Genomic DNA, 72,089 nt, shown 5'->3' on the forward strand with positions numbered 1-72,089 from the left:
TGAAAACTTGTCTTTCAACTCTTTCATAGAGCATGTTTTCAAGTAGCTTAATTTGGAAAAGCTATTAAATATTTTACTCAGAGTAAGAGTTTGGCATAATTGGTCTTAGATAGCAGGTTCACAAATATTCTCACAATCAAATAACCATTTTTCTGAGTAAATTGCTTCAGATCATGTTTCTACATTCTTGAGATGTTTAGAATAGCACAGTGATTTGTTTCTAGGTCTATGACAGACTAGTTAATATTATTATTAACTATTATTAACAATGTGTGTCCTTTATTCCAAGAGTTTTTCTTTGTAACTAAAACCTAGAAAGTGAGTGGTATGAAATTAAACATATTTGTTGTCCTTAGAATCTTTTGAGCACTCTGCTTTCTGAAGGCGTTCTTTTTACAGAGAAGTGAAGTTTACAATTATGTCTTTGATTGTTGACTTTGTTTTTTTCTTATTTAATCACTTTTATAAGATTAACATAGCTGTGAGCTGTTACATTTCTGGTATATGTCTTCTATGGATTGACTTATCATAAAAATGTTTTATCTTTCTTTCCCTGTCACTTATAAATTAGAAGGACTTATTAATTTAGTTCTAGTTTTCATTATTTATATTTCTCGATGATAAGTGATTAAGCTTACTGGACATTGACTTTATGTCATGTTCTACACTCATTATCACATTTAATTTTCCCAACTATCAAGTAAGTTATCACCTACCTGCTTTCAAAAATAACATAACCTGATTTTCAGATAATTTAGGTAATTATGCAAAGTCATAGAGATAGTAAATTTCTAACCTGGCACTGTGTTTCTAAGCACTTTATCATAGATGTTTTCTCTCAGGTTCCAAGGTATTGTGTCCACTGTAGGTTTTCATTTGGCAATAAAAAATTCTCTTTTCTCCTGTTTCTTTGAATTTTATTTAGTTTAGTAGAGGCATTCTCCTCCCAAGTCTTGTGGAGGACTTAATTCAATTATTTTTAGAAACAATAGACTAGTGATATCCTTGACTTTTGACACCGATCTGTATGTTTACAAAGCCCTCTAAACTCATTTCTGAATTTAAGCAAGCTGAAGAAGCTAGTTTTGTTGCAAAATAAGTGTTATGGGTTGCCTTATATGAGTGACTTGTTTTGGTTTGTATTTTCTTCCCTGATAAGACTGGTAATTTCACTCTTCTGTTTAATACTACACAGTGGTTTTGAGACACTTGCCCAGCATGTACCATGGGATTGATGTCAACCAGTGTAAGCATCAATAACCAAACACCCCACCCAAATTTGCATCAACCAGTCATGTTCCAGAAGATGGTTTAAAATGTACTTCATGTTGAGTTTGGAAGGTTATTACATCATGCTTCTCAGTTGTGTAGGAAATTTTGGCTATATTTTTTTTAGCTGAGAAATGTATTGCCATATTTCTACTCCATCCAGACTACAGAAGATAATACTATACATCTTAAAAGATAGTTGAAGCTCTCAGGAAGAAAAAATCACAATGACTTTTGAAAATTCTTCCACTTGAGTTAAGTGTGGGTTCCATAATATCCCTTCAGTAAACGACATACAATTGCAGTTCCTGGATGGAAAGTTTCTGAACTAACTACAGAAATTGATAGGCTCAATTCATGAGTCCACTCACACAAAATTTAGCAAAGACATTCTTGGGAAAACTGGGCAGTATCTATAGGAGTGTAGGGATATAAATGAACTTACACCTTGAGTGTGTTCCATTTTCACATGTCAGTGGCTTCCCAAATCAAGTCATTAAGTAAGAAGGAAAAAGAGAATGTTTCACTCTCTTTTAAGACTAATATTTGGAAATATATTCCATAGATTCTACAATTTATATTAGTTATATAGTTCAACATTCAGAAAACAGTAAATCAAAACCACAATGAAATAGCAGTCTTCCAATTTAGAAAAACTATTATTCAAAAGAAAAAAGATGATGAGAATGTGGAGAAATGAATCTCTCTTGCAATGTTTGTAGGAATGTAAATTATTAACATCACTAAAGTAGAAAAGTTCCTCAAAGAACAAAAATAGAATAAACCTATGATCCAAAGATATGCTACAGAATTCTTACTACTGAATACATATATAAAAGACAGCTATTTGTTGAAGATACATCTTCCCTCATGTGCTTTGTCAGCACTGTTCACAGCAGCCAAAATATATGGAATAAATAAATAAATATATGGAATCAAACTAGGAGCTCATTGATGAGTAAATCAATAATAAATTGTGTTGTTATTCACAATGGGACAGTATTCAGTCATACAATTCAGTTTTGCCACTTTGACAGATGTGATAATGTGGAACTGGTGATGAAGTAAAAGTATTATTAAATGAAATAACCCTACCTTCTCTTTTCTCTTTCTCATTCTCCACCCCCCTCTATCCCATTAGTTCTTTTTCAGCCCCCCTTGCTCTCTCTCTCCCTTTTTCTCTCCTAGACTCTCTTTCTCTTTCACACACACACACAAACACACAAACAAAGTATTATATGATCACTCATTTGATCTCACAGAAGCTGAGAGTAGAATAATGGCTAATGGAGGCTGAAGACAATAGAGGGGAAGTGGGAGAATGATAAATTGACCAATGACACTGAGTTTTTGTTGTTGTTGTTTTAGAAAACGCAGCAAATTGTCTAACCACAATCAATCTACAGCAGAATACAGGTATGAAGTTCTGGTGTTCAGTTGCATAGTATAATGCAATACCATTATCTGTCAATAGAAGCTGTAGTTTTCAATATTAAAAGGTTATTATGTGTGGATAATTTTTCAATTAAAAGAATTCATGAAATGAATATCAAATCATGTTAAATATAAAACTTCAGTGCATTTTTGACATTTGCGACAATGATCAGATCTAGGTTTTTTTAAATGTTTCTGCTTAGGATATCATGATCATATATTTAAAGAACCCCATATACTTCATTCCCAAGTTACTTGAGCTGATCTAAAATTTTGGCAGAGTAACAGGGTATAAAATTAATCCACAAAAGTCAATAGCTTTTCTGTATGACAATAATGAGAAGGGTAAGGCTGAAATCAGGAAAGCAACTTCCTTGTGTAATAAATTAGAGAAATAAAATATGTATGGATTAATTTAACCAAAGAAGTGAAGGACCTCTATAATTAAAAAAAAACTTTAAACATCTGTAAAAGGACATTAAAGGAGTACTAAGGAAGTGAAAAAACCTCCCATGCTCTTGGATTAGGAGGATTAACACTGTGAAAATGGCAATACTGCTATCTATAATTCAACACACATATCAATATCCCAACTTTATTCTTTAATGAAGTAGAAGAAGCAATCAAAAATTCATATTGAATAATGAAGGATACAGAATAGCAAAAAATATTAGCAAGAAGAACAGTGCTGGAAGATATCAATACCAAACTTCAAATGCTATTACAAAGCCTTAGTAAATAAAACAGTTTTCTACTGGCAGAAGAACATGACTGCAGACAAATGGAATAAACCTGAAGAGCCGGAAATGAACCCACAGTCCTATGGCCACCTAATCTTTGAAAAGGGAGCCAAAAAAAAACAGGATAGAAGAAAGATAGCCTCTTAAACAAATGGTGCTGGCTGAATTTACTATATACATGTAGAAAACTGAATTTAGATCCTTGTATATCACCGTGCACCAAAATCAGTTCCAAATGTTACCTCAAAGTAAAAGCAGATACCCTGAAAACATTACAGGAAGGAATAGGAGAAGCTTTAGCACTCTTTGGCACAGGTTGAAACTTTCTTAATAAAGACCCAGAAACACAACAAATCAAAGAAATATTGGATAAATGGGTTTGCATTAAACTGCAGAGCTTCTCTATGGCAAAGGATATAGCTAGCAAGATCAATAAATGGCCTACAGATTAGGAGAGGATTTACACAAACTACAACAGACCAAGGCCTCATATCTAAAATATACTTAGAGGTCAAAAAATTAAATTCCCCCAAAACAAATCCTTAAAGAAATGACCAGCCCATTAACAAGTGGGCTAAAGACAAAGACTTCTCTCAAGAGGAAATACGAATGGCCAATAGACAAATGAAGAAATGGTCAATGTCTCTGGCCATAAAAGAATTGCAAATCAAAACAACATTGAGATTCCACCTCACCCAAGTTAAAATAGCTATAATCAATAAATCTAATAACAACAGATGCTGGAGGGGTTGTTGCCAAAAGAGAATTCTATTGCATTGTTGTTGGGAGTCTAAACTTGTTCAACCACTTTGGAAAGTAGTATGGAGGTTCCTCAAAAGACTACACGTAGAGTTCCCCTATGACCCAGCAATCCCACTTTTGGGCATTTACCTAAATGATCACAAACAAGGCCATAAAGCTACCAGTGCAACTATGTTCACTGTAGCATTATTTCTCATAGCTAAGATATTGAACCAATGCAGAAGCTTCTCAGTAGATGAGTGGATTAAGAAAATGTGGTATATGTACACAATGGAATTCTATGCTTCCATTAGAAAGAATGGCATTTCCCCATTTGTAAGGAAATGGAAAGAAGCAAGCCAGGCCCAAAGAAAAGTAAGTTTCATGGTCCTCATTTGTAATAACTAGAATAAGTCTATGATATTCCTTAACAGGGAATCATAATAGCCCAATTGCTAAGTGCACAAGATTATGTATGATGAAACGTATCAAAATGAACATCAATAATTGGAAATAAGAAGTTTTTGTTATGTCCTGTATGCAGTTATTTCTATTATTTTCTGTTTTAGTTTTCTGTACCATTTGGCTTATATATAAGATTATCTGATTCATGGAAGGGAAAGGGAATCAGAGAAACTGTAGATCAAAAGATGAACTAATGCAACATTGATATTCACTAGACACTATATTGATAATGAACTAAACAACTTGAGGGGGAAGGAGAGGAGTAGGGAGGGGCAAGTGGTAGAAAATGAGGGAAAGGGTAACAGTGTTTAAAAAGAAGTGTATTCATTACCTTACTTATGTAACTGTAAGACCCTGTTAATCACCTTTACAAGGAAGGGAGGGAGGAAGGAAGAAAGGAAGGAAGGAAGGAAAGAAGGAAGGAAGGAAGGAAGGAAGGAAGGAAGGAAGGAAGGAAGGAAGGAAGGAAGGAAGGAAGGAAGGAAGGAAGAAAGGAAGGAAGAAAGGGAGGGAGGAAGGAAGGGAGGGAGGAAGGGAGGGAGGGAGGGAGGGAGGAAGGAAAATAACATAAAATAAATGTTTCTGCTTAGGACAGAATGGGGATGTTTTGAATCAAATACCATGGACAGCAGAGTGGCTCCAGTGATTTATTTCACTTGTGAGATGCCCACAGTTTCCATGCCTGGGTGCTTTTTGGCTGAATCAAGTGGTTGGTATGTTGTGTTGTAACAACCAGGACTATGTGTTTCCCATCTTTCCCTACATCATGTTGCTGCTCTTTTCACTCCTAATTTGGGTTAATGGAAAAGTGAATTCAAAGGAGCAGGATAAAATGTTTGGCAGAACATGTAACTTCTTTACTTATCTTGACAGCAACTTGTTCTACCAAGCAATAAGTTTGGGAACAATGAGAATTCATGTAAGTCCAATTCATCTCCATTCTTTCCTGCAATGCTCAAAGGCTGAAACTGAGGTTAGAAGACACTAGTTTCTCCTTGTTCTTCCTTTCATTCATGCTCTCTTCTTGACTGCCGCCAATATAAATGCAAAGATGCAAAATCTGACATGAAGAAAGCACTGTTAAAAAGATCACTTACACAACTCCTTTAATTGCCTAATGTAAAATCCTTGTATTAAGTCAAATTTAGATTTTTTTTAAGGAGTGCACTGAGAATCCATTGGGGAGTCGGAGTAGACATAAGATGAATTACTTTATATTCAAGAAGTGTAGTCTGTTAAGAAATTAGCAAAATACAAAATGGAAATGCAGAGACAAATTATGACTGTTAATGTAGACCAGGAAGAAGATGTTGGAAGAAAAAAGATGTGGGAAAAATAGACGGGTTTCAGATAGAATTTGCTTACATAATGGACATGATTTATTAATAAAAGGATGAATATTAATTGTGTAGAGGAGAGGAATGGTGTAGAGAAACCAAAAAATAATCTTAAAAACTCAGCCTTTAGAAAATTTAATAAAGTATACATGGCTGCAGAGATGAAAGTATGTGAGTATAGCTGTGTGCATGTTTGTTTTGCATATTTATGAGGGAATATAAATATCCTATTTTTCACAATATGCAGAGTTTGATGGACATATTAATCTCTCTGCCAATCTGTGTCTCTTTGTCCATGTATCTCTCTCTCCTTCTCTATTGCCTTCTGTCTCTTTCATTTTGCTGCCAAGTAACTCATAAAAATATTGGATGCTCATCTACTTTAGTCTTTCATCTTTATGATCAATATACCTTGATTCATTTCTTAGATTTTTATTACTATATATGATTTCTTGGTAGTAGATACTTGTTAGATGCTTGATTTTTATTTGTTATTTGATTTTACCATATGAGTTTTAGAAGCTTCTGTAAAGTTCCTGTGACATGGTATATACCTGTGGTTCTCAACTGGGGGCTATTTTGCCACCAATGGGACATTTGTTAATATCTAGGGATATTTTTGTCACCACCAATAGGAGATGAAGCTCTACTGGCATCTGGTCAGTAGAAGCTATAGGCATGCTGCTAGCTATTGTATAATGCACATGATGGAGTACAGTTCAAATGTCAATATTGCTAAGGTTGAGGAAATCCTGGCACAAAATATTAATAATTTAATGAACAAAATATGCTGTACAATTCATGGAAAATTAGTACCTGGCTGTGAAATGTTGGGTGCCATGAAATATGAGTGCCAAAAGACCTTGTTACACTGTTACCATATTTTCCTTGTAAATGAGAAAAACGCCTATACCTTCTACAAGATAATTCAACAACAAAATATACTAAAAAATTTCATTATTTCTTTTAGTACCATTCCTTTAGAGATGTGTTCTTGAACACAGTGAATAATTCTTCAAACAAAGAAGGGAAAATAATTAATTTCCATGTATGGAAATATATGAATGAGATGTTTCCCTTTTGAGTCATACTTGTGAACAGGTGGAGATGTAAACCTCATAGTACTCAATCAATGAGTAACTGACTGGGGGAGGGACTTTTTGCATTGGAGATAAGTTACTTGTTGTAACTGCTCAAGGCATTCCTTGCTCATCAGACACCTGATCTTTCTAGACCACTGGTAAAATCTCAGTTGTGCTATATACTTCTCTCCAAGATCATTGTCTGAACTTCAATGTTTGAGTGTGTTCCTTTCACCATCAGGGAACCTCCAATTGTGATAATCTCTGCCTTAGAGATCTCTATATAAGTAAATTGTCTTAAGTTTTCTCCCCATTCTGAAAGTTCAGTCTCAACTCTGTAGCATACCACTACCCATGTGCAATTCAGATCTTCCCGTCAGTTAGCATATACACAAAGAGCATAGATGCAAGCATGCAAATCTGCAATGCACACTTTAAATACGACAGAATTGATATGCATTTATCTACTGAAAGTTTGTGAAACTAGAGAAGGAAATACAAGTGGCATTCTAGCAGTGTGATTGAGACATTGAAAATTATTTAAAAATTCTAATACACAAACAAAATTGAGATTCATTGTCTAAAGTAACTCTGTGGAAACTTCATTTAATGACTTAAGGACAATAAAAAATAAAAGTAAAAAAGTAAGATGGTTTCATTTTGCTACATACACTTTAGGAAGAAGTTTGAACAGTATATCAGTATATAAAGTTTAGGACAGCCAAAGTCTTTCTTGACTATTATTTCCAAGGACCTAAAAAAGGCCTTGGGTAAGTAAGAAATAGAACATTACTTTTGTTAAATAATGAATAGAATAATTTTTCAATCAACTAACCTAGCCTAAATAGTAAATGACAGACACATTTAAAACGACAGGAGTTATTGCAAAATGACATTTTTACTTCAAGTTTACTGCACAACTTTTAGTATACACATCAGAAGTGATGTTACAATTGACATTTTTGTCATGGTGTCAAGCTTTGGGAAAGGGTCTTAGAATTTCCTAACATTGTATGTAAAATCTACTTTATCTGTTTTGTATTATTTTTTTCAAAGATGATTATTTCCCATATTTTTAATTTTTTAATATTTTATTGTTATAATAAAGGTGATGTAGAGAAGGGTTTCAGTTACATAAGTCATAAAATGTACATTTCTCTTTGGGCAATCTCATCAGTTCCCTCACTGTCTCCATTTTTCTCTCCTATCAACATCCATAAGCTGTGTAATTCATTTTCCATATAGTGTTCAGTGCGTACCATCGCTGCATTTGATCACCATTTGTCCCTCCATTTCTGTGTTTCCCCTTACACTCCCAAAGACATATAAACAAACAGAACTAAAAAGGGGGAAAAAGCAAAACAGCAAAAGAAAAAAATTCTTGTTTCCATTTTCTGAAGTTTATTTTGATAAATATTATTTTGTATGATCAGATGTACATAAATATTATACCTTTCTGTTCCTCTCCTAAGGATATCTTCCTTTGGACTCATTGTATGTGTATATCTGTATAATTTACCATCCCCCAGTATATTGTAGATCTAGCTTCCACATAGGAAAGAAAACATGCACCATTTGTTTCCCTGAGATTAGTTTTGCATAGATTTTTAATGGAATCCAATACATTTAAGAATAACCGAGTAAGAAGATGCATATTTCTTCAATGGAAATCTAATTTTTTTCCATAAGGAAAGTTTCCCTAGGGTTTCTTTAAAAAGTCAACTTGTTTTGCACATTTAAAATAGGACTTAGGTCTTTAGCCCATTGGGCAGTTGTTTCTTTGAGGATTTGTTGTTGGGGGATTTAATTTTTTGAGTTCCAGGTATATTTTAGATATGAGACCCTTGTCCAATGTATGGCTAGTGAAAATCTTCTCCCAACCCTGGGCTTTCTACTGTTCTTGCTAGCTATGTTCTTTGCCATGCAGAAGCTCTACAATTTCATGCAATCCCATTTGCCCAGCCTTTCTTTGATTTGTTATGTTTCTGGATCTCTATTAAGAAAATTTTTTGGCCTGTGCCAAGGAGTCCTAGGGTTTCTCCTACTCTGTCCTGTAATGTTTTCAGAGTGTCTGCTTTGACTCCAAGGTCTTTGATCCATTTGGAATTGATTCTGGTGCAGGGTGATATATAAGGATCTAGCTTTAGTTTTCTACAGCTGATTAACCAGTTTTGCCAGCACCATTTACTGAACAGGCTGTCTTTCTTCCATTCTGTTTTTGTAGCTCTCGTATCAAAGATTAGATGGCTATAGGTCTGTAGGTTCATTGCTAGGTTTTCAATTCTATTCCATTGGTCCTGAGGTCTGTTCTTGTGCCAGTACCAAGATGTTTTGATTACTATGGCTTTGTAGAAGAGTTTGAAATTTGTTATTGATATTCCTCCTCGGTTCTGCTATTTGGGGTCTTTTATTGTTCCATATGAATTTTTGGATTGCCTCTTCTATTTCCTGAAGAATAAGGTTGGGATATTGATAGGTATCGCATTGAATTTGTAGATAGCCTTGGGAAGTATTGCCATTTTCACTATGTTGATCCTTCCAATCCAGCAGCATGGGAGGTTTTTTCACTTTTTAAGTTCTGTTTTGATTTCCTTTTTAAAGTTTTTAAGGTTTTCATTCCTAGGTATTTTGTTTTTTGTTGGGCTACTATGAGAGAAACTTCTCTGAAGAGGAAAGAAGGATGGCCAATAGACACATGAAGAAATGCTCAACCTCTCTAGCCATAAAAGAAATGCAAATCAAAACAACATTGAGATACCACCTTACCCCAGTTAGAATGGCTATAATCAAGAAACTAATAGCAACAGATGTTGGAGGGGATGTGAACAGAAGGGAACCCTACTGCATTGTTGGTGGGAATGTAAACTTGTTCAACCACTTTGGAAAGTGGTATGGAGGTATCTCAAAAGACTCCATATAGAGTTCCCCTATGACCTAGCTATCCCACTTTTGGGCATTTACCCAAATGATCATAAACAAGACCATACTAAAGCTCCTAGCACAACTATGTTTATTGCAGTATTTTTTTTGTCAGTCGTGGGGCTTGAACTCTGGGCCTGGGCGCTGTCCCTCAGCTCTTCAGCTCAAGGCAAGTGCTCTACCACTTGAACTACTGTGCCACTTCTGGTTTTCTAGTGGTTTATTGGAGATAGGAATCTCACGGTCTTTCCTGCCCCAGCTGGTTTGGAATGGCGATCTTCAGATCTCAGACTCCTGAGTAGCTAGGATTACAGGCAGAAGCCACCAGCTCCCAGCTATGGCAGTATTATTTACCATAGTTAAGATATGGAACCAACCCAGATGCCCCTCAGTAGATGAATGGATCAAGAAAATGTGGTATATATACACAATGGAATTCTATGCCTCCATCAGAAAGAATGACATTGCCCATCTTGTTAGGAAATGGAAAGACTTGGAAAAAATTATATTAAGTGAAGTAAGCCAGGCTCAAAGAAACATAGGTCCCATGATTTCCCTTATTTGCAATAGCTAGTATATGTCTGAGACAAGCAGAAAAGGTCGCATAAGTTGATGTTAGGTGAAATGAATCCCAAGAAAAGTATTCAATTTTTTTTTCTTTCATATGATTGTTTCTAACATATTTATAAGATGACTTATTTGTTGCTTTGTATGTCCCTCCCCCACGGTATACTCCCTGCTTTCACTGTATTTGATGTTGGTATAATTTGTGGAGAGGAAGGGAAAAAATCGTTTCAATAGGGATACAGGTGGACCCTTTGCAACAATGAGATGTACAAGTTGTTATGTCGAAAAACAAACTTTACAATTTTGGCTGGGGGGGGGGGCGGTTATGGAGGGCAGGAGATGGGAAGGGATGGAAGGGGAAACAGAGGAGGAGGAAAAAATGCTTGATAAGAAATGTACATTCATTATCTTGCCCATGTAATTGTAACCCCTCTATATGGTATTTTCACATTGAAAAAAAAGACTATGTTCAAAAAATACAAATAAAAATAAAATAGGACTTAGTAGGTGTAGACCTATACAGTTCAGATACATTTCGACAACTCATCCGTTGAATAATATATTTGCTTGTGGGTCTTACAAAGTGGGAGGTGAGAACTGTGAATGCAACGAAGTAAACATAATGTTGCCAAAGCTTGAATTTTTGCTCCTATTATACTTGCTTCACTTGGCTCCAGCCAGATTTGGCCAATTACAGAAGCGAGGGATTAAAAAGGCTTCTGACTCCCCATAGGTCTGATTGATTCTGCAAATGTGCCAATTCCCCTGCTCTCTCTAATTACCTGATTGAAAGCACCATTCGTACAGAAGTGCTAAACAAATAGCTTCTTATTTGCTGCAGTTGTAGGAGGGGTGTCTTTGAGCTGGTGAAAGGTATGTCCTGCCCTTTTGTTATCTGTCCCTGCCTGGGGGAATAAAGGGCATTTCCTATTATGTTGTGAACAGGCAAAGTCCTATTTCTGATTGTTTTTCTCTCTGTTAAAATAAGCCCTGTTTCCCTTTGTAAAATCATCAATCATTACATCAAAAGAACCTACCTAGAGATTATTCATTGAGTTTTTGCAGTAGGAAAATTAATGCAAAATGTCTCTACTTAGTAAAATATTGTTCTGTTTCTTAAAGATAGAGTTAAAAATCAGGAAGACTAAAAAGTAATGGTGTACTTTCAGGCAACCATAACATGATTGGGAAATTTTCACATAGTTCTGATATTTGTAGTATCATGTTAAATAACAAGACTTATTTTGCTACTTGCTATGTAAACTAAAGTTGTAAAATATCAATTATGAGCTTTGCTATATTTAATTTCACATGGAATTTTAGGTATATGAGGATGATTGTAAGACTTTATGTATAGTCGGTCTTGGGGCTTGAACTGGGCCTGAGCACTGTGCCTGAGCTCTTTTGCTCAAGGCTAGAAATCCAAACTTGTGGCACATTGCCACTTCCAGCTTTTTCTGTAATTAATTGGAGATAAGAGTCTCATGAACTTACTTGATGTGGCTGGTATTAAACCATGATCCTCAGATCTCAGTCTCCTGAATAGCTAGGATTACATGTGTGAGCGACCAGCAACCACCTTGCATAATTTTTAAGTGTTCCCTTAGACATTATATATGCAAATCTTAAAGATTTTGGAATGTCTCAAATTGTCAGTTTCTTTACATGGAGAATATAAATCTGATAAGTACACTCCAATTTTTATTTAAGGCATGAAAGTATTTCATTTTATTTATTTTGACACGTTTTCATTCATGGCAATTCACATGAGCATCTCACAACTTGTGGTATTCATTATATTTTTAATTGCCCACAGCTTTTGAGTATAATGTCCTATCATATAGAATCATTTAATACCCTTGTAACTACTTTTGCCTCAAAAACCAATAATTTCTTATCCGAGAGATACATTCAATTCTAGTTACAACTTGTTTTTGTTTCAAGGTTTTAAGATGGAATTCAGAGCATAAAATTTCCACATTTTAAAAGAAATGTTGATTTAGAATTATAAATTTGGTATGAGTCAAGCGGAAAAAGTCAGATAATGTGATGTTAGGAAAATGAACCCTTAAATATGTATTTTAATGTTTTCGTTTCTTTCATGCATGTGTTTCTAACGCATTTATAAGATTATTTCTTTGTTGCTTTGTATGTCCCTCCCCCACAGTGTAACCCCCGCTTTCACTATATTTGATGTCAGTATAACATGTGGAGGAGATGGGGACAAACAAGTCGTTTAAGGATTCAGGTGGACCTGTTGCCACAATGAGAAGTACAAAATGTCATGTCAAAACCAGCTTTACAATGTCGGTGTGGGGGGGGGAGGGGGGTATAATTGGGTGGGGGGAGGGGGGTAAAATTGGGTGGGGGGAGGGGGGAGGCAGGCGGGGAAGAGAAGTGAAGGGTAAACAAAGGAGGAGGCTGCAATGCTTGGTAAGAAATGTATGCATTATCCTGCCCATGTAATTGTAGCCCCTCTGTACAGTATGTTCTCAAATAAAATAAAATACAATTAAAAAAAAAGAATTATAAATTTGACTCTAACAATAGCCTAATGCAATACTTGACATGTCAGATAAAATAAATTACTGTAGTGAATGGCCCTTTTTTGTTTTGTTTTGGTTTTGACTTTTTTCTTTTTTTCTTTTATATATATATATATATATATATATATATATATATTGTCAAGATACTGTACAGAGGGGTTATAGTTACATGAGTAAGGCAATGACTACATTTCCTATCAAGCATTTTTACCCACTCCTTTGTTTTTCCCCTACCATCCCTTCCCTCCCCACCACCCCAATTCCTCCCTTCTTTTGTGCGTGTGTCAGTCATGGGGCTTGAACTCTGGGCCTGGGCACTCACTGTCCCTGAGCTATTTAGCTCAAGGCGAGAGCCCTACCACTTGAGCCATAACACCACTTCCAGTTTTCTGGAGGTTCATTGGAGATGAGAGTCTCACAAAGTTTGCTGCTTGGGATGGCTTTGAACTGAAAACCTCAGATTTCAGCCTGCTTAGTTGCTAGGATTACAGGTGTGTACTACTGGCAACCTGACTGGCTTTGACTTTTTTATGTTTTTATTGTGAAAACATTATACAGAGGGGTTACAATTACATGACCAAGGTAATGTTTACATTTCTTATCAAGCATTGTTGCCTTCTCCTTTGTTTTTCCCCCACCACCCCTGCCCTCTCATCTGCACAACTATACCTCCTTCCCCCTGCCAAAGTTGTAAAGTTCGTTTTTTACATAGCATCTTGTACATCTCATTACTGCAATGGGTCGACCTATATCCTTATTTAAACAATTAGTTTTTTCCCTTCCTCTCCCCAAATTATTCCAACATCAAATACAGTGAAAACAGGGGTTATACCATGGGGGAGGGACATATAAACAACAAAATTCACCTTTCAAATATGTTAGAAATAATAACAATAAAAACATAACCACTTGTGTCCTTATCTTGGGGTTCATTTTGCCTAATGGGTCTTGTCATTTACCAAGGCCAGGCCTCAAACTTGCAACCCACCCGCCTCAGTCTCCCAAGTGTTGCTCACATGCCAACACAGCTTGGTAAGAGAGAGTTTAGGTTGTTCCTGTTCTCATTCTGTATTTTGTTTTTGTTTGTTGTTTTTTTGGGGCCTCGTTCCGTATTTTGTAATAGTAGTGTTTATTCATCATTTAGAAGACATTTCTTGTCTCTACTCATCAAAGATGAAATAACGAATCAAATTGTTGTTACCTGGGTTAAAGCATATTAGTAAGAAGTCTAAGAAGCACTCATTCATTTCTATGTTGTATAATAATTTTGTGCCAAATTGGCAGAATTGAGTAATTATAAGGAGTTTACATTATGCAGAGGTATTTACTAGCACTTTTTTTCAGAGAAAGTTTTATAAACCTTTAATACAAAAAAGCCTGGATATGACAAACCTACAACCAACATTACATTTAATGGTGAAAAACTAAAGCCATTTCCTCCAAAATCTGGAAAGAGACAAGGATGTCCACTCTCTAAACTTCTTTTCAATTTTCCATTTAGTATTAGAATGCCTAGCTATAGCAATAAGACAAGTTGCAAACACAAAGGAGATTCAAATAGAGAAAGCTGAAGTAAAACTCTTCCTCTTTTCAGATGACATGATCTTGTATTTAAAGAATCCCACTGATTCCACGATGAAATTACATGAGCTGATTCAAAACTTTGGCAAAGTAGCAGAGCATAAAATTAACCCTCAAAAATCAATGGCATTTCTGTATGCCAACAACGAGAAAAGTGTGGCTGAAAGCAGGAAAACAATTTCCTTTGTAATAGCCCAACAAAAAAATAAAAATCATAGGAATTAACTTAACTAAAGAAGTGAAGGATTTCCATGATGAAAACTTTAAAAACCTAAAAAAGAAAATCAAAGCAGAACTTAGAAAGTAGAAGAAAAACTCCCATGCTCCTGGATCCAAAGGATCAACATCATGAAAATGGCAATACTTCCGAAGGCTATGTACAAATTGAATGCAATACCTATCAATATTCCAACCTCATTCTTCAATGAAATAGAAGAAGCAATCCAAAAGTTCATATGAAACAATAAAGCACCACAAAGAGCAAAAGTGATCCTTAACAGAAAAAATAGTGCTGGAGGAATATCAATAACAAATTTCAAACTCAACTACAAAGTCACAGTAATCAAAACAGCTTGGAACTGGCACAAGAACAGACTTCAGGACCAATGGAATCGAATTGAAAACCAAGAAATGAACCCACAGACCTAAAGCCACCTAATCTTCAATAAGGGAGCTAAAAAAATATAGAATAGAACAAAACTTCTTCAGTAAATGGTGCTGACAAAACTGGTTAATCAGCTGTAGAAAACTAAAGCTAGATCCTTATATATCACCCTGCACCAGAGTCAACCACAAATGGATCAAAGACCTCAGAGTCAAAGTAGACACCCTGAAAACATTACAGGAAGCATTAGGATAAACCCTAGGTCTACTTGGCACAGCAAGAATTTTCTCAGTAGGGACCCAGGAACACAACAAATCAAAGAAAGGTTGGACAAATGGCAGTGCATGAAGCTGCAGAGCTTCTGCATGTCAAAGGACATAGCTAGCAAGATCAAATGAAAGCCTATGGACTGGGAGAAGATCTTCACTAGCCATAAAACAGATAAGTGTCTCATATCTAAAATATACTTGGGGGCTGGGAAGGTGACTCAGCAGTAAAGCGCTTGCCTTACATGCATGAGGCCCTGAGTTCGATTCCTCAGCATCACATAAGCAAAAAGAAAAAACAATCCAGAAGTGGCGCTTTGTCTCAAGTGGTAGAGCGCTAGCCTTGAGCTGAAGAGCTGAGGGACAGTGCCCAGACCCAGAGTTCAGGCCCCATGACCGGACCCCAAAAAAATAAAAAAAAATACTTGGAACCCATAAAATTAAATTCTCCAACAACAAATCCTCAAAGAAACAACTACCCAATAAATAAGTGGGCTAAAGAATTAAACATAAACTTCTCTGAAGAAGAAATAAGAATGACCAATAGACATGTGAAGAAATGTTCAACCTCACTAGCCATAAAATGAATACAAATATAAACAACATTGAGATTCCACCTCACCCTAGTTAGAATGGCTATAATCAAGAACTCCAATAACAACAAATGCAGGAAGGGATGTTGCCAGAAGGGAACCCTACTGCATTGTTGGTGGGAGTGTAAACTTGTTCAACCACTTTGGAAATCAGTATGGAGGTTTCTCAAAAGACTCCATATAGAGCTCCCCTATGACTCAGCAATCCCACTTTTGGGCATTTACCCAAATGATCACAAACAACATCATACTAAAGCTGCCAGCAGAGCTATGTTTATTGCAGCATTATTTACCATAGCTAAGATATGAAATCAACCCAGATGCCTCTCAGTAGGTGAATAGATCAAGAAAATGTGATATATATATATATATATGTATATATATATATATACATATATATATATATATATATATATGAATTCTATGCCTCCATCAGAAAGAATGACATTGCCCCAATTGTTAAGAAATGGAAAGACTTGGAATAAATTATATTAAGTGAATTAAGCCAGGCCCCAAAAAACATAGGTCCTATGGTTTCCCTTATTTGCAATAACTTGTATATGACTGTGACAAGCAGAAATGGTCAAAAGCTATTTACATATGACCAGATAAGATGATGTTATGCAAAATGAACCCCAAGATAGGGACACAAGTTGTTCTTAACATATTGGTAATGTACCACGTGATTTTTGTTTCTTTGTATGTTCTTCCCCCACAGGATGACCCCTGTTTTCACTGTATTTGATGTCGGTGCCCTGCATCTTGTATATATACTTCTCTAACTTGGGGAGGGCAAGGGAAAAAACAAAATGCTTAAATAGGGATACATGTTGATCCAATGTAACAATGAGATTTACAAGACACTATGTTGAAAAAACGAACTTTACAATTTATTTGGGGAGGGCTAGGTTGAAGGGAAGAGGGGCTTGTAGTGTGGATTTGGGAGAGAAAGGAAGATAGGGGAAACTGCTTTAATTCTCTGAGCCTCATGTAAGATACATATGACCATAATTGGAATTAAGCTATTTAAAGTGCATTAAGTGCTATCAGGTAGGTAATACATGCTCAATGAATTAGTGCTGCTCTTGTTAGTTCTGCTTCTCACTTTTTCATTCTTCCTCTCTTTCTTTTTCTTTTCTCTTTCACTGTTATTTATTCTGTGTCACATGTACACAGAGACACCCATGGATACACACATAAATTAACTAGAGAAAAGAGACTATCCAAAAACAAAAGTTCCCTTTTACCTAGAATGCTGCTGAAAGCAATAAAGGGTTTAAACTAAACCTTAAAATCCTTCAAGTTGAGCCCTCAGAGGAAGTGAACAACAATTGATACAAACACCAGTGAAAAAGCCCTTTCTTTATTCTGACATAATTTCTTGTTTTAGTGCATTGATAAATACAATATTGAACTTATGCTTTAAATGTATTTTGTGGAGATTCAGAGGAAGACAGCGGAGGAGAAGCTGGAGGCTAAACAAACTGTGTCATAGAAAGCAGTTTTAGTGTTCCAGTGAACAGTCCTAGGCTAGAGAATCACACCACGTTGGTCATAACAGTGCAGAGAGTTTGAACAGAGAGGGGAAATCCAAGCAAAGAAACAGATCTGAGCACTTACTGGTAGATACAGCTGAGGTGGCAGCGGTGGCAGTGGCAGCGGCCGTAGCCTCCGTAACTATAACAGAGAGAATCCAGGATAAAGGAGCCAGATGCAGAAGGCAAGTAGATTCTACTCAACACCAACAAGAACTGACAAGGAGCAGACATCTTCATCCTGCAGATCGCAGACCAGAGACGACCCAGGAACTAAGACTCTGGCCTGGGTAGGACCCTGACATCCTCACTCCTTCTCAGGGAGCAGAGGAGGGAAGCCCCACCCCCACTGGAGATCTCCATCTTTGATACTGACAAAGGCCTGCCTGAGCAGCTAGCTCCAACTCAGGCATTGGAATAAAACAAAAGAGTCATTTAGCAGATCACAGGAACCTGACCTGACCTGCCAGGCTCAGCTCCACCCACTAGAAAGATACCCAACCCAGGTAGCATAGCTCTGCCCCCAGAGGAGTGACTTTCTTCACTGGTAAACAGAGCCAGAGGCTTCCCCTCCCTTCAGCAGCATAGACAATCAATTGAAATTCAGTAAACATAAACCCTGAGAATGGCTCCAGGCTGGGCTCTGTGAGTGTCTCAGGAGCTAGCCACTCAGGGAAAAGCTACTGTCTGCTGAAAGGCCTCAACCAAATCCAGAACCTAGCCTCATCACAGCATCTCCAAACTAGAGGAAACAGCCATCTCCCTTTTTTGTTATACTCAAAACAGATCTCCTTCCCACTGAACTAGCCTGGGAAGAGAATCACAAAATCGTGGGTAACGCAGAGCATTTTTCTGTCTGCCCAAACAAAATGACTTACGAAACCAATCAAGCCACTGGAAAACCAAACACCACAAGCAGACCAGAGAGTCCACCAAGAGACTGGTTATGCACACAGGGGAGATACAGGATTTTCCCATTCACCCCCCCCCCAAAAAAAAAAAATCAAAGAACTCTTTTTGTACCTTTGTAAAATTTTTATTATTAATATTGTTTTCTATTAGTCTTATTTTCTCTCTCATAATTTTTATTTTAGATGTATGTGTGTGTGTGTGCATGGGTGCTTTAAAAAAATCTCCACCTATTGATCCTTTTTTTTCCTTTTTTTATTCTTTTCATTTTTTCACTTTCTTTCTTTATTGCATGACTTAATTGCTGTCCTGCTCATCCGCAGATATATACCTATCATTGATTATTAGACCTTATCCCCCATTGTGTACATACTTAATCCAGAAATTTGTTACTCAATTCACAACCTCTTAGGCTTAACTTCTTTAATAGCAGTAGTATCTCTTAATACCTATATAATTTTCAAATAACTAATTTTAGAAATTTTATTTTTTAGTTTTTCATGGTTCCTTGCTATGCCTCCCCTCCTCTCATCCTATCCCCATTCTTCTCTCAATATCATCTTTAAAATGACATAATTATTGAGTGTTTCACTTTTAAATTTAAATTTTTGTTTTTCAATTTTTTTCTTGCTTTTTAAATCTCTCTCCTATCATTCTGTCTAATCCATTTCTCTCTCTGAGATTAGGACTTGGTTAAATTCACTCTCCTTTTACCTCTCCACAACCCTCTAATCCTATTTTTCCCCTCATTTCTCCTTAAACCTAATAATTTCTGGTTTGCCAAATTCTTCTTTGCCAGTCTTAGCCCATTAATCCATAGTTGTTTGATGTTGAATAGATTGTATCTGTTGAACTAGATTGTATCTGGAGCCATTTTGACTGTGCAACTACAGGACTCTGGTTGATGCTTGCCTTAAAATAGTGTTCTAGCACAAAATTGGTGTTACATTCATACCAAGTGGGCAGAACAAGCAGGAAAATCACAAGAAAAATGGCAAGTCCGTGTATCTCAAATTCCACTCAGGATAAAAAGGTGACAGAACAGTTAATGAATAATCCAGAGGAGAGTTCCCAAAAAGCTCTACAAATACTACTGGTAAACATGGTGAATGAAAAGATTGAAAACCTGCAAAGGACTCAGTGTGAGGGTGATAGGGAGTGACAGGAGGCAAACTAAAGATTAATGCGGGAATAAAATGAGCATGAGGAAGCTACTCAAAGATAAATACAAGAATTGCGTGAGCAGGTTGAAAACAGTCAAAGAGAAACACAGGAATTGTGTGAGCAAGCTGAGAACAATTAAAGAGAAAGACAGGAATTGCACAAGCAGTCTGAGAACAGTCAAATTAAAATACAGATATTGTGTGAGCAAGCTGAGAACTGACAAAGAGAAGCACAGGAATTGCATGAGCAGTCTGAGAATAGTCAAAGAGAAATACAGGTATTGTGTGAACTTGAGGAAGATAATCAAAGAGTAGTACAGGAGTAGCAAGAGCAGGATGAGAATAGACAAAGATCAATAGAATCATTCATGGAATCAATAAACAGACAGCTGATTAAATTCAGGGAGACCACAAAGGGAATGCTGAATGGAGCCTGACAGAAGGAATGGGAGTCCAAGGAAACTATAACCAATCAATGAAGTGATTTGAGAATAAACACTGAACACCAAGTTAAGGAACTAAAGAACTTCATTCAAGATTTAAAACAAAGGGATTGCATGAAGTTGCAAAGCTTCTGCATGGCAAAGGACATAGGTAGCAAGATCAATAGAAAGCATACCGATTGGGAGAAGATATTCACTAGCCATACAATGGACAAGGGTCTCATATCTAAAGTATACTTGGAACTCAAAAACTTAAGTCCCCCAATAACAAATTCTCAAAGAAACAACTGCCCAATAAATAAGTGGGCTAAAGACATAAAGAGAAACTTCTTTGAAGAGGAAAGAAGGATGGCCAATAGACACATGAAGAAATGCTCAACCTCCCTAGCCATAAAAGAAATGCAAATCGGGAGTTCCGGGAAGATGGCGGAGGAGAAGCTGAATCTGAACAAGCTCTCGCATAGAAAGCAGTTTTAGAGTTCCAATGAACAGTCCTAAGCCAGAAAATCACACCAAGTGTGCCATCACAGGACAGAGAGTTAGACAAGAGAGGGGAAGCCAAGGAAACGCATCAGCTGACGCTGCGGCGGCAGAGTCGCGGCGGCGACCACCGCCGCGGGGTCATACCTGAGACACAGAGAGTTGGGGACGAAGGAGCCAGACTCAGCGGATGAGAGGATTCTACTCAACACCAACAAGAACCGACAAGGAGCGGACATCTTCATCCTGCTGTTTGCAGACCAGAGACGACCCAGGATCCAAGACTCAGCGTGAGTACAAGCCCGACGTCCTCACTCCTCAGGGAGCAGAGGAGGGAAGGCCACCCCTCCCCCCCCAGCACTGGTGATCTCCATCTTGGATACCGACAAAGCTCGGAGGAGCTGCTAGCTCCAGCTCAGGCCTTGGAATAAAATGAGTCATTTAGCAGGTCACAAGAACTTAATGGCGAAGTGACCTTCCAGACTCAGCTCCATCCAGGGAAAAGTCACCCAGCTCAGGCGCCAGCCATTGGAGTGCCTTGCCTCACTGGGTAACCAGAGCCAGAGGCTGCCCCTCCCTCTAGCAGCCACCACAATCAATTGAAAAACAGAAACCCTGAGAATGGCTCCAGGCTGGGCGCTGTGAGCTTTATCACAAAATAGCCCCAGGGAAAAGCTACTGTTTGTTGAAAGGTCTCAACTCTACCCAGAACCTAGCCTCATCACCACATCCCCCTCTTTTGTGATTCTCAAAGCAGACCACCCTCCCAGAAAACTAACCTGGGAGGGGGATCTCAAAATCTTGGGTAAAGCAGAGCATTTTTCTGCCTCTTCCAACCAACCGAATTAAGAAACCAATCAAGCCACAGGACCTCAAGCTGACCAGAGACTCCAACAAGAGACTGGTTACAGACAAAAGGGAGATACAGGATTCTTCCCACTCCTCCCCCCCCCAAAAAAAAATCAAAATCCTTTTTTTTCTTTTTTTTTTCTTCTTCTTATTTTCTTTTTTTTTTTGCTTGTTTTTTATTTTTTCTTACCTTACATATATATATATATATATATATAAATTTTTTCCCTTCTAAAACTTTTATTAATCTTTAATTTTTGCCTCTTCTGAAAAAATAATTGTTTTCCAGTAACTTTTTTTTTTCTCATCTTATAATTTTTATTTTAGGAATATGTGAATGAGCGTTTTCCTTTCTTTTCTTGTCTTCTTTCTCTTTTTCTTTCTTTCTTAATTATCTTTTTGTTTTTTATCTAGATCTACTGAACTTCTGATCTTTTCTTCTCCCTTTCCCATCCTTAAAGTTTTTCACATCTCCTCTATGTCCCTCCCCTTCTCTGAACATATTCACATTCCTCTCTAAATAGACGGTCTTCTAACCTCTATAATAACATTAATTTTTACGTTTCTATTTTTTTTCTGGTCTCTCTTTATTCCCCTTTCAGTCTCTTCTTTTTCTCTCTCTCTCTACTTGCATCCTACCCAACCCATTTCCTGCATTGTGATTAGGACATAGTTAACTCTCCCTGTGCCTCCCCACACCAATCTATTCCTATTTTTTACGCACATCTCTCCCTAATCCTAATAATTTCTGGTTTTCCAAATTCTTTTCTGCGGTACGAAGTCCTTTAACATATAGTTGTTTGATGTTGAATAGATGTATCTGTTGAACTAGATTGTATCTGTAGACTATTGACTGTACAAATGCAAACTTTGGTTGATGGTTGCCTTAAGATAGTGTTCTAGCACAAAACTGGTGCAATCTTCATCTCAAATGGGCCGAGTAAGCAGGAAAAACACAAGAAAAATGGCAAATTCGGGTATCTCAATTCCCAACCTTGATAATCAGGGATTAGAACAGATAAAGAATAATCCAGAGGAGAGTTCCCAAATAGCTCTACAAACACTAATAGCAAACATGATAAATGAGAAGTTTGACAATGTACAAAGGACTCTGTATGAGCGTGATAGGGAGAGAGAGGAGGCATCCCAGAAGTTTATACAGGAATATCATAAGCGTGAGGAAGCTACTCAAAAACTGATACAGGATTTGCATGAACAACTTGAGAATACTCAAAGAGAAAGGGAGGAATGGTGTGAGCAGGCAGAGAACACTCAAAGAGAACTGCAGGAATCCCACGAACGGGAAGAAAGAGAACTGCAGAAATCCCACAGACAGGAGGAAGCTAATCAAAGAGTAATTCAGGAATTTAGAGACCAGATAGAGAATACAAAAAGATCACTAAAGGCATTTGTGGAATCCATTAACAAAGAGCTGAAGGAAGTCAGGGAGACCACAAAGGGAATGCTGAATGGAACCCAACAGAAGGAATGAGAGTCCAAAGAAACCATAAACAATCAACTAAGTGATTTGAGAACAAACACTGAACACCAAATTAAGAAAGTAAAGAAATTCATACAAGACCTAAAACAGAGCTTCAACAAAGAACTTGAAGCCATCAAAGCTGACCAATTAGAAGGAAAAGAGATTAAAAAACAAAGTAGAGAGTATTGAGAGCAGGTTAGACCATGCAGAAGATCGAATCTCAGGGATTGAAGACAGCCTAGATATTATAGAGAAAGAACATACAACCATCCAAGACAAGTCCAAGAAATATGATAGGTCTATCCAACACCTGGAAGACACCATCAGAAGGCCCAATCTAAGGATAATGGGTGTAGAGGAGCACCTAGAAACAGAAGTTAATGGTCTAGGAAATTTGTTTAACAGGATCCTAGCAGAGAACTTCCCAAACATACAAAAAGATAGGCCTATTCAGATACAAGAAGCTTTTAGAACCCCAAACAGACCAGACCAGAATAGGACATCCCACTGTCACATTATAATCCACACAGGATCAACCCAGACCAAGGAAAAGATCCTTAAAGCTGTCAAGGAGAAAAGGTTAATCACCTATAAAGGGAAACCAATTAGAATCACCTCAGATTTCTCAACAGAGACAATCAAAGCAAGAAGAGCCTGGAATGATGTATGCCATGCCCTAAAAACAAACAACTATCAACCAAGAATACTGTACCCAGCTAAACTCTCCTTCATAACTGAAGGCCAAATAAAAACCTTCCATAGCAAAGAAAAATTGAAACAATACATCTCCACCAAACCAGCCCTACAAAAGATTCTTAAAGATGTCCTACACATAGAAAACCAACAAGACCGCAACAAAGTCCAAGAAACTGCACCCAAACTAAGAATCCAAGAAGCATAGGAATAACCCAGTTTTCGCAGCCCTCAAGAAGTTGGATAACATGGCAGGAACTCCCAAATACCTCTCAGTCCTATCTCTTAACGTTAACGGACTGAACTCTCCAATTAAGCGACATAGACTGTCTAGTTGGATTAAAAAACAAGACCCTTCTATCTGCTGCCTGCAGGAGTCACATCTTGCCTGTAAAAACGAACACATTTTCAATGTTAAAGGCTGGAACAAAATCTACCAAGCAAATGGCCCTCATAAACAGGCGGGAGTTGATATAAATTAAAATTCGTGAGAAGAGATAAAGAAGGTCACTACATACTAATTAAAGGATCTCTCCTTCAGGAGGATATTACAATTCTAAATATCTATTCGCCAAACAATGGAGCACCCAAATTTATCAAAGAAACACTACTTTCCCTCAAATCCCATATAGATCCAAAGACATTAATTGTTGGGGATTTTAACACACCACTCTCCCCACTAGATAGATCAACTTGGCAAAAACTCAACAGAGAAACTGCAGATTTAAACAGCTGCATAGATCAACTAGACTTAACAGACATCTACCGAACATTTCACCCAGCAGCATCAGAATACACGTTCTTCTCAGCAGCACATGGAACGTTTTCTAAAATAGACCACATTTTAGGCCACAAAGCAAATTTGTCTAAATTCAGAAACATTGAAGTTATACCTTGCATTCTCTCTGACCACAAGGGAATAAAATTAGAACTCAACACCAAAAGCCACCAAAGAAAGTCCGGTATCACATGGAGGCTGAACAACACACTGCTGAATCAAGAGTGGGTCATGGAAGAGATTAGAAAGGAAATTTAAATGTTCATGCTATTCAACAAAAATGAACACACAAATTACCAGCTCCTCTGGGTCACAGCAAAGGCAGTACTCAGAGGTAAGTTTATACCTCTGAGCTCCTACATCAACAAATTGGAGAGATCTGAAACTAGCAATTTAATGAGACATCTGAGCCTCCTTGAAAAAGAGCAGCAAGATAAACCCCAATCCAGTAGATGGAAAGAAATAATCAAAATTAAATCAGAATTAAATGAATTAGAATCCAAAAAAACTATAGAAAGAATCAACAAACCAAGAGTTGGTTCTTCGAAAAACTTAACAAAATTGACAGACCCTTGGCAAATCTTATCAGAAAAAGAAGAGAACACACCCACATTACTAAACTCAGAGATGAGAATGGAAACATCACCACAGAAACAACAAAGATTCAGAACATTATAAGGGAATACTTCTCAAAACTTTATGCTAATAAGTTTGAGAACTTGACAGAAATGGACCTTTTCCTAGCAAATATTGACATGCCAAAACTAAACCAAGATGAGTTAAACCAGCTTAACAGGCCCATATCAAGCATTGAAATAGAAACAGCAATAAGAGACCTCCCAGCTAAGAAAAGTCCAGGACCAGATGGTTTTACAGCAGAATTTTACAAGGCCTTCAAAGCAGAGCTCACACCAATACTCCTCCAACTCTTCAATGAAATTGAAAGAGAAAGCTCACTACCGAACACATTCTATGAAGCCATCATAACCCTCATCCCAAAACCAGGCAAGGACTCATCAAAGAAAGAGAACTATAGACCCATTTGTTTGATGAATATTGATGCAAAACTTCTCAACAAAATTTTGGCCAATCGACTTCAACAATTCATCCAAAAAATCATACACCATGATCAAACAGGATTCATTTCAGGGATGCAAAGCTGGTTCAATATACGCAAATCAATTAATATTATTCATCACATCAACAGGAGCAAGAATAAGAACCACAGGGTTATCTCAATAGATGCAGAAAAAGCATACGACAAGAACCAACACCCTTTCATGATGAAGGTTTTGGCCAAAATTTTGTTGAGAAGTTTTGCATCAATGTTCATCAAAGAAATGTGTCTATAGTTCTCTTTCTTTGATGAGTCCCTGCCTGGTTTTGGGATGAGGGTTATGATGGCTTCATACAATGTGTTCGGTAGTGAGCTTTCTCTTTCAATTTCATTGAAGATTTGGAGGAGTATTGGTGTGAGCTCTGCTTTGAAGGCCTTGTAAAATTCCGCTGTAAAACCATCTGGTCCTGGACTTTTCTTAGCTGGGAGGTCTCTTATTGCTGTTTCTATTTCAATGCTTGATATGGGCCTGTTAAGCTGGTTTAACTCATCTTGGTTTAGTTTTGGCAAGTCAATATTTGCTAGGAAAAGGTCCATTTCTGTCAGGTTCTCAAACTTATTAGCATAAAGTTTTGAGAAGTATTCCTTATAATGTTCTGAATCTTGGTTGTTTCCGTGGTGATGTTTCCATTCTCATCTCTGAGTTTATTAATTTGGGTGTGTTCTCTCCTTTTTCTGATAAGGTTTGCTAAGGGTCTGTCAATTTTGTTAAGTTTTTCGAAGAACCAACTCTTTGTTTTGTTGATTCTTTCTATAGTTTTTTTGGATTCTAATTCATTTAATTCTGATTTAATTTTGATTATTTCTTTCCGTCTACTGGATTGGGGTTTATCTTGCTGCTCTTTTTCAAGGAGGTTTAGATGTGTCATTAAATTGTTAGTTTCCGATCTCTCCAATTTGTTGATGTAGGAGCTCAGAGGTATAAACTTACCTCTGAGTACTGCCTTTGCTGTGTCCCAGAGGAGCTGGTAATTTGTGTGTTCATTTTTGTTGAATAGCATGAACATTTGAATTTCCTTTCTAATCTCTTCCATGACCCACTCTTGATTCAGCAGTGTGTTGTTCAGCCTCCATGTGATACCGGACTTTCTTTGGTGGCTTTTGGTGTTGAGTTCTAAATTTATTCCCTTGTGGTCAGAGAGAATGCAAGGTATAACTTCAATGTTTCTGAATTTAGACAAGTTTGCTTTGTGGCCTAAAATGTGGTCTATTTTAGAAAACGTTCCATGTGCTGCTGAGAAAAACGTGTATTCTGATGCTGCTGGGTGAAATGTTCGGTAGATGTCTGTTAAGTCTAGTTGATCTATGCAGCTGTTTAGATCTGCGGTTTCTCTGTTGAGTTTTTGCCAAGTTGATCTATCTAGTGGGGAGAGTGGTGTGTTAAAATCCCCAACAATTAATGTCTTTGGATCTATATGGGATTTGAGGGAAAGTAGTGTTTCTTTGATAAATTTGGGTGCTCCATTGTTTGGCGAATAGATATTTAGAATTGTAATATCCTCCTGAAGGAGAGATCCTTTAATTAGTATGTAGTGACCTTCTTTATCTCTTCTCACGAGTTTTAATTTGAAGTCTATTTTATCTGATATTAGGATTGCAACTCCTGCCTGTTTATGAGGGCCGTTTCCTTGGTAGATTTTGTTCCAGCCTTTAACATTGAAAATGTGTTTGTTTTTATGGGCAAGATGTGACTCCTGCAGGCAGCAGATAGAAGGGTCTTGTTTTTTAATCCAACTAGACAGTCTATGTCGCTTAATTGGAGAGTTCAGTCCGTTAACGTTAAGAGATAGGACTGAGAGGTATTTGGGAGTTCCTGCCATGCTATCCACCTTCTTGGGGGCTGTGAAAACTGGGTTCTTCCTAAGGTTCTTGGATTCTCAGTTTGGGTGCAGTTTCTTGGCCTTTGTTGCGTTCTTGTTGGTAGGACATCTTTAAGAAACTTTTGCAGGGCTGCTTTGGTGGAGATGTATTGTTTCAATTTTTCTTTGCTATGGAAGGTTTTTATTTGGCCTTCAGTTATGAAGGAGAGTTTAGCTGGGTACAGTATTCTTGGTTGATAGTTGTTTGTTTTTAGGGCATGGCACACATCATTCCAGGCTCTTCTTGCTTTGATTGTCTCTGCTGAGAAATCTGAGGTAATTCTAATTGGTTTCCCTTTATAGGTGATTAACCTTTTCTCCTTGACAGCTTTAAGGATCTTTTCCTTGGTCTGGGTTGATCCTGTGTGGATTATAATGTGACGGTGGGATGTCCTATTCTGGTCTGGTCTATTTGGGGTTCTAAAAGCTTCTTGTATCTGAATAGGCCTATCTTTTTGTATGTTTGGGAAGTTCTCTGCTAGGATTAAGGCAACCATCAACCAACGTTTGCATTTATACAGTCAATAGTCTACAGATACAATCTAGTTCAACAGATACATCTATTCAACATCAAACAACTATATTTTAATGGGCTTCGAACCGCAGAGAAGAATTTGGAAAACCAGAAATTTTTAGGTTTAGGGAGAGATGTGGGCAAAAAATAGGAATAGATTGGTGTGGGGAGACACAGGGAGAGTTAACTATGTCCTAATCTCAATGCAGGAAATAGGTTGGGTAGGATGCAAGTAGAGAGAGAAAAAAAAAGAAGAAAGGGAAAGGGAAATGAAAAGAGACCAGAAAAAAAATAGAAACGTAAAAATTAATATAGTTATGGAGATTGAAAGACCATCTATTTAGAGAGGAATGTGAATATATTGAGAAAACAGGAGGGAGATAGAGGAGATGTGAAAACTTAAAAAAATGCTTAAAATATTATATAGGTATAAAGAGGTAGTACTGCTATTAAGGAATTTAAGTCTCAGAGGTTTTGGATTGAGTAATAAATTTGTGGACTAAGTGTGTACACAATGGGGGATAGGGTCTACTATTTAACTATGGGTTTATCTGAGGATGTGCAGGACAAGAGTTAAGTCACATACAGAAGAACAAAAGAGAGGAAAAGGTGAAATGGATAAGAAAGGGAGAAAAAAAAGATCAGAAGTTCAGTAGAGCTAGACAAAAAACAAAAAGATAATTAAGAAAGAAAGAAAAAGAGAAAGAAGACAAAAAAAGAAAGGAAAACGCACATTCACGTATTCCTAAAATAAAAATTATAAGAGGGGAAAAAAAGTTACTGGAAAACAATTATTTTTTCAAAAAAGGCAATAATTAAAGATTAATAAAAGTTTTAGAAAAGGAAAAAATTTTATATATATATGTATATATATATATATATATATATATATATATATATATATATATATATATATATATATATATATATAAGCTACCAAAAAAAAAAAAAAGAAAAGAAGAAGAAAAAAAATTTCTTTGATTTTTTTTTTGATTTTTTTGGGAGAGGTGGGAAGAATCCTGTATCTCCCTTTTGTCTGTAACCAGCCTCTTGTTGGAGTCTCTGGTCAGCTTAAGGTCCTGTGCCTTGATTGGTTTCTTAAGTCAGTTTGTTCGAACAGGCAGAAAAATGCTCTGCTTTACCCAAGATTTTGAGATCCCCCTCCCAGGTTAGTTTAATGGGAGGGTGATCTGCTTTGAGAATCACAAAAGAGGGGTGATGAGGCTAGGTTCTGGTAGAGTTGAGGCCTTTCAACAAACAGTAGCTTTTCCCTGGGGCTATTTTGTGAAAAACTCACAGCGCCCAGCCTGGAGCCATTCTCAGGGTTTCTGTTTTTCAATTGATGGTGGAGGCTGCTAGAGGGAGGGGCAGCCTCTGGCTCTGGTTACCCAGTGAGGAAAGCCACTCCAATGGCTGGTGCCTGAGCTGGGTGACTTTTCCCTGGATGGAGCTGAGTCTGGCAGGTCACTTCGCCGTTAAGTTCTTGTGACCTGCTAAATGACTCGTTTTATTCCAAGTCCTGAGTTGGCGCTAGCAGCTCCTCCGAGCTTTGTCGGTATCCAAGATGGAGATCACCAGTGCTGGGGGGGGAGGGGTGGCCTTCCCTCCTCTGCTCCCTGAGAAGGAGTGAGGACGTCGGGATTGTACTCATGCCGAGTCTTGGATCCTGGGTCGTCTCTTGTCTGCACACTGCAGGATGTAGATGTCCGCTCCTTGTCGGTTCTTGCTGGTGTTGAGTAGAATCCTCTCGCCCGCTGCGTCTGTCTCCTTCGTCCAGGACTCTCTGTGTGAGCGCTCAGTTATGGCCGCGGCTGCGGTCGTTGCTGCAACCCTGCCGCCGCCGCAGCGGCTGCTGGCAGGCGCTCAAATGTGTCTCCTATTCTTGGCTTCCCCTCTCTTGTCTAACTCTCTGTTCTGTGATGGCACACTTGGTGTGATTCTCTGGCTTAGTAATGTTCACTGGAACTCTAAAACTGCTTTCTCTGCGAGAGCTTGTTCAGATTCCAGCTTCTCCTTCACCATCTTCCTGGAACTCCCTACAGCAGAATTCTACAAGGCCTTCAAAGCTGAGCTCACACCAATACTCCTTCAACTCTTCGATGAAACTGAAAGAGAATGTTGACTACCGAACTCATTCTATGAAGCCATCATAACCTTCATCTCAAAACCTAGATGGGACTCATCAAAGAAAGAGAACTATAGACCCATTTGTTTGATGAACATTGATACAAAACTTCTCAACAAACTTTTGGTCAATAGACTTCAACAATTCATCCAAAAAATCATACATCATTATCAAACAGGATTCATTTTAGGGATGCAAAGCTGGATCAATTTACACAAATCAATTAATATAATTCATCACATCAACAAGAGCAAGGATAAGAACTACATGGTTATCTCAATAGATGCAGAAAAAGCATTGGACAAGATCCAACACCCCTTTATGAAGAAGTCTCTGGAAAATCTAGGAATACATGGAATATTCCTCAATACAATAAAGGCTGTATAAGACAAAACTACCGCCAGTATTATACTAAATTGTGAACAACTAAAGCCATTTCCTCTTAACTCAGGAATGAGACAAGGATGTCCACTCTCTCCACTTCTCTTTGATCTATTATTAGAATGCCAAGCTTTAGCCATAAGACAAGATGCAAACATAAAAGTGATCCAAATAGGGAAAGATGAAGTAAAACTCTCCCTCTTTGCAGATGATATGATCTTGTATCTAAAGAATCCCACGGACTCCACTCCCAAATTACTCAAGCTGATTCAAAACTTTGGCAAAATAGCAGGGTGTAAAATTAACCCTCAAAAACAATGAGAACAGCGTGGCTGAATGCAGGAAAGCAACTCCATTCATAACAGCCCCACAAACAATAAAATGCCTAGGAATTAACCAAAGAAGTGAATGACCTCTATGATGAAAACCTTAAAAACCTGAAAAAGGAAATCAAAACAGAACTTAGAATGTGAAAAAAGCCTCCCAAGTTCCTGGATTGGAAGGATCAGCATAGTGAAAATGGCAATACTTCCCAAGGCTATCTACAAATTCAATATGATACCTATCAACATTCCAACCTCATTCTTCAAGGAAATAGAAGAGGCAATCCAAAAATTCATATGGAACAATGAAAGACCCCAAATAGCAAAACCGATCTTTAACTGAAAGGCTGTGCTGGAGGAATATCAATACCAAATTTTAAACACAACTGCAAATCCATAGTAATCAAAACACCTTGGTACTGGCACAACAACAGACCTCAGCACGAATGGAATAGAATTGAAAACTAAGAAATGAACCTACAGACCTATAGCCATCTAATCTTCGATAAGGGAGCTAAAAAATTAGAATGGAAGAAAGCCTCGTCAGTAGATGCTGTTGGCAAAATCGGTTAATCACTTGTAGAAAAATAAAGCTAGAGCTTTATATATCACCCTGCACCAAAATCAACTCTAAATGGATCACAGATCTCGGAGTCAAAGCAGACACCCTGAAATCAATACAGGAAGGAATGGGAGAAACCCTAGGTCTCTTTGCACAGGCCAAATCTTCTTAATAGAGACCCAGAAACACAACAAATCAAAGCAAGGTTGGATAAATGGGACTTCATGAAATTGCAGAGCTTCTGCATGGCAAAGGACACAGCTAGCAAGATCAATAGAAAGCCCACAGATTGGGAGAAGATCTTCACTAGCCGTACAACAGTCAAGGGTCTCATATCTAAACTATCCCTGGAACTCAGAAAATTAAATCTCCCAATAACAAATCTTCAAACAAACAACTGCCCAATAAATAAGTGGGATAAAGACTTAAAGAGAAACTTTTCTGAAGAGGAAAGAAGGATGGCCAATAGACATGAAAAATGCTCAACCTCCTTTGCCAAAACATTGAGATTCTACCTCACCCCAGTTAGAATGGCTATAATCAAGAACTCTAATAACATCAGATTCTCGAGGGGATGTGGACAGAAGGGAACCCTACTGCGTTTGTTGGTGGGAGTGTAAATTTGTTCAACCACTTTGGAAAGTAGTATGGAGGTTCTTCAAAAGACTCCACATAGAGCTCCCCTATGGCCCAGCAATCCCACTTTTGGGCATTTACCCAAATGATCACAAACAAGACCATACTAAAGCTACCAGCACAACTATGTTTCTTGCAGCATTATTTACCATAGCTAAGCTATGGAACCAACCCAGATGCCCCTCAGTAGATGAATGGATCAAGAAAATATGGTATATACACAATGGAATTCTATGCCTCCATCAGAAAGAATGACATTGCCTCATTTGTTAGGAAATGGAAAGACTTGGAAAAACATTATATTAATTGAAGTTAGCCAGGCCCAAAGAGTCATAGATCCCATGGTTTCCCTTATTTGTAATAACTAAAATATGTCTGGGTCAAGCAGAAAAGGTCAGATAAGTTGATGTTAGGTGAAATGAACCCCAAGATAAGGACTCAAATGGTTTTTATTTCTTCCTATTGTTTCTAACATATTTATAAGGTCATTTTTTTGTTGCTTTGTATGTCCCTCCCCCATGGTATAACACCTGTTTTCACTGTATTTGATGTTGGTATATTTGGGGGAGGGAAAGGAAAAAAACAACTTGTAAAATGGAGATACAGGTGGACCCATTGTAACAATGAGATAAACAAGATCTTATGTCGAAAAACAAACTTTACAACTTTGTGGCCAGGGTGGGGCCAGAGGGGTGGAGATGTGTGTAGTTGGGGGGGGGGAGATGGGAAGGTATGGTAAGGGGAAACAAAGAAAGAGGCAACAATGGTTGATAAGAAATATACACATGGGCTGGGAAGGTGGCTCAGTGGTAGAGCGTTTGTCTTGCATGCCTGAGACCCTGGGTTCGATTCCTCAGCACCATATAAGCAAAAAGAAAAAAGCTGGAAGTGGCACTGTGGTTCAAGTTGTAGAGCACTAGCCTTGAACTGAAGAGCTGAGGGACAGTGCCCAGAGTCAGGCCCCACGAACGGACCCAAAAAATAAAAAAAATAAAAAAAATAAAGAAAAGAAATGTACTAATTATCTTGCTCATGTAATTGATACCCCTTTGCATGGTATTTTCACAATAAAAAAGAAAAATGTATTTTATAAATAGTTACTGATCTATTATCATATATTACACACTAGGAAAACAGATGGAAATATGATCTGAAGAAGACATAGCTATTTCCCTAGTTTTACACTATAATTCAAAAGGTTAGTAGATGTTGTGAATGGGATGTGATGTATCTCCCAAAATTTCATGAGCTGCAGGATTGATCCTCAGTGGAAAAATGTTTATGGGTAAAAGCCACCTCCCAGGATGTTCTTGGTGGTAGGCCATCTGATCAAATGTCCTTGGAATGGATCGAGTTCTCATGGAACTTCTCATGATAAGGTAGTTATAATGGAATATGTATAGCTGTTTTAATAACTTGTGATTTGGTAGCTCTCTCCTGCACACAGTCCTTTCATCATAATGCCATTTGACTTGACTTCCTCATCAAAGCTACAGTGATAATGGCATCATACTCTTGAATCTATAGAACAGTGGAATCATTTCCAGTAAATGAACCAGTCTGATATTTCATAAATAGCAAGGGAAAATAAATAATCTGCAAAACAATGTGTTCTGTGGTATGATACATATCAATCGTTTCACAGTTGTATGTAGGGTAGAGTTAAGCAAATAATTTAGAAGTTCAGAAAGTATTTCTCTATTACAAGTTGCACACTCATTATAAGGTCCATATATATTAGGCTAAGATTGTATTACAGGAGAAGTAAGAAGCATGAACATAGAAATGTCCAGAAGAAATGTGAACTGGTTAATAAATGATTTGGAAAAAAATTACGATGACCAATACAGTTCTGAATGGTGGTGATAAGAGATGATGGTGAAGACACTAAAGACCATGTCACTTAAGGGCTTAAAAAAGATGCCCAAAGCAAAAACAAAAGCAACTGGGTTTTGTGTTAAGGGCAATGAACATATTTGAAGAATTTGATATGGGTTAATGGTGTAAAATTAAGACTAAAAGATGATTTTATTGGCCATATAAGGATCCTAGATGAGGTGGATTAAGATATAAGATAGAGAGTAGTTTAAAAAGATAATGTTACCATACAGCATTGAGACTTATTTCTGGTTATTTATAGTATGTGGCAAAATGGAGTTCATTAGCTTGTAATTTCTTGGGTATTATTTTCAAAAGAAATTGGTGAAAATGCCTCCTTCTACAATGATGATTGATTAGAATAGGCCAATATCTTTCATAATGAAACAATTGTCTGCATTTTTTCCAATTTATTCTCATTATGAATCATAAATTTTCTCACATTTAATAACTAATAACAAAAGAGGAGTTATAACTTAAAAAACTCATATTTGGCTAATTCTAGACCATCTGGCTAATCCATAATATTTACAATATTAAAATTATGGGTTTTCTTTCATATATTACACATGGAAAAAACTACGGGTTTGGGGGAGGTGTTTTACAATTCCTTATTGCTTCATATACCCTGATTGCTTTCTTTGTAAGTAGTCTAATACATCTATTTCTAAATTGTCATCCACAACTACTAGGGCTGGAACAAAAGTAATGGTGGAATTTGATAGAGATTCAGTGTTGTTTTTGAGAATAGTTCCACATATCTAGGATTAAAGGTCATTAATGAAGCTTATTTTCTGTGTTTGGAGATCAAATGAATTCTCTAGGATAGAGATATATACCATGTTTTGGTTACTATGGTAGATTCTTTGAAAATATCGCCTTCTACTATTATACTGTGATGTTGAATTCTCATTATATTTTGAAAGAAGCCAAACTGATATTGCTCCTTACATTGTCTGATTCTAAATACCAAAATATCTCCCAGTACATATCATTTTTATCCCAAGCCTTAATTGTATTACAATAGTGTGAAGTCTTCAGAGAAAAACCAACAAAATCAAAATACCCATCCAAATCAAATAAAATCAAAACTAAAGTTATTCATTGCGCATCACCAGTAGGAATCCTCATGTGGTGAAACTGGATGACATTCTAGGAATATGTATTTTTTATTCTATTTTATTTACTTTTATTTAAAATACTGTGCTCTACAAGTCTCTTAGGTGTTATTAAAAACGCGAGTACCTTGTTCAATTGAAGCCTTCCTTAGACTCAGAACTCAGATTTTATTGAAATAGCATCCAATTTCTTAATGAACAACAGTAGTAATTTGTTCAGAATTCAGTAGTATCAACTTCAATAAATGTCTTATCCTCTCTGGTATTTCTAGTCTATAAGATGGCATATATATGAAGAGAAATTATTATCATGTGATAATCACACAAGACGTTTATAAAGCAGCATGGTACATGCTGAGCACTCAGTATTATTAGCTTTTATTACTACAATAATATATGTGGTAACAGTTGGTTTATTACAGTATTTTTTTCATACAAAATACTAATAGTCTGTTATTGTCTCATTTTATTCTAAACTTTTCCTCTCATGTTTTTTTTTAGAGAATTTATCTTAAGATAGCCATAGCAATTTATAGACAGGCGAAATTCCAAAATAAGATATTTGGAGAATTAATGGACTTATATAAATGAGAAGCAACTTACAATATGAGTTGAAGTGCCAAAAAAGAAAGAAAATTAAGCTTGAATATCTCCTTTGAGCCAAAGCCTCAGGTATATTAACTAATGCAACTTTACCTTAAACCCACACAAAGACAGAATTTAGTGATGCTTAGTGATTTGCTGAAGTTAACATGTGTAGTAAGCAGCATAGTAGAAAGGCCAGACTATAGGTGGTGAAAGTCCTGCCACAGAAAGGGTTATAATGATGGATACCAATTTAATAAGCATGATTATTCCTTATTTCTATAAAGCACTTTATACCTATTGTTGTATTTCTGCACTTTTTTACCATTAGGTACACTTTAACAGACATTAGATTTTGATTCACTATAGAAACTTTTAAAGGAAAATAAGTCAAAGATGAATATGTATTTTCCCTTAAAAGACTTTTTAACATACTTGCAATGTACTATGTGATTTTTTCTTTCTTTTGTATGTTCCTCCCCCATGATATAACCCTTGTTTTCACTGTATTTGATTCTGGTTCCCTGCATATTGTATATACATTTTTCTACTTTGGGGAGGGGAAGGGAAAACAACAAAATGTTTAAATAGGGATTTGTAACAATGAGATGTACAAAACACTATGTTGAAAACGAACTTTAAAACTTGTGGGGAGGGAAGGAGGGAGGACTTGGGGAGGTAGGGAGGGAAGGGATATTAGGGGAAAAACAAAGGAGGAGATAACAATGCTCAATAGGAAATGTACTCATTACTCATGTAACTGTAACCCCTCTGTACACTATTTTTACAATAAAAAACGTATTTATAAAAAGACATATAATACTCTTTGATTAGCTTCCTCCCGTTCATACGATTCCTGTAGTTCTCTTTGAGTGTTCTCAGCCTGCTCAGGCCATTCCTGACTTTCTCTTTGAGTATTCTCAAGCTGCTCACGCAAATCCTGTATCAGTTTTTGAGTAGCTTCCTCACGCTTATGATATTATTCCTGTATAAACTTTTGGATTGCCTCCTCTCTCTCCCTATCACGCTCATACAGAGTCCTTTGTATGTTTTCAATCTTTTCATTTATCATGTGTGCCAGCAGTGTTTGTAGAGCTATTTGGGAACTCTCCTCTGGATTACTCATTATCTGTTCTGTCCCTGATTATCATGAGTGGGAGTTGAGATACCCGGACTTGCCATTTTTCTTGTGTTTTTCCGGCTTACTCTGCCCATTTGGGATGAAATTAACACCAGTTTCATGCTAGAACACTATCTTAAGGCAAGCATCAACCAAAGTCTGTATTTGCACAGTCAATAGTCTGCAGATATAATCTAGTTCAACAGATACATCTATTCAACATGAAACAACTATATATTAATGGGCTACGAACCGCAAAGAAGAATTTGGTAAACCAGAAATTATTAGGCTTAGGAAGAGATGTGGGTAAAAAATAGGAATAGAGTGATGTGGGAAGGCACAGGGAGTGTTAACTAAGTCCTAATCTCAAAGCAGGAAATAGGTTGGATAGGATGACAGTAGAGAGAGAGGAAAAAAAGAAGAAAGAGAAAGGGAACAAAAAGAGACCAGAAAAAATAGAAAGGTAAAAATTAAAAATATTATACAGATTCGAAAACAAACTATTCAGAGAAGAACATGAATATAATGAGAGAAGGGGAGAGATATAAAGGAGATGTGAAAAAGTTAAAAACAAAAATACGTAAAATATTATATAGGTATAAAGAGGTAGTACTGCTATTAAGGAATTTAAGTCTAAGAGGTTTTGAATTGAGTAATAAATTTGTGGATTAAGTGTTTACACAATGGGGGATAAGGTCTAATAATCGACTACAGGTATATCTGAGCATGTGTAGTCACATAAAGAAGAAACATAAAGAAGAACGAAAGAGAAGAACAGGTGAAAAGGATAAGAAAGAAAGAAAAAAGATCAGAAGTTCAGTAGAGCTAAACAAAAAACAAAACAAAACAAAACAAAAAACAAAAACAAAAAAAGAAAGAAAGAAAAACGCACACACACTTATACCCCCTAAAATAAAATTCTAAGAGGAAAAAAATTACTAGAAAACCATTTTTTTCAAAAAAGGTAAAAATTAAAGATTAAAAAAAATTTTAGAAAAAAAATTTTCTTATAAAAGGTACAAAAACAAAAAAAGGTCTTTGATTTTTTTGGGAGGGGTGGGAAAAATCCTGTGTCTCCATTTTGTCCATAACCAGCCTCTCCTAAAATATACATGGAACTCAAAAAATTAAATCCCCCAACACAAATCCTCAAAAAAACAACTACCCAATAAATACGTGGGCTAAAGACTTAAAGAGAAACTTCTCTGAAGAAGAAAGAAGGATGGCCAATAGACACATGAAGAAATGCTCAACCTCCCTAGCCAGAAAAGAAATGCAAATCAAAACAACATTGAAATACCAGCTCACTCCAGTTAGAATGGCAAAAATCAAGAACTCTAACAACAACAGATGCTGGAGGGGATGTGGACAGAAGGGAACCTTACTTCATTGTTGGTGGGAGTGTAAACTTGTTCAACCACTTTGGAAAGCAGTATGGAGTTTCCTCAAAAGACTCCACATAGAGGTCCCCTATGACCCAGCAGTCCCACTTTTGGGCATTTACACAAATGTTTACAAACAAGACTACATTAAAGCTACCAGCACAACTATGTTTATTGCAGCATTATTTACCATAGCTAAGATCTGGAACCAACCCAGATGCCCCTCAGTAGATGAATGGATCAAGAAAATGTGGTATATATACACAATGGAATTCTATGCCTCCATCAGAAAGAATGACATTGCCCCATTTGTTAGGAAATGGAAAAACTTGGAAAAAATTATATTAAGTGACGTAAGCCAAGCCCAAAGAAACATAGGTCCCATGATTTCCTTTATTTGCAATATCTATTATATGTATGAGTCAAGCAGAAAAGGTCAGATAAGGTAATGTTAGGAAAATGAACACTATGATATGTATTTTAAATGTTTTTTTTTTCTTTCATGCTTTTGTTTCTAACACAATTGTAAGATTATTTCTTTGTTGCTTTGTATGTCCCTCCCCCACAGTATAACCCCTGCTTTCACTGTATTTGATGTCGGTATAATTTGTGGAGGGGAAGGGGAAAAACAAGTCGTTTAAATAAGGATACAGGTGGACCTGTTGCAACAATGAGAAGTACAAGTTGTTATGTCGAAAACGAACTTTATAACTTGTGGGGGGGGAGGCTTGGGTGAGAGGGAAGATGATGGATAGGGATGGGAAGTGTAAACAAAGGAGGAGGCTACAATGCTTGATAAGAAATGTACTCATTATCTTGCCCATGCAATTGTCACCCCTCTGTACAATATTTTCACAATAAAAAAATAAAAATTAAAAAAAACACATATAGTCAGTGAGTACATGAAAAGGACCTCAACATGGAAAGAATGACACAGGATATAATAGCCAAAGTCAGAATATAAAATAAAGACTTCATCACTTCAAAATGGTATATCCAGATAAAATGTAAGTATATATAAACCTCAAACAATGAATGAATGTATTTGTTCCTCAGTGTACCCTCAGGGCATTCACTTATTTAATCAGCCTTTTTTCAGTGAGCTCTTGCATTGAACTCTATACACATATTGCAAGATAAATAGATCTGTCTCTTTGAAGAAGTTACCATTTTTTAGGAAAAAGAAAAGAGATAAGTGGTTTGCATATGTTTGCATTACTGTTAAATATTCTAATTGTTTTTGGAATTAAAATCTAATTTGAAACACATAAAAGTAATGGAAGTGCCAAAGACAAAGTGGAAAGGAATACTCAATGGAAGACTTGAAGAACGTGGAACACTGGGTTAATGTACGAGTGGCAGAGCAATGTGAAAAAAATGCTATAGGTTAAAGTAGAGGTTGAGGGCAACTTTGGAAAATACTGAAAGGCATGTGGTATGAGAATCTCAATGAGGTGTTGGCCTTCTTCAAATGTACTTCCTATTTTACAATATATTTTAACTGAAGCAAACCTTATTATAGCAGAGCAAGATCTCCATTCTTTTTTTAATTTAATTAATTAATTATTTTTTTGTGAACATATTGTACAGAGGGGTTACAATTACATCGGCAAGATAATGAGTACATTTCTTATCAAGCATTGCAGCCTCCTCCTTTGTTTCCCCTTCACATCCCTTCCCAGCCTCCCCCCGACCCACATCCATTCTTCCCCCCCCACCAAAGTTGTAAAGTTCGTTTTCGACATGACAACTTGTACTTCTCATTGTTGCAATGGGTCCACCTGTATCCTTAAACGACTTGTTTTTCCCCATCTCCTCCACAAATTATGCCGAAATCAAATATAGTGAAAGCAGGGCTTATACTGTGGGGGAGGGACATACAAAGCAACAAAGAAATAATCTTATAAATGAGTTAGAAACAAATGCATGAAAGAAAAAAAATTTACATACATATCTAACGGTTAATTTTCCTAACATCACAATATCTGAACTTTTCTGCTTGACTCATACATATACTAGATATTGAAATAAGGGAAATCATGGGACCTATGTTTCTTTGGGCTTGGCTTACTTCAATTAATATAATTTTTTCCAAGTCTTTCCATTTCCTAACAAATGGGGCAATGTCATTCTTTCTGATGGAGGCATAGAATTCCATTGTGTATATATACCTCATTTTCTTGATCCATTCATCTACTGAGGGGCATCTGGGTTGGTTCCAGATCTTAGCTATGGTAAATAATGCTGCAATAAACATAGTTGTGCTGGTAGCTTTAGTGTGGTCTTGTTTGAAAACATTTGGGTAAATGCCCAACTTTGGGATTGCTGGGTCTTAGGGGAGCTCTATGTGAAGTCTTTTGAGGAACCTCCATACTGCTTTCCAAAGTGGTTGAACAGTTTACACTCCCACCAACAATGAAGTAAGGTTCCCTTCTGTCCACATCCCCTCCAGCATCTGTTGTTGTTAGAGTTCTTGATTTTTGCCATTCTAACTGGGGTGAGCTGGTATTTCAATGTTGTTTTGATTTGCATTTCTTTTCTGGCTAGGGAGGTTGAGCATTTCTTCATGTGTCTATTGGCCATCCTTCTTTCTTCTTCAGAGAAGTTTCTCTTTAAGTCTTTAGCCCACGTATTTATTGGTAGTTGTTTTTTTGAGGATTTGTGTTGGGGGATTTAATTTTTTGAGTTCCAAGTATATTTTAGATATGAGACCCTTGTCCATTGTATGGCTAGTGAAGATCTTCTCCCAATCGGTATGCTTTCTATTGATCTTGCTAGCTATGCCTTTGCCATGCAGAAGCTCTGCAACTTCATGCAATCCCATTTGTCCAACCTTTCTTTGAGTTGTTGTGTTTCCAGGTTTCTATTAAGAAAATATCGGCCTGCACCAAGGAGACCTAGAGTTTCTCCTATTTCATCCTGTAATGTTTTCAGAGTGTCTGCTTTGAATCCGAGATCTTTGATCCATTTGGAGTTGATTCTAGTGCAGGGTGATACATAAGGATCTAGCTTTAGTTTTCTACAAGTAGTTAACCAATTTTGCCAGCACCATTTACTGAAGAGGCTGTCTTTCTTCCATTCTATTTTTTTATCTCCCTTATCGAAGATTAGATGGCTATAGGTCTGTAGGTTCATTTCTGGGTTTTCAATTCTATTCCATTCTTCCTGAGGTCTGTTCTTGTGCCAGTACCAAGCTGTTTTGATTACTATGGCTTTATAGTAGAGTTTGAAATTTGGTATTGATATTCCTCCAGCAGTTTTCTTTCCGTTGATGAGTGTTATTGCTATTCGGGGTCTTTTATTGTTCCATATGAATTTTTGGATTGCCTCTTCTATTTCCTTGAAGAATGAGGTTGGAATTTTGATAGGTATCACATTAAATTTGTAGATAGCCTTGGGAAGTATTGCCATTTTCATGATGTTAATCTTTGCAATCCAGGAGCATAAGATCTCCTTTCTTAATAGACTTGAAAATGTAATAGAGTTGAATGTGTAATAGCAAAGGATAGTAGAAGAGTTTATAGTTCTCCACCTTTGAAGAAATTTGGTCAGAGGACATAAAATAATAATTTCGGGACTAACAGCCATGTGCTACAGAGAGTCAGATATGGCATCAAGTGACAAGTTAAATTTCAGCTTTCATAGGGATAAGGAAGATAGGTATGGCCCAAGTAAAGAATCAGTGAAGCAAAAGTCAGCAAATTGGATGTCTTTGAGTTGAGGAATTATGTAATAGTAATCTTGTCTTCTATGTTGTCTACAAGAATTCTAGGTGACATGTCCCAAAGATAAGACATTCACAATATTTTTTAAAAGTGTCTTCAAGTTGGTTTTATAGAGGTCAGATTAGATGATGAGTTGAACAAAATTGAATGAGGCAAGAGACCAAGGGTTGAGACAATGGTATACTAATGAAGATTAGAGTTTTGAATTAAATAATTTCCTGTGTGGGCATTTAAGGATCAGTCCAGTTCCCTAATTGAAACTTCTATGTATAGAGGACTATAGGAAGCAGATCAGATTCCACAATAGTGGTGTTCAAATAGCTTTAATTACAGTGTGCAGTGATTGCTGAAAACCATAGGAATGTAGTTTAAAGGTACTAGTTCTTTTTTGTTAAGTGAGACTAAATAGTCTAATGAAAGCAATATAATCTATATTTGAAAAGTAAGTTTGGACCAATAGCTTTTATGTGGTAGGTCTTCTTATGTGTAAAGGCAAGTAAAAAAAAGAGGTAGTAAATGTGTAATCTGAATTAAATTAGATGGCATTGGTTGAGCTACCCGCCAGATGGGATAGAACTAAGAGAGGTTGGTGATTAGAAATCATTAGTAGAAAAAATTTTTGGTGATTGAACCCTTTTAATTATCAAAATTTAACCACTATTAATAATGAAAGTGTGGTCTTCACCAGGCCATTGTTTTGCAATTGTCATGAGAATGAATAATGATTCATTGAATTCACTACATTATTTACGAGTCGATTTCCACACTACCAGGTGGTGAAAACTACTTCTAAAGTATGTGAACATTCTCTCAATATCTTAGTTTGAAATGTGATTGAAATGCACTTTTACTCGTTTGCTGATTCCCTTAAACGAGCCTCCTAAATGATAAAGATCTTTCTCTTAAATATATAGACACTAGCAATATGACATGGTGAGTAAAATTATTGATATGGGAAAGCACTTTTTCTTCAGATGCAATTAACTTTTCCCTATTACCTTCTAATAGCCAGATTTCCACACACAGTATAACACATGATTATCATAGTACGTGGCGAAATGGAATCATGTTTAATCATGCCACTTTTCAAGTAATCCCAGTTTCAATGCTGAAATTGTTTCATTTTCACACATATACATTATTAATTAGGTCTTTGTACAGCTATCCCTGAAGAAGGACAAATGATAGAGTGCTCAGTTTATGTGCAAACACAAGGATTCTGTTCACATCATTGTTATTTTTAGCAACATGCCTCTTATAACAGATTGAGAAGTTGGCATCCTGAGAATGTGGATTTTTTTTGGTTGGTCATGGGGTTTGAACTCTGAACCTGGGCACTGTCCCTCAGCTCTTCAACTCAAGGCTAGTTAGTGGCTTTACCACCTGAGTCACAGTGCCACTCTCGGTTTTTTGGTGGTTAATTGGAGATGAGTCTCACGGATTTTTTGCCCAGGCTGGCTTGGTACCATGATCCTCAGATCTCAGCCTCCTTAGTAGCTAGGATTACAGGTATGAGCCACCAGATCCTGGTACAACTTGAATTTTTTTAAGGTATAACATCCATCAAAGTATAAAGGAACACCCATATAAGAACAATACGATAAATGGATATTTTTGAACATTTTATATAGGTAATCTATGCACACATGCTTAATTATAGTTTGCAAATTTAGAAAGGAAAGTACAGTTGTCTGGGTTAAGACAACTTTGTAAAGTTACACCAGAAATGGTTACAAGGTCACCAGTGGGAATTAAAACTATGGATTTATTGCATAACTTGAGTTTCCCAAGTGTTCTCTTTCATTGCTGCTGCTAAGAATCCTCAGATTGGCCTTTTATTGAAAATGACAATTTATCAACGTAATACTTACATAAAATTGCAATGTACTTATGGTAGGTGGTAAGTGATAGCAGATTTTTCATAAATTTGTAAGTGTGTGGAGACGTTGAGCATTATTTGGACTTTGAGAGATGAATTCATGATGAATGAGAAACAATGAGGTCTGGAGTCTGGCTACTCTGTTATCTTTTTTTTTTAGCTTTTTATTTTTCTTTTGTGAAAATTCCGTACAGAGGGGTTACAATTACATGGGCAAGGTAATGAGTACATTTCTTATCAAACATTGTTGCATCCTCCTTTGTTTCCCCTTATCATCTCCACCCACCCCCCACCAAAGTTGTAAAGTTCATTTTTCGACATAACGACTTGTACATCTCATTGTTGCAATGAGTCCACCTGTATCCCTATTTAAATGATTTGTTTTTGCCCTTCCCCTCCACAAATTGTACCAACATCAAATACAATGAAAGCAGGATCTGTTATCTTCTTATCAAAGAATAATCTGTGATTTTGCATTTGATTTGATTTTTTGAGATGTGATCTGTTCACTAAGATAATCATTTTGTTAAATAATAATAAGGAAAAATATAAATATATATATGTATACATTGGTTTTGAAGTTCAAAGAAAATTATTTTCCAGTTTGAATTCTGAACACATATCTCCCTATCTTACATATATTGAATAAATAATTTATAGAAATGAGCTTTTTTCATTGTTTTTCTTTTTTGTTTTTGAACCAACTGTATCACTCATTTGAAATTTTCCATCTTTCACTTTGTCTGGAACAATCTGTTTTCTTTCACTGTTCATGTTTTACCTTTTACAAAGGGAAATCCCTAAACTCTCAGAACATAATTTTAACACATACCCCTTAACCACACACCACTTAGAAGAATACTTGTGACCATAAATTCACTCTTCTTGTGTAGGCTTTTTTCTCTATAATCATTTTAGGAGTTAAATTGTATATGCTATTTTTATGTTCTCCAGAGAACTGAACATAATATAACACTACATGTATCATAATAACACTACATATAACATAATAATGATGAGAGTAAACACTTTTCAGTTTTTAGGATGTGACAGGCACTATTTTGTGGCCTTTACCCAACATAAGATAGAGTGATATATTCCATAATCCCTACTTAATAAGGTTACTATAAAAATTAGGAAATTAATTCATGTTAAAATTCTTAGAAAAATGTTCATGATACAGAAAATTTGCAGTAAGGGAATGTGTTTACTATTATTGTCCAGATTTTATACATAAGTGCACCAAGATATAGCAACTAACTAGAGTCATGTATCTTATAAACATCAGAAGGAATATTCAACTCAGACACTGTAACTAAAGAAAGAAAATATTGTCTTGAGCATAATAAAGCACTTCTCTTTGATGACTGAGTAATTTCAACTCAGATACAAATAGCTCAAGGCAATTTATGGTTAATTTTTATTAGAGTTATAAGCTTTCTTATTTATGGATTATTTTTTGGTAAGCATCATTTAATATTGTCGATTTTTAACGATCTTTAATGACCAAGGCAATAGTACAAATTAAAAGCCAAATTAATATAATATTTAATATGTGCCAGATTTCTGAGTGAAGCAAAATCTGGCGAGATTGACTTTCCTAGTGTTGGTTTCCAATAACTTCAGCTGTCTTGTGTATGCATGTCTTCATTACAGTTTGAGTTGTATGTGATATATTTCTAACCAAGAGACTATAGCAAAGGTGATGGTATTGTCACTCTGGGACTGCATGTGGTAATCAAATATTCTCTTGTTAACATTTTTATCTTGCATTATTTTTGGCCTTGAGGAAGGAAAGTATAATGTCCTGAACTTATTATAGAGAATAGTATAGGAAGTTAGGAAAGGTTTCGATACACAAAGGATGCTTCTACCTGAAAAACTAAAAGGGAAAGTATCAGGTATTTGGCTATGAATTTCAAGAAACTGAGATTCAAGATGATTTATTCTCCATTTGCACCTATAATGTTAATGATACCCAACTGCCATCTCTATTGCAATAGAATGCATTGCTTAACCATGTAGAAACTGTTAACTGAGGCTAGGAAAGTGGCTCAGTGATAGAGTGCTTGCCTTGCATGCATGAGGCCCTGGGTTCGATTCCTCAGCACCACATAAGCAGAAAAAGTCAGAAGTGGTGATATGGCTCAAGTGGTAGGGCGCTAGCCTTGAGCTAAAGAGCTGAGGGACAGTGCCTAGGCCCAGAGTCCAGGTCCCACAACCAACCAAAAAACAACCCTATTTTAACTGATGAAATAAACGTATTTAAAATCATTATGCTTATTAGAATTTATTATGCATCAATAGATAAGTGATATACCTAGTGGTGGGTTAAGGTACTGGGAAGTTGATCATCAATTACCACTTTGACCTATGGTCAACTTAGTTTGGATCATTTTTGCATGTAATTAATTCTTTACAGAAATCCTTCATTTGGTTTTTTTGTACATTCATCTTTGCCATAGATTCTTGAATATGAATTGGAAGAGGGTTTATACATCTTTTGGATCCCTTTTTAATGCAGATATCATCTTTCAGCTTCTGGCCTAAATCAGGCTAGATCATGGATGATACTTTTGCCCTCACAAACATTTGTGTCCCTTATTTCAAAATCATAGGAACTTGGCAAGGGCCTTTCTTACCCGAAATTCATTACAACTCTATATATGGGCATCTAGTTATCTTTGCATACATGTTTTATGCCCTGCAGTTGCTACGAACATATCTAGAACATTTCTGGGACATATTTAGCCTATTGAAACATTTAAGCCCAAGTAAACAATATGACAAATTCTTTTGCTATTTTTGACTCTCAAACTGATCTTTCCTCCAATTTTATAAACTGAGTTGTCTCTAATGACAAGTTGACATTTTAATGTTTCCTTAAATTCTGTCCTTGGTGTTGCTACATCAGAAGGATTCAGGAAACAATGATTTCATAATGTCAGGAAGAGTTTGGAAGTATGCATTGACTGCAAACATGTATTCAGTTATTTCATACTATTATATTTTATAAAACAAATACTCTTTTTAATATGCACACTGCTTAAACTCATTTATATTTTTCAATCTTGTCAACTTGAATATATCAGAAACATCACCAACTCCCATTATTTTTTTTCACATGAAAGGGTATTTATTTTCTGTAACTGACATTTAAAATGTGATATACCTCTCTTTTAACATCGCATAATTTCTCTATACACAATGTAAAACAAAATATTAATGCTTTTTTATTGTGAGAATACCGTACAGAGGAGTTACAATTACATGGACAAGATAACGAGTACATTTCTTACCAAGGATTGTTGCCACTACTTTGTTTCCCCTTCCCATCCCTTCCCATACTCTTCCCCTCCCGCCACCCGATCCTCCCGCCACCACCCACCAAAGTTGTAAAGTTCGTTTTTTGACATAACAACTTGTACATCTCATTGTTGCAATGGGTCCACCTGTATCCCTACAACTCTCCCTTTAATCAACTTGATTTTCAGCCCAGGATCTGTGTAAAATGAAAACTACGGGAATTTGGTGAATGTTTTCCTAAACCTTAGTTCACACCAATATGAAAGACAACATTATCATAAAATTTGGTCTATATACACAATGGAATTCTATGTCTCCATCAGAAAGAATGGCACTGCCCCATTTGTAAGGAAATGGAAAGACTTGAAAAAAATTGTATTAAGTGAAGTAAGCCAGGCCCAAAGAAACATAGGTCCCATGCTTTCCTTTATTTGCAATAACTAGTATATGTTTGGGACAAGTAGAAATGGTCAAAAGCTATATACATTTGACCAGATAAGATGAAGTTAAGCAAAGTGAACCCAAAGATAGGGACACAAGTGATTTTTTCCTTTCTTGCTATTGTTTCTAATATATTTATAAGGTCACATGTGATTTTTTTTTGTTGCTTTGTATGTCCCTTCCCCAGGGTATAACCCCTGTTTTCACTGTATTTAATGATGGTATAATTTGGGGAGAGGAAGGGAAAAAACAAATCATTTAAATAGGGATACAGGTTGACCCATTGCAACAATGAGATGTAGAAGACACTATGTTAACACATGAACTTTACAATTTAGGTGAGGGAGGAGGAGGGAGTGTAGTTGTGGAGGTGGGAAGATGGTAGGGAAAAAACAAAGGAGAAGGCAACAACCATTGCTAAGAAATGTGCTCATTACCTTGCTCATGTAACTGTAACCCCTCTGTACAGTATATTCACAATAAAACTTATTAAATAAAATAAGAATATGAAAGGCATAGCATTCATATCATCTACTTGAATGGAAATGAAGGAGGGGAATTTAGGGAGCTAATCTCATAAATTATAAAATTCTCTAGGGGAAAATAGAAAATACGAATTTTAGAAGGTCTGGACAGTACTTTGTGTTAAGGTGCTTGCTCATCTTTTGTGTGGTCCTGGGTTGGATCTGCTTTTTTAAAATTTACTTCTCTTTCTTTTTTAAAATTTAATATTACTGTCAAGGTGATGTACAGAGGGGTTACAGTTACATATATAAGGTAGTGAATACATTTCTTGTCAAACATTGTTACCCCCTTCCTCATTCTTCTCCCACTTCCCCCCCAATAGCCCCTCCCCAAGTTGTAAAGTTCATTTCCAACATGTTTTCTGAGTATTGCTGTTGAATTGGTTCACACTTTCTCCTTTGTCTCACCATTTTGTTGTTCCCTTTCCCTTCCCTGATTCGTATAAACAAATATACAAATACAGAGGGTACCAAATTCCAGTAAGTGACAACAAGGGATAAACCATAGGGGGAAGAAAGTAAGAAAAACACAAGAAAAGAAGAAATAACTTCACATAAAACAACAACAACAAAGAAAAACCTCTTGTTTCCATGTCTTGGAGTTCATTTCGCTTACCATCATCTGTTATAGTCATATGTATGTACATAGCTATTGAGCTATTGTGATCCCTGAGTTCTATCTGAAGCACTGAAAAAGTATTTGAAAAAAAATCAGAATTATTCATTAACATTTAAATTCAGTTTTTTATCAAAAGAAAATCGATTACATTAATATGGTATTTTATGTGAATATTTAGACATTTTTTTCTTTTTTGGTATTACTAGGTTTTGAATTCAGGGGCTCACAGTTGCCAAGTAGGTAGGGGCTCTACCACCTGATATACTCCACCAACCTCTTTTCTTTACATGAGTGTTCTGAGAATTCAAAGCCCTGTGTAATTATTGTCCTCCTATTGTAATTATTGGAGGACAATAATGCTAAAGAAGCAAAGGAAAAGGATCATGTGACACAGTTCAATTCTGACTGAATAGAAATACACATACTGAACAAAAAATTACATTGGAGACTAATCTGGTTTTGGGGAAAGATTTCATTCAAGTTTAAAATCTTCTGTTTTTACTGTACTGGTTATTTGAAAGCATAAAATTTTTAAAATTTCAGAAAAAGAACCTTAAAAGGCTTCTTCTGACCACAAAGATTGAACAATGTGCTGAATAATTTTATAGGTGTATATGTGTGTATGTAAGTAATTAAGATGTAAATTTCTTTTATCTTGTCATTAATTCTTCCAACTTGTATATGAATTCATGAGATTTAAAGTGTTCTAGAAAAACTTTCCATATGAATTTTTTTCAGCCATAGATTAGAATGTTGGATTGAGCTTTCTTTGAGAAAATAAAATAAGTATTGTATAAACAAACATATTAAAACATTTTCTAGGGCTGGGAAGGTGGCTCAGTGGTAGAGCGCTTGCCTTGCATGCATGAGGCCCTGGGTTCGATTCCTCAGCACCATATAAGCAGAAAAAAAAGCCAGAAGTGGCACTGTGGCTCAAGTGGTAGAGCACTAGCCTTGAGCTGAAGAGCTGAGGGACAGTGCCCAGGCCCAGAGTTCAGGCCCAAGACTGGACTCTCCCCCAAAATAAAAACATTATCTAATATAATATTTGATATATATATATATATAATAAAATTTATTTTGACTTAAGTATCATACCACAGTGTTTTCATCAATAGCTTTCATAGACAAGGATAATTCTATGTGATATTTTTCTTATTCTTACAGGTGTTTTTGCTTGCATAAGTACATTCCATGATGTTCACAGAATGAAAATGTCAGCTAGAAACACATTTTCATAATGAATCTCCTTCACTAGTGACACATGATGATATGCATTTAGTCATTTTCTAGCATATTCACTGCCAATACATTCCAATGATCAGTCTCTTTTTGTTACATTCTTCTGCTCCCACTTCTCAGCCAGACCTTGTTTCTATTTTTTTTTGTAATGTAGATAAGAAGAAAGGAAATTGCCATGCAAAGACAAGGTATGTCCATATCATAACAAAGCTGAAGCACACATGGGAAAGCAACAAATGGGGAAAAAATGAATAAGTATGTTTATCAGTAAAGGACTTTTTTTTTCAAGTCGCATTTCTATTCCCTACGTTTTCTCCAGAATAATTTTTCTCCTACTTCCATATCCCTAAATATTACCTTCAAGGAATATTATTTTCTTATACCAATTGTATGTGTAGACCTAGATACTTCACATCAGTGACTCGTGCGTGGTCACTTTAAAGTAAGGTGTGAACTATTGTCATTTGTCCACTTGCACAACCTGCATGTCTAGAAGCTCAAGAATTAGCTGTGCCTTGTAATACATTGTACAGCAAAGATAGGGGCAGTCATCATTGAATCTTCATTTGTAATCAATTTCAGCACTGAAGTTTAATAAAAACCACAAGTTCCAAAGGTCCATAGTGTGTCAGGTGCTCTACCCATATATTTAACTTTGGTATTTGGTTTCATAATGCCTATCAAGATTCAAATTGTATATCAATTACCACCAATCACCTGTCAAGTTAAGAAGGCACTTCTCTCATTTTTCATTTCAAATTGAGGCTAATGATGGTTGGGTTAATTAAGATTTGATCAAAATTGCATGGTTTGCATATGGCTACTCAAGGATTTCAGCTTCTGTCTGCCCACATTCAAAGCTCATACTCTCAAAAATTAATCAGTCGAAGTGACTAATTAAATTTTCTCAACTCACTTTTCTCACATTGCCATTGCCATTGCAATCATCTACATTTTTATGTCTTAACCATGAGTTATTGCTAAAATTATATTTTTATCTCCAATCTCCACTATCAAATTATTTTTAGAAACATAATTTGCTAGCATCTTTATCTTGTGCAAAAGGGAAAGAAAAAAAACCAAGTAGAATAATATACTGTCGTACTGGATACTTTGCATGTGCTTTACTTATGAATATAATGAATGAACAAACAAAAAGGCACACGATAACTTCTGTAGTGAATTTGAAAGTAATGATAGCTCTCATTAATGGCTCTCCAGTATATGTTTATAACATGAATTTTTAAAACTCCCCATAAAGAAGAAGATGTTTTTAGTCTTTGAGAGTGGTCTTGCCTCATGCCTTATTTTGACTCAAAAAATATTTCATTATATTTCAAAATACCTGATGTACTACCACTCTTCTAGAATCTATCCATTTCACTTTACTATGTATGAATTAGACCACCAGATGAGAGATCACATGGGCCTGAGCAAGCATAGTTGTCTTCTTTGAAAAACCAGAAACTGAGGATCCACCACAGATGAAAAAAAGTCGAGCGCCTGGCCCAAATCTGACCACAGATGCATGAGGGCACTCAGCCAAGACCAGAAAAAATATCCAGCGGAGTAATGCTGCAGAACTGCAAGTTAAATAACAGCCTGTTATTTTAAGCTAATGTGGCTTCTGTAACCTCCCACTGCCTCCAAATTAAAGCTCAAGTTCCTTAACATGAAAAAGAAATAACATATTTAAGCATTCATGTAGGTTTATATTCTGAATTCCTCACTTTTCATTGGCACACTCCAAACCATGTTTTCTACAACAGGGTTTCATCAAAAGAAAAATTAATATTTCTTTAAAATGTCATCAATCTGGACTGGGAAGGTGGCACAGTGGTGTGCTTGCCTTGAATGCATGAGGCCCTGGGTTCGATTCCTCAACACCACATTAGCAGAAAAAGCTGGAAGTGCTGCTGTGGACAAGTGGTAGAGTGCTAGCCTTGAGTTGAAGAGCTCAGAGAAAGTGCCCAGGCACAGAGTTCAGGCCTCATAAAATAAAATAAAATAAAATGTCATCAATCTAAAACTACTGAATCAATACCACTGGAGATTAAGACAAACAGTGATGATATCAAAGAGCTCTCTGAACTAAATACACTCAAGTCCTAATAATTAGCATTTTTGGAAGTAGACCAAAAGAGTCTATTTTCAAGTTTTAACTCCATTTAACTGGGCGTTCTAATAGGCCAGATATTCTGCTCTCAGTTTGCAACCCAATGGCTTAAGTTTCAATCGAGCTTTTCTTCAAACATACCAAGTCCTGCTAATGTCATATTCTTACAATATTCTTTTCATGCTTTTAATAGAAATGCCTCAAGTGTTTTCTCTTTGTAGTTTCCATTGATACTCTCAAGGCATGTTCAATGATTTCTTCATGTAGACCTTCATAATACTACATGCATATGGAAAGTAGAGCAGTCATCACATTTTCTACCAAGATTTATTTACAAATCCTGCTTCCCTTTGAAAAGAAATATTTCCATTTTCAGGGGCACACAACTTGATCTTCTACTTCTTTGTATCTCAAATCTACATAGTTCCAAATTGACATTCCATAAATGCCGCTTGAACTGATTAAAATTGCCATATTTTCCAAAGGTCTTCAAGAAAGAGTTCAACATATAACTTGCAAAGTTATAAATTCCCATAATATAAGTGTGAATTATTTTTGGATTAACTGTGATTTTAAAGACTTGTGCTTGATGCAGTTCTCCCCTCTCAGTAATATAGAGGTGGTTGCAGTTAGAATGAAGTATTTTTATAGCATTAAACACATTTAAACTCTCACTTTTATATTTTTATTCAGTCATATGAGATTTACATTATATTATTGATACATTTTAGCTTCAAAATCATGTTGTGTCTTAGATGTTTTAGAAAATGATTAAAAATTAAGTTTAGATTTTATGCTGTCTCAAAGTTCCTTCAATGTTAAATCACAAATAGAACCCACTTTAAAAAAGTTGAAATCTTATTACAATTTGATGATATGGTTTATGTATAATTACTATAAACCAAATTTATCACTTTCTCCTTAACAAGAAATTATTTTGTGTGTCAAATGATATGCTATTGACCCAAATCCTTGTGTAATAGGTTTGCTGCAAGCATTATTTCTCTATTCCTGTCTGACTGTATGACATTAGAAATCTAGTAAGTTAATTTGTCTTTATCAAAATCATTTATATCTTATCCATTAAATAAGTTGTTCTAATAGTTCATGTTAATGAAATAGATCCAATCAAAATTGTTTAAAGGAAAACAGGCATGCATTCTTTACGTTAAATAACCCCTTGAAGTCAATAGTCTTTTTTTTTTTTGCCTATCCTGGAGCTTGAATTCAGGGTCTGGGTGCTGTCTGCTCAAGGCTAGCACTCTACCACTTGAGCCAGAGCATCACTTCTGGCTTGTTCTGAGTAGTTTGTTGGATATAAAAGTCTCATGGACTTCCTGCCATGGCTGGCTTCAAACTGCAATCCTTAGATATCAGCCTCTTGAGTAGCTAGGTTACAGGTGTGAGAAACCAGCACCCAGCAGAAATCAGGATTCTTGAATTTCTTAAAGCTTCTTGTAAGCTTGTAATACCAGTATCTTATGACAATTTGTTGGCATCTGGTGATCCTCTTACCCTTAAAGCAGCTACCAGCAAGAGAAGATTAGGAAAAGACATGATGGTGTTGAACATTACATGTTCTACTTTACATATGATTTTGAGATAGATCAACATCATGCCTTTTGCAACACAGGCTTGGAAAAAATACTCTGTTTTCCACATGGATGGAAATGGCTAGAAACTAGAAATTACCCTCCCCCCAATTATCTTTATTAGTTACAGCCTAGTTACTGTATATTGAAATTACACACTCATAAAAGTAATCTTTCATTTGTTCTCAGGAAAAAAAATGTCAGTAGGAAAACTTAATCTGTAATATATAACACAGTAATCAAGTCATTGGCCAATTTCTCCTAGAAGGAATCCAAGTGAAGTGGCCATTCAGAACTGTTGTGATGATTCTGTTAATTCAGTTATTTTTATGGTCATAGGTTCTTTGCTCAATATAAGCCTGAGGCTTATTCATGGTAGTGTCTGTTTGAGAACACAATATTCTCAGACAACTTTTCTCATCAGCTTCAAAAATTGCTTACTAAACATCTACTCATTCATGGCATTAACAATCACCATGGAGAAAAGTTCCCGAGTTGCTTACATTGAAAAAAAATCTTTCCAAATTACAGTTTTTCAGGATAGTCGTTAAATAGGTCAAATATTTGTTGTTTGATTATTTTTTAAAAAAATTCCCTTAACAGCAAACTGGCTAGGCTTTAGGCTGAGAGGCTTAAAGTTATATGATTCAAATATGATGATATTGCATAAAATGTTAATAGGGTCTCACTCTCCAAAGATGAATAAATGGGAGTCCTTCCTTTCTAAAATGTTTTCTACTTCTTTGGCCATTTTTAGAGTAGTTCATCCTTGAGTTCCTTTCCATCTTGGAACATAATCATATCTACAACTCTGATTTTCTCTGTGTCTCTATATTATCTATTCTGTTGCCTTTCCATTGGGTGACTCTTATTTATATGAGTCCTTTATTTATATGACAATTTATCTACCATTTCCTTTGTGATTCATAATGTGCTGCAGGTGCAATTCTTTAAAAGTGACTAAAACCTTTATTTGTTTTCATGGTTGTATTCAGCTTGTATATGACTAAAATTGGTGAGGAAACCGATAATGTGACAAAGTGATGGAAAATATTAGAGAAAATATATGTTTAGTTCATGAGTCAATTACAAATTTACTGTGTATATTTCTAGATAAGAAACTTCCCTTCTTTGGCATGTGTTTAACTGCCTATCAAAAATAGCATATATATGTCACATTTTTCTTGATTCACTTATGTATTGAGGGACATCTGGGCTGATTCCATACCTACTATAGTGAATAGCGAAATAGTGAATATGGATGTGATTTTACTATGTCCTGGTTTGTAATCTTTTGAAAAAAATACCAAGGAGTCTAATTGCTGGATCATAGGGTGGTTCTATGTATAGATTATTGAGTAACCTCCATATTGCTTTCTCAAGTGTCTGAACAAATTTATATTTCCATCAACAGTATGGTTAGAGCTCCCTTTTGACCACATCCTCAACAGCATTTGTTTTTAGATATTTTTTTTGTCAGTGGTGGGGCTTGAACTCTGGTCTTGGGCACTATCGCTGAGCTCGTCAGCTCAAGGCAAGTGCTCTATTGCTTGAGCCACAGTGACACTTCAAATTTTCTAGTGGTTTATTGGAGATAAGAGTCTCACAGAGTTTTCTGCCTGGGCTGGCTTTGAACCGTGATCCTCCGATCTCAGCCTCCTGAGTAGCTAGGATTATAAGCATGAGCCACTGGTGCCTGGCTTCTTTTGCATTTATTCTTGATAATGGCCACTCTCAGTTGATCAACTGATTCTGTTTTTTTTTATTTACATTTATTTTATGGCCAGAAATTTTTTTCCTGTGTGTCTGTTGGCTTTTTTTTTTACTTATTCTTCTGAGAAGTCTTCCTTTAGCTCATTTGCTCATTTTTAAAATCTGTTGTTGATTCAGAGTTTAATTTTTAAGGTATATGTACATCTGGATATTAGGCCATTGTCTGATATATATCTGGTAAATATTCTTCCATTCTGAGGCTGTCTTTTGAGCTTGTTTTGTGTGTCCTGTAGTATCTACACACTATGAAATTTTACTCATGCATTAGAAAGTGTAATATTGCATCATTTGCAACGTAATGGAATGACTTGGAAAACAATATGTTAAGAATAGTAAGCCTGGGGCTGGGAAGGTGGCTCAGTGGTAGAGCGCTTGCCTTGCATGCATGAAGCCCTGGGTTCCATTCCTCATCACCACATAAGCAAAAAGAAAAAAAGCCTGAAGTGGTGCTGTGGCTCAAGTGGTAGAGCACTAGCCTTGAGCTGAAGAGCTGAGGGACAGTGCTCAGGCCCAGAGTTCAGGCCCCACGACTGAACCCAAAACAAAAACAAAAACAAAACAAAAAAAAAAGAATAGTAAACCTGGCCCAGAGAGTCAAAGGATGGATGTTTTCCCTTTATGTGGAAGCTCATTTTAGCTCACAGAATGATAACTAAATTCATTGGGTGATATGCAAGTGTATAAAAATTTTTAATTGAAAGAGTAGATTCAAGGGAGAATGAAAATACTGTAATCCCTTAGAAAGGCAAAGTCAAAGTTAAAAAAATAAAACACCAGGAAATACGTACTTAAAGGCCATGAGGTAGGGACAAAATGAAAGGGATGGAGGCATGAAGAGGGGAAAGGGGCATAATGCAGTCAAAAATTCCATGTATATCATACAAAATTAATTAAAGTGAGGTAAAGGATGAGTAGGGAGGCATGAGTGAGAATATTGAAATGGATGACATTGAGCAAGATATAGTATAGTCACAAACTGCTTTGTTAAATGGCTACTCCTTTGTACAACTATTTAAATAAAATAAAATAAAATATAAAGGATAGTAGGAGGGGCTGGGGAGGTGGCTCAGTGGTAGAGCGCTTGCCTTGCATGCATGAAGCCCTGGGTTCGATTCCTCAGCACCATATAAGCAAAAAGAAAAAAGCCAGAAGTGGTGCTGTGGCTCTAATGGTAGAGCGCTAGCCTTTAGCTGAAGAGCTGAGGGACAGCGCCCAGGCCCAGAGTTCAGGCCCATGACCGGACCCCCCTAAAAAAATAAAAATAAAAAGGATAGTAGGGACTGTAGGTGGGAGGCTAAACTGGTAGAACATCAGCCTCTACTAAAGAAACTTAAGTACAAGCTTGAGGCCCTGATTTCAAGCCCCCCCATCAAAGCAAAACAAAGCAAATTCAAAAACGAATTCAATATTCTTCCATTAACAGGTTTGACATAGTTTCTTGGAACAATGATACAAAAGGTAAGAACAGATTTCATTACCACCAATTGAAACTGACAAAGCTGTTGAAAACATACATTGCAGGGGTCAAAATTAGGCAGTGGCGTGAGATGTGTGTACCATAGGTAAAATAGTCATCGGGCTACATGAAAGGGGAGCTAATAACTAAAGTAAAAAATATAGATTGTTTCTCCAGGTTAAGGGATCTATTTTGAAGTACTTATAATTTTTAAGTATAATCATTATAGTTAGGCTCAAATTCAAAATGAATACAGATTTGAAATCATTTGAATATTAAAAATTGCCCTCTATGGAGGTTATTCAAATTTGCAGCTTTTCCTCAACAAACTTACTATGTATTTTTATGTTTTTTAATCACTCTCTCTAGATAGATTAAATTATCCATTTTATACATGAATATACTGAAACTCTAGCATCCTCTTTCTGTTGTAAGTTCAGCTTTATTTAGTGGTGGTAGCAAAAATGTTCAAAAAAGCATTTCTTTATTCATGATGTCATAAATTCCGCATGATGTAGATTGCTTTTTCATTTTCTTTTTTAAAATTTTATTTTATTGTCAAGGTGATATATAGAAGGGTTAGAGCTACATAAGTAAGCTAATAAGTAAATTTCTTGTCAAACTTGTTACCCCTTCCCTCCCACATTCCATCCCCTCCCATTCCTCCCCCTCCCCCCTTCTCCCCCCCCCCCCCCCCCCCCCCCCGTCCCTGAACAGGGCATACAGATCATTTCCAACATACTGTCTTGTGACTATTGCTGTTGTATTGGTTCCCCCCTTGTTCTTTGTCACACCATTCTGTTGTATCCCCTCCCTTCCCTAAGTCCGATAAACAAGTATAAAACCTGAGAGTAAGCCGGGCGCCCGTGGCTCATGCTTGTAATCCTAGCTATTGAGGAGGCTGAGATCTGAGGATCATGGTTCAAGGCCAGTCCAGGCAGGAAAGTCCATGAGACTCTTATCTCCAATAAACCACCAGAAAACCGGAAGTGACGCTGTGGCTCAAGAGGTAGAGAGCTGGCCTTGAGCTGAAGAGTGCAGGGACAGCACCCAGGCCCAGAGTTCAAGCCCCACGACCGACAAAAAAAAAAAAAAATTGCGAGGGTACCAAAATCAAATATAGAAACAACAAGCTATATACCATATGGGGAAGAAAATACAAAGAAACAAAAAAATCGTATAGTACGTTAAAAACAGCAAGAACAAAAAAAAACTCTTGTGGCCATGTCTTGGAGTTCATTTTGCTTAGCATCATCTTATATGGTTATGTATGTGTGTATATCATATTTTCTTGATCCATTCATCTACTGAGGGGCAACTGGGTTGGTTCCATATATTATTAATGCTGAATAACGCCATGATATACATTGTTGTGCTGGTAGTTTTCAACAGGTGTTTAACCAATTTTATCAGCACCATTTATTGAAGATGCTGTCTTTTTTCCATCCTATATTTTTGGCTTCAAAGATTAGGTGGCTATAGGTCTGTGGGTTATTTTCTGGGCCTTCATTTCTATCCATTGGTCTTCAGGTCTGTTCTTGTGCCAATACCAAGCTATTTTGATTTCTATGGCTTTGTAATTGCATTTGAAGTTTGGTATTGATATTCATCCAACACAGTTCTTTCTGCTAAGGATTGTTTTTGCTATTTTGGGTCTTTTATTGTTTTATATGAATTTTTGGATTGCTCCTTCTATTTCATTAAAGAATGCTGTTGGGATATTGATGTGTATTGCATTGAATTTCTAGATAGCCTTTAGCAGTATTGCAATTTTCCTGATGTTAATCCTCCCAAACAGGAGCATGGAAGGTTTTTCCACTTCTTTTTTTTTTTTTTTTTTTGTCGGTCGTGGGGCTTGAACTCTGGGCCTGGGAGCTGTCCCTCAGCTCTTCAGCTCAAGGCGAGGGCTCTACCACTTGAGCTACAGCGCCACTTCCGGTTTTCTGGTGGTTTATTGGAGATAGGAGTCTCATGGTCTCTCCTGCCCAGGCTGGCTTTGAACCATGATCCTCAGATCTCAGCCTCCTGAGTAGCTAGGATTAGAGGCGGGAGCCACCAGCGCCTGGCGGTTTTTCCACTTCTTTAGATCTGCTTTAATTTCCTTTTTCAGGTTTTAAAAGATTTCATCATAGAGGTCTTTCACTTCTTTGGTTAAGTTTATTCCAAGGAACTAATTTTTTTTTTATTGTGAAAATACTGTGCAGAGGGGTTACAATTAGATGGCCAAGATAACGAGTACATTTCTTATCAAGCATTTTAGCCTCCTCCTTTGTTTCCCCTTCCCATCCCTTCCCATCCTCTCCCCGCACCCAATCCTCCCCCCCCCAAAGTTGTAAAGTTCGTTTTCGACATAACTACTTGTACTTCTCATTGTTGCAATGAGTCCACCTGTATCCCTACTTAAACGATTTGTTTTTCCCCTTCCCCTCCACAAATTATACCAACATCAAATACAGTGAAAGCAGGGGTTATACCATGGGGGAGGGACATACAAAGCAACAAAGAAATAATCTTATAAATGTGTTAGAAACAATCGCATGATAGAAAAAAAAAACATTTGAATACATATCTTAGGGTTCATTTCCCTAACATCAACTTATTTGACCTTTTCTGCTTGACTCAGACATATACTAGATATTGCAAAGACCTGTGTTTCTTTGGGCCTGGCTTACTTCACTTAATATAATTTTTAAAGAATTTAATTTTTGAGGATCTGTTACAAAAGCTGTTGCTTTCTTGATTTCAGCTATGCTCTTCTTATTATTGGCATACAGGGAAGACACTGATTTTTTTGAGTGTTAATTTTTAGCCTGCTATTTTTCCAAAATTCCATATCAGCTTCAGTTACATGGGAATGGAATCATGGGGTTCTTTAAATACAAGATCTGATAAGAAGGAGAATTTCACTTTATCTTTCTCTATTTGCCTCCCTTTTTATCTTTGCATCCTGCCTGATTTGCTCTATCTAGTCACTCTACTATTATATTAAAGAGAAATGGAGAAAGGGTATCCTTGTCTCATTCTTGAATTTGGAGGAAATGGCTTTAACTTTTCATCATTAAGTTTAATGCTAGCTGTTGGTTTGTACAGAGCCTTTATTATATTGAAGAATGTTTCATGGATTCCTAGTTTCTCCACAGCTTTTTCATAAATGGGTGTTGTAACTTGTCACATACTTTTTCTGTGTCTATTGAGATTATCATGAGGTTCTTATCTGTGCTCTTGTTCATGTGCTGAATTACATTAATTGACTTTTGGATACTGAATCAGGTTTGCTTCCCTGAAATGAATCCTGCTTGATCATCATATATAATTTTTTCTAATGAATTGTTGAAGTCGATTGGCCAGAATTTTGTTAAGGAGTTTTGCCTCAGTGATTGTCAAAGAATTGGGTCTATAGTTCTTTCTTTGATTAGTCCCTGTCTGGTTTTGTTGTGAGGTTTATGCTGGTTTCATAGAATAAGTTTCATAGTCAACTTTCACTTTCAATTTTATTGAAGCATTTTAGGAGTATTGGTGTGAGTTCTGCTTTGAAGGCCTTGTAGAATTCACTGTGAATCCTCTAGTCCTGGGCTTTACTTGGATGGGAGGTCTTTTATTGCTGTTTCTATTTCAGTGCTTCATATGGGTCTGTTTAGTTGTTTAAATCTTCTTGGTTTAGTTTGGTCATATCAATATTTGATAGAAATTATTCCATTTCTTCCAAATTCTCAAATTTGTTAACATAGAGGTTTGAGAAGTATTCCCTTATAATGTTCTGAATCTTCTCCCCCCCCCCCATGGTGATGTTTCCATTCTCATCTCATTTTGTTTGGATGTTTTCTCTACTTCTTCTTTTTTTTTTTGTAATATTTGCTAAAGGTATGTCAATCTTGTTAACTTTTTCAAAGAACCAACTCTTTGGTTGAAAATATTCTCTACTTGTAAGGTATCGATTCTATACTCTGTCTTTCGAAAATTGCTTGCCATTAGAAAGTTTAAGATTCAGTAATCCTATGAAGTGTTTATGGACATTTCCAGTATCTTCTTAAACAGAAGAGTCTTGAGCAAGTGTTTCAGTTCTTCTGGGACTTATTACAGGGTGAAATGGGTTGGTTTAAAAGGTACCATCACATAGCTCTGTTTAAATAAGATATTTTCTCTGATATCTAAACTTATGTAAACTTGTGTAAATATTTAATCACTGAGCTAATATCATTTTTGAGGAGCTAATGTCTATTCTTAATAATAGCTAAATTTAGGATTAAATATATAAGAAGGAGATACTCATAATGAAATTTGAAATATATTATGGCACTTCCAAATGCTAATGTTTGTAAGAACACGCACTAATGAAGATCTGACCTTGGTTTTAAACACAGTGTTAATTACCTTCTATGTAGGGCATTCTACTGGGCCCAACTTTAGTCTGGGTCAGTATCATATACTAATATTTTCCTTCTGCCAGAACCACTGGTTTAGAATGTATAAGCTTATTCCAATCATCATCAAAAACAACTCTGAGTCAGTATCTTGCCATGGACATATATAAAGCTGAAGTCACATATAACATCACAATTAATATAATTATACAACTGTAATTCAGACTCTTCAGTGTTTAAACATGAAATGCCTGCTATGTAATGTGGAATTTGACACATGTATACATTTATCCATATTTACACCTAAGCACTCACTCTATAATGAGAATATTGCCATTCTAAATTGCTCAAATGTGTGATATTAACATTTGAAGGTCCGATCTTATTATAATGTCACTGTTGAAAACTTTGTCTGAATAATATATTTAGTGTTTACAATAACATATATGATATTCAGATAATGAGAAACCATAGCCCACATAAGAGTTAAAGCCCTAAAGCAAACTTAAAATCAATACTCTTTGAGGCTGCTGCAAAGTAATGAGTGGTTGTTAATGAAATCATTCTATGACCTTGAATGGAGTCACATTTTTTAAACTGCACATTTCAAAAATTTACATTTCCTAGTTAACTCCTCATTATGTCTTTACTATTCAAAAGATAGAAAGTTGATTGCAAATGAATTATTTTGAATCTATTGTCATAAAACTATTCAGTGTTTTCAGAAGAGTACTTTGTGTAATTTCTAAAAAGAATTTACATTATAACTCAATTTCATGTCCCCCAAAAAATATAGCAAAGAAAAGGAACATAGTTTTTTATTAGGGTAAAACATCGTTTTTCTTATTTTGAGTAACTTATATTTGTGTTTCAACTTTTTCCTTTGTCCAAGCTCATGATTTGAAACAAAAATTCAATTAAATGATACATAACATGTCCATATTTGTGGGAGATCCTTTGGTATTTTGACAAATAAATTAATTGCAAATTCTTTTTTTGGGGGGGAGGCCCGGTTGTGGGGCCTAAACTCTGGCCTAGGCACTGTCCCTCAGCTCTTCAGCTCAAGGCTAGCTCTCTACCACTTGAGCCACAGCGCCACTTCCGGCTTTTTTTCTTTTTGCTTATGTGGTGCTGAGGAATCCAAACCAGGGTCTCATGCATGCAAGGCAAGCGCTCTACCATTGAGCCACCTTGCCAGCCCCTCATTGCATATTCTTAAAATCACAGTAAACATGCCTATCTTGTTAAATAGAATAAATTTCTTAGTGAGAACATTCAAAATACTTTTGCTAAAATGTAAAAAATACAGTATGTTTTTATTATTTGTATACCCCGATGTGCAAAAACCACATCAGAATTTCTTGTTCCTAAGAATAACAATGTCTAGTAATCAAGCATGTCCTTTCTTTTCCCTGCACTGTGCCCAGTCTCTGTAAACAGCATTCTACTTTCAAGCTTTGTAAAATAAACTAAAAAGAAAAGAATATTGAAATAGAAAAAAGTTATATTTCTGAAAATATAGTAGTCAAAAATATAGCTATTCAAGAAGCCAATCTGAGATGAGTTTTAAATAGATTTTCAATTTTAAATAATATATTAAACATTCTCAATTTTATGTCTTTTATATGCCTTTATTTTGAACCAAATAAAAACTATTCATGTTTTATAACAATAAAATATTGAAAATAATGAAATTTTTTGTTTATTGGGTGGCTACATTCAAAGTTCTCTGAAAGTTACTTATGTTGATAATTACTGAACATCACAATATGAAGTTGATAACCTGTGTTACAGTTGAGACAATTAGGATTATTACTGCCCAAGGTCATTTAAGTAAATTGGCAGCTGAACAAGAATTCAAAATAGAACTGGCCTGACTCCAAAGAACCAAGAAAATACAAATAACTACCTTTGTTATAAAATATCTGATAATCTAATTAGTATTTCTCAGTATATCTTCTGTCCAGAAGCTGTTTAAAAAACCACTGTGGCAAGTTATGTTAGTATCAATAATAATGAAGAGACTCTTCAGTACTTCCATGTGCCACACCGAGTTGTGATTACTCCAAATGCATAAATTCAAAACTCAAAGTAATTTATTATGTAGATGAAGAAGCATGTATAGAAAGATAATGCACACTTTCCAAAGTCACATATATATTCCATGATACAGTCATGACCCAAATTCAGGTTTATAAGATTGCATGTCCTAAAATACCTGTATTCTCTGTATGGACTCCCAATGTAAATGAGAATGTAAATATCACATTTTTCATTTTTAAGAAGAGGAGAACTGTGTTTCCAGTAAGATGAAGTGGTAGAATTTGTAAATAACTATGAATAAAAATAAATTACTCTAAAATCCATAGTGGTTTGTCCCACATAGGATAGTTGTGATTATATCAATTGGCTATATAATTGACTTGACCTGTTTGTACTTATTGCCCCATTGTAATTATTAATAATAGTTGATAATTTCCCTTCACAATTGCATCAGTTAAGGTTGTAACAAGGATGATGATGAAAATAATCTATAAAAATATGGTAATATGATATGGTTAGAAAGATAACTAAAGTTGAGTCAAAGAAGTACTGAGTTTCTTTTATCATGTTTAAAATAATTATGTACCATGAGATAGCCAAGGTTTGACAGGAAGGCCTATCTTTTGACACAATGCTCTCTTATAATATGACTTAGACAGAAACTCATAAATTTTCCATGTTATTCTCTGTCAAGATCATGAAATATTTTATTAACATGCAGATTCTAGAGGTCATGATTTTGCAGGCATAGTAGTCCTTAAATCTTGTATATTCTAGTCTATAAATGCTTTAAATGTAAAGAGTTTATCTTACCTAACTTTATGAATAGTAAATAATTAATTTTCAGTGAATAAATAAATGACTAGGGACTAATTGTTACAATAAAAACACAATGAACAAAAACATTAAGTTAAAGTTGTTGTTGAGATATAATTGGGATATAAACCATATAAACATTATGTCACATATATCATTTACTTACATGCTTTGAACAATTACCAATATTGTACATATGAACAGGAAAACAAACAATTTTTAAGTTTTTTATTGTGAAAACAAACATTTTTAAACTTAATTTTTCAACTAAGGAGAACTTACATGATTTCTCTCTTAAAAGTTAGAGTGAGAGAGATAGGAAAATAAATAGGAACTATAAAGAGACATGAAAAGGAAAAGTGGGCATGAGACAGTGAGTAGATGAGTATGATCCAAGTACACTGACACATTTATGAAAATATCATAATAAATCTATACAACTTTATAAAATTAAAGGATGCCCTCAATAAGAAGGATTGATATGATTCTTGAATTTAGAGAAAGACAAAGCAAAGTTTGCAGCCTTTCAAGCACTGAGTACTGGATCACAAAGCTATTGAAGATGGTGCTTCTAACCAACTTCACTGCACTGTCAGGCCCTCTCCAGCTTCAGAGGCAAGAATAGTTACCTTGTGTATTTATGACCAAGGTTTGCAGAAAACAAGTGTAGAAATGGATAGCTTACAAGTATTGGCCATAAATAATATTTTGCATAGCATGATTGATCCTACATGAGATCTGCAGAAACAATGAAAAATTAAATCTTTCTTCAAGTAAATGTTTGAATATCACAATGTAAACAAGGAAATAAAAACTACAGAATCTTGCAAGAGGTTTGCATTTTGGAAGATTAGTGGGGATTAAATAAAATATAGATTCCAATGTCTCATAAGTGGAATTGATTAAGCATTCACATCATTTTAGATATATATATTTCCATCTCTATTATGTATACTTCCTTTTTTATAATTTTATTGAAAGGTGATGAGCATCTACAAAGGTCTTGTAAAGCAAAACTTATTTTTATTATCCTTGCTTGGTAACAGTCAAAAATCTAACAGCTAGTCGGTGACAGATGTGAGATTTTGGCTTAGCAGCTATACTCCAGTGTCTGACTGTTACAGTAACAGCATAGTATAGTAGACAGAAAACTGTAGTGTTGGTATGTTTTCCTCAATATCCAGAGGGTCTTCCAGGGCAAAATTTACTAATCTTGTAGAACTCAGGAGTTTTCAGATGAATTGATGTGGATGAAGATATATGGAAACAGTATCTGTCACCTCTATATACATCTAAAAATAGTATGAACCTTTCTGTAACCAAGAAAAATTAATATTTTCTTCTGCCACATTGACCAATGATGCTTCAGATAGTGGTTGTGTCATTAGATGATCCTTGATGTAAAGTGGCTTGCCAAACTAAATATTGTACATTCTTGTGAACAGTTTATACAGTCTTTGAAAATTATTTTTCTAACGAAATTTTCTCTACTGAAGTGGAACAATTGGCTTTCTATAGCACTTCATTGTGGCACTTGATGTCTGTATTGAGTGTACCAAGCTGTCAAACGTAGATATTTATTTGGGGTTGGAGGGTGGAAGATGTGTTGCTGGCCGCTTTACTGGCAATCTGGAAAGTACTTGTGCTACTTTTCTTCATTGTCAGGCTGGAAGTGATCCTATCAGTACTTTATCCCTCATGGCCTCTTTCATATCTTGACTAGCAAATTAGATGACATTTTCTTTGCAGACTGATCATCCTTATGTTCCCCTTTAGTATTGTTTACTGTGTATTTCCTTTGAACAAAATAATGAATTCCATTTCCTTTTAGTCATATTCTGTTTGATCCATTTAGCTCTTTGAAGACTGTCAGTAGACTTGTTTAGAAAAGTGGTCTGTGGGGATAAGTTTAGGTGTTTTGACATTCAGCTTTAGGCATATTCATCTTTGACAAATAAGACTTTTCTTATTTCTCATTTCTTTGTATCTATTTAACATTGATTATTCTCCATACCTTACTTTTGTTTTGGTATTGTGTGTATTGATGCACCAGTTAGTGTAGTGATCCTACATGTTTGTGTGCACATGAGTATGTGTTTGTGCAAGCTGTAAATAAATATTTTCTAAATGTTGATATTTTAAATGAGTTTAAATTGAAAAAAAAGTTCTTTTCTAGATAAGGAATAGAAAATTCTGAACTCCATAGCAAAACATTTTTACATAATGCTATAATGATTTAAACATTTCCCAATACTGAAGAACTAATAATTGTACACTTCCACAAGAAATTATCTTGAAGATTAAAAAAGTTGTTCTCTTGTCAACTAAGAAAAATTTGAATTCTACTTGAGCTACCTATCATGTAAACTTGGGTAAAAACATCAGTCTAGAATTATGTTATTACTTGCTTATTAACTAATAAAAATTAATCACATTGAATTTATTTAAAGTACATAAATTAAAATTAACCAATAACTTAATTCAGCATTTATTGCTAAGCCTTTCAGGCACACAGCCCAGACACAGGTTGGCCTTCTGCCCCATGGAGGCAAGCATGTCTGCCAGACCTTTGGTCCCAGTTAATTAAACACAACTGTGTATGGTAGTTTCAGTATTCTGTATAACAAAAGCTTGAGAATGGTTCCAATCTGACAGAAGTTTATAATTGAATAAGATGCTATAAGGCAGTTCACATAAAAGAAATGTTAAATGGTCAACACTTCTTGGTACCAAAGCCAGTTTTGAATGGAAAAAAAGGAAATTTTTTAGTACAATGGCATTTGTCTACTATAGGGAATCATACTGAATCTAGTAGTGATGACTCCTGCCCCATTGTAGTGTGGAGACAGGTAATGTCTTAATTTTCATTTCCAGCTGTCTCTGTAAAAATCAAGAAAATTTCTAAGTATAACAGCATCTAAAGCCAGTATAAGCCAGATGCAAATGGCCCAGGCCTATAGACCTAGGTACTCAAGAGGCTGAGATCTAAGAATCACAGTTAAGAGCCAGCCCAGACAGGAAAGTAATGTGAGACTTATCTCCAATTAACTAAAAAAAGAGGTGGAAGTAGAGCTGTGGCTCAAGTGGTAGAGCGAAAAGCTCATGAAGAGTGTAATTCAAGTCCTAGGACTGTCACAAAATATGTGTAACAATCAATTGTTAAAACAACTATAAATCTTGTGTACAAAACATGGTAAAACACTGTTGAAATACTAAAGATAGAAACAAGTAGATACTTCAGGATTATAAATTGAATATTTAACATATTTATGATGTAAATCCTCCCCCAAAGCACTCTACAGGGTCCCAACAATACCTATCAAAATGCTAAGTCCTATTTTTTTTAAAAAACTGGTCAAAATCTTTATATTTACATGGAATTATGTACAAGGGAAAAAGAAGACACAAAGCTCTAAATGAAAGCATGAATATAATAAAAATTGTCTACATGTATGGAAATATAATGAAATCCTTTCCTATGTATAATTACTATTCACTAGTAAAAATAAATGTTAACATAAGGATAAGCCTACAGATCAATGGAATCAAAGTTAAGAGCCAGAATAAACTCTTAATTCTATGATCAACATTTTCAACTAAGGTTTCAAAATTATTTCATGAAATAAAAGTAGTTGTTTTTCTTTAGTAAATATTGCTCAGAGAAGTATTCACTTCCATTTCTAAGTGAATAGATCTGTATTTTATACCATGTACAAAAATTAACTTCAAATATGTCAAAGACCTAAATATAAGAACTAAGGCTGTAACATATATATATATATATATGTATATGTATATATATATATATGTATATAAATGTTGTGGGTTTTGTACTAGGCAATAATTTTGCACAATATAATAAGTAATGTTTAAACAACCAAAACATATGTATATAGATACATACATGAATGCATACATATGTGACTATCAAAATTCAATTTAGAAAATGATACACTAAGTAAAACAAACTAGATATTAATGGCCACATAGTTTGTGATTCCATTTATATAAGATATCAAAAATAGACAAATCCAAAGAGGGTGAAAATATATGACTATATAGAATTTGATATAAGGGAAGTATTTTAAAATTAGATACTGTTGCATAATTTTGTAAGATATTAAAACCATTGAATTATATGTTTTAATGAGTGAATTTTATGTCAATTATATCTCAATTTTAGAAAAGAGAAGTAAAAAAGAAAATGAATCTGTAATAAAAAGTCTTCCCACAAAAAAATTAGTCATAGACATTTTAAAATAACTTTTTCTGAAATTCTAAATAAAAGATTGCCAATTACAGAAAAAGAGTGAAAATTCCTATTTCATAGCTTAGTCCCACATCTAGCATGGATATTATAAAAGAAAAAAATTTTAATGTTGCATCTGTTAAAGTAATAATTGTGTGGAATAAAGTAATTGTGATATTCAAAGGATCTTGCCTTCACTATTAGGAACTAATACATTCAAAATGTCACTTATAAATTCATGTTATATACATGAGCATTTTAGTCATAGTATTAGTTTGTCTTTTATTTTAATAACTTTTCAGCCTAGATAAAGACTTCCTTATTATCTTCCTATATAAAATTGAATCTGGATTTCACAAAACACTTTTAGTTAACTACAAAAATATAATAGGACATATTTGTTGTACTCTCTCATTTTTCTCTCATTTCCTCCCTCCCAAGTTCAACAAGAAATGTACTCACTACCTTACATATGTAACTGTAACCCCTCTGTATATCACCTTGACAATAGAATTAAATAGATTAAGGAACAAATAAAGAGAAATGGGGGAGGTGTTAGTGTAAGAACCAAATCAACCCTGTGAGGTAGAAGAAAAAGTCCACAAAATAAATATAGGACTAATTCTCATGATGATGAGAGATGTTCAACATTTTTGTTCGTATTACAATTTCAAGTTTTTATTATAAGCTGAAAGAGTTTTTTGAAAATTTTGGATAAATGAATCTTCTAGATTAGAGACATAGCTATCATGGTAGGAATATTATATCTATTATTTCCATTGGATCCTCTGCATAGCATGGCAAGACAAATACATCTTCTATTCCATTCATGTATCAATTGAATATAAAGACTGGAAGACAGTTGAGAACATAGGTAGAAGCCAGAAAATCTTTCTCATAAGAGAAGACAAAATATAGAAAACATCCATCATAACATATCATAGAAAAAACTCTGAAAAATATGTAACAATGAGAAGTACAAGTTGTCATGTCGAAAATGAACTTTACAACTTTGGTAGGGGGAGGGAGTATTGAGTTGGGGGGGTGGGGGGAGCCTGGGAAGGGATGGGAAGGGGAAACAAAGGAGGAGGCTACAATGCTTGATAAGAAATGTACTCATTATCTTGCCCATGTAATTGTAACCCCTCTGTGTGGTATTTTCATAATAAAAAAAGAAAAAAAAAAGAAAAAAATGTGTAGAAAATTATCCATAAAACATAATCTATATAAGTCTGGGCAGAAGAAGCTTTCAATTCAAATACACAAAGTGAATACCCACAAATAAATATGCATATAATTTCACTAAGATACAGTTAGATTACCTAAGAAATGTCTTTTCTCCGAAATTCCTTTTCTAAAACAGGAAAGTCCACAGCATAACTTTCATTAATTAATTTCTCTCATTCACAGAGTAGACACTGAATTCTATGGGCTTTGGATTGAAATGGTCATTACTAAGAAAAGGTTTAAAAAATCCACAGGTCTGTATATGAAACTTTTGGAATCTGACATGTGCTTTATCAAAGGCTAGCATTTTGTGCATGCTATCTCATTTGTTCTGATTGTAACATTGTTATATTTCCAATTCATAACATAAATAAATAGAAGGTATATATGTGCTTTCATCATAGCCCCCAAAGTAGTGGTATTTAGTTAGTGCCACCTTTGGGCGGTCATTGCGACATAGCAGTTCATGAATGGGACTAGTGTCCCCCAAAAGAAACTGTACTCTCTTTTGGCCATGCAATACAAAAGGAGATATCAGCAGTCTGCAACCTGAAAGAGAGCTCTCTCCAGAGTCAAATTATAAAGTCACTCTGATCTTGTATTTTCTACCTCTATAAGAGGGAAATAAATTTCTTTTGTTGGAAATCATCTACTCTGAAACAGTTGGTTTTATTACGCTCACCTAAGACATGAGAATTCTAATAATATGTAACTGCAGAGACCTTACTTACATGCATTTATTTCCACTTAGTACTTTACAATAACTACATGATGAACTCCATTACTAAGAAACTAATCTTATTCAAATTAAACCATGATATGTGATATTCATGCAAATTAATGAGAAGAGCACATAGCTGCTCAGTAGATGAATGGATCAAGAAAATGTGGTATATATACACAATGGAATTCTATACCTCCATCAGAAAGAATGACATTGCCCCATTTGTTAGGGAATGGAAAGACTTAGAAAAAATTATATTAAGTGAAGTAAGCCAGGCCCAAAGAAACATAGGTCCCATGTTTCCCTTATTTGCAATAACTAGTATAAGTCTGAGACAAGCAGAAAAGGTCAGATAAGTTGATGTTAGGTGAAATGAACCCCAAGATAAGTATTCAAACGTTTTCTTTCTTTCTTGCGATTGTTTCTAACATATTTATAAGATGATTTCTTTGTTGCTTTGTATCTCCCTTCCCCACGATATAGCCCCTGCTTTCACTGTATTTGATGTTGGTATAATTTGGGGAGGGGAAGGGAAAAAAACAAATTGTTTAAATAGGGATACGGGTGGACCCATTGAAACAATGAGATGTACAAGTTGTTATGTGGAAAATTGAACTTTACAACTTTGGCCGCGGGGGGGGGCGTGTTATGGGGGGTTATGGAAGAGTGGGGAGGGGGGGAAGATGTAAAGGGATAGGAAGGGGAAACAAAGGAGGAGGCAACAATGCTTGATAAGAAATGTACTCATTATCTTACCCATGTAATTGTAACTCCTCTGTATGGTATTTTCACAATAAAAAGAAAGAAAGAAATGCATAAAATAAAATCTTCAACATTTGTTCTTCGATCCACAAATTACTACATAAATAAAAAATGAGGATGATAATCAAGGGCCAATCAATTCATTTCCTTGTAAGTCAATCTGTGATTGTCTATTTTTAGGAAAATTGAAGCAAAAATGAAACTGAAACAAAAAAAGAGAAAATGCTAAATATTGGAAAGGTAATTAAAATCTAATATATATGTACATGTATATGAATATTCATATATATGTTGTATTTTGTATACATGGGTATTTCTTTGATCACTCTATTTTTACATCTTCTTCCTATTTCCAACACTCATAACTCTTTCTTGGTTTATTTGTTTAAACTCTGAATCAGAAAATCTTAGTCCTATGAGGTCAGAGAAAATATTTTAGGGATTTTGATCCAGGTGGTCTACTGTTGTTCTGGTTCAACTTTGCAGTTTTATTGTGAAAACAACCATATGGAAGCCAATGACTGTGGATATGTTCCAATAAAAGTTTATTGACAAAAGCAGATGGCTGGCCAACTTGTATCCACAGGCCATAGGTTGCCAAAATTTGGCTTAGAATCTTTTTGTGTGTGCATTTGACTCAAAAGATCAATTTAATTAATGTATTCTCAGATTCAATAAAAATCTATAAATATCCTTTCATCCAATGGGTACAAGGTAATCTCAGCTAGATATGAAATTCTAAGGTTATCTTCCTTTTCTGATAGTATTATATTTGTCTTATTTTAAATGTCTTCCATTTACTTTCAGTGCAGCTAAAGTAAAATTTGTTTTCTGTTTTCCCTGTTGGAGAGCCAAGAAATGTTATCTTTACCTCTAGAATTTAGATAAATATATTAGCCTATCCTAAACTGTATGTTTTTGTGAGTATTTTCAACAATGCTTTTCTCAGCAAAGCCCTTCCATCTGTCAATTTAAGGTTTTCATTTGCTCTCAAGGACTTATCACTCTTACTTGATTAGTTAGTACCTCCTCTCCATCTGTTTGTTTCTCTCCCCTAGATTATGAAAGGAATTGTACCTTTACCTTCTAAATCTCCCATATTTTTACTTTGTGGTAAAAATATGTTATGTTTTAATAAATTTATTTGTTGTTATTCC

The sequence above is a fragment of the Dipodomys merriami genome, unplaced genomic scaffold (assembly GCF_024711535.1).
Source record: "Dipodomys merriami isolate MVZ:Mamm:240054 unplaced genomic scaffold, mDipMer1.0.p SCAF_3, whole genome shotgun sequence".
Taxonomy (NCBI): domain Eukaryota; kingdom Metazoa; phylum Chordata; class Mammalia; order Rodentia; family Heteromyidae; genus Dipodomys; species Dipodomys merriami.